This window comes from Biomphalaria glabrata, chromosome 14 (genome assembly GCF_947242115.1).
Source record: "Biomphalaria glabrata chromosome 14, xgBioGlab47.1, whole genome shotgun sequence".
Taxonomy (NCBI): Eukaryota; Metazoa; Mollusca; class Gastropoda; family Planorbidae; genus Biomphalaria; species Biomphalaria glabrata.
Window position 1 is genome coordinate 15,070,885 of NC_074724.1, and position 72,089 is coordinate 15,142,973.

A 72,089-nucleotide genomic window follows, 5' to 3' on the forward strand; every position below is an offset into this window, starting at 1 on the left:
TAGAATAATCAATTAAACTATTATGCAGTCACCTATAGGACACGTTAGCAACTATGTCCTGTGTCTCCAAGGTCCTTGACACGTCTAACAACATGGCAACATCCAGTTTAGATTGCATCATCACGAGGGCAACACTTTCATCTGGGTGCGAGTTAGTAGAGGAAAAGAACAAAACAATAGACACAAGAACATAAACATTTAAAAAAATATATATTTTAAACAGACGAACATTAATTAATACGTAAAACAGCAGCGCAATCTATACATAGGAGAATACACAATTACACTAAAACTCACTTTTGTCAAGGTCAACGATGTGTGTAATATTTTTTTTTAAGTACTTTAATTTTAAAGAGAGATAACAATAAAATAGTTTAACATCACTTTCTATTTTATTCCATGGCATGAACAACTCCGATTGACGGACTTGGACTTTGCTGATGATGTTGCACTACTCGGGGCTACAAATAAATGCATTCAAGAAATGACGGAGAGCCTAGACAGAGAGGCACCCAAAATTGGCCTCCGCATAAACTTGGATAAGACTAAAATTATGCGAGTGGGATATAAGGCAAAGGGTGTCCCCGTCAGACTTGGCGAGTCAAAGCTTGAAGAGCTGGACAAGTTCACGTACCTTGGCAGCATCATAACAAATGATGGAGATGCTTACCATGATGTAGCGTGCCGAATAGGAAAGGCAGGGAGCATTTCCCAAAGGCTGCAGCCTATTTGGACTAGCCAAGCCTTTAGACTCGAGACTAAAATACACCTTCTCAACACAATCGTCATTCCAACTGCTACATATGCATGTGAGACGTGGAAGTCATCTGTCAAAATTGAGAAAAGACTAAATGTGGTTCAACAGAGATGGCTGAGACGGATTTTGGGAGTCAGTTTCACAGATCGGGTCTCAAACAAGGAAATCCTATGCCGAACTGGGAGTCGAACACATAGTGAGGTTGTGACTGAGCGTAGCATGAGGTTTGCGGGGCATGTTCTACGTCAAAATGAATTACGCACAAAAAGAGTTGCGATAACATGGAAGCCAAAACGAGGAAAGCGCAAACAGGGACGTCCTCGTATTACCTGGCGACACACCTTCATGGAGGACCTCAGAACAGTGGACACCAGGTGGGAGGAGGCTTCAGACATTGCCAGTGACAGATCTTTATGGAGACAGCTTGCCGCCCAATGCGCCGAACGGCGCGTGAGGACCTAAGTCTAAGTCTAAGTCTGTTTTATTTAACATAAACTCCTGTTTTAATTAACATCACTTCCTGTTTTATTTAACATCACTTCCTGTTTTATTTCACATCACTTCCTGTTTTATTAAACATCACTTACTGTTTTATTTAACATCACTTCCTGTTTATTTAACATCACTTCCTGTTTTATTTAACATCCCTTCCTGTTTTATTTAACATCACTTCCTGTTTTATTTAACATCACTTCCTGTTTTATTTAACATCATTTCCTGTTTTATTTAACATTACTTCCTGTTTTATTTAACATCACTTCCTGTTTATTTAACATCACTTCCTGTTTTATTTAACATCCCTTCCTGTTTTATTTAACATCACTTCCTGTTTTATTTAACATCACTTCCTGTTTTATTTAACATCATTTCCTGTTTTATTTAACATCACTTCCTGTTTTATTTAACATCACTTCCTGTTTTATTTAACATAACTTCCTGTTTTATTAAACATCACTTTCTGTTTTATTTAACATCACTTCCTGTTTTATTAAACATCACTTACTGTTTTATTTAACATCACTTCCTGTTTATTTAACATCACTTCCTGTTTTATTTAACATCACTTCCTGTTTTATTTAACATCACTTCCTGTTTTATTTAACATCACTTCCTGTTTTATTTAACATCACTTCCTGTTTTATTTAACATCACTTCCTGTTTATTTAACATCACTTCCTGTTTTATTAAACATCACTTACTGTTTTATTTAACATCACTTCCTGTTTTATTTAACATCACTTCCTGTTTTATTTAACATCACTTCCTGTTTTATTTAACATCACTTCCTGTTTTATTTAACATCACTTCCTGTTTATTTAACATCACTTCCTGTTTTATTAAACATCACTTACTGTTTTATTTAACATCACTTCCTGTTTTATTTAACATCATTTCCTGTTTTATTTAACATCACTTCCTTTTTTATTTAACATCACTTCCTGTTTTATTTAACATAACTTCCTGTTTTATTTAATATCACTTCCTGTTTTATTTAATATCACTTCCTGTTTTATTTAACATCACTTCCTGTTTTATCTTCAAATAATAAAGAAAACAAAACATTCACTATTCTCTGCAATAGCGTTGAACAGTTTATCAACTTACCAATTAATTTTTTCAATATGTTTTCTACAAAGTAAGAGCGAGCCACACCGCTTGGGGTAAACATGGCTGCCGGTAACACAAGAGTTGAGCCAGCCAATCGACTGGCGCTGTCTTCCACTTGCAAGACAATAGTTACTGGTTGCGTTGATGTCACCTGGGCGTAGCGCCTGGAAACATCTAGAACATGAAGGAACATATTTAAATATTTACGCAAGGTATACATGCACATAAACAGTCTGGTCAGAAAGTAGTTAAACACAAATTTTGATTTATTTATACCTGATATATGTATACAATTCCATTTACTAACGCATTCATTACACCCACAGTTTATTTGTCTATACTAATACAAATAAAAAACATAGTACATTTTGTAATTATATATATAATTGTGGGTGCTTCGTGACTGTACGTAGAGTGGACTAGACTACAGTAGCAAGTCACAGCAGTCACATTATCCTTATCTTATCTTATAAAAAAGACGTTTTTTTGGAAAGAGGATCTAATCTAGTCGTGCATATTTTTTAAGAGCAGTGTTTACCAAACTGTTTTACGTCAAACCCTAGAACCCTAGTGTTTGGAGAGGCTGGAATAGATGTTCTACGAACCACTGGAATGATTAATAATTAGGCCAATGCGTGAATGAATCTTTTCTATTTTTTATTATTATACTTTCATGCTTATAGCATGCTCTGATCGCTTTAGTCCAATGTCATTTGTGGACCAGTGGGGGGGGGGGGGAGGGGTATATAGGTTTTGGTTTTCAGTGCTGCCTTGAGGCGCTCAGGAAACACAACTCTGCCCGAGTCGGTTGTCGAACCTCGAGCCCCCTTCTAGGTAGCCAAGACAAGCCAAGTTCAAGCGCACTTAGACTCTACCACGCTTCCCACGTTTTCCAAAGATAAGTAAAGTATGTTACTAAATAATCAAAAAGTGCGAAGTGTCCCGTTAAAGAAAAATTTTGAGAAGCACAATAGAGTCTTGAACTCTGTTATGTCATTATTTTCATGACTGATTCAGGCAACCTATTCTATGTTGTAATGGCACTGATGAAAAAGGAACGCTTTTTTCTTGTATATGGGATAAGAATAAATATGCCTCTATCTTTATGTCTTTCTGAGTATTTTTAAACTTATGGTTAAGTATTTTATGTACATTGCTAATTATTTATGTTAAGCATAAAGTTGTTTCATATTCCTGTCATTATTTCTGAAACCTTTCTCTCAGAAAGCCCAATTCTTTAATTTGAATAATTTATTCGGTTATCTTATAAAACCTAAATAAATATTTTTTATATATTATCTTAAGTCCAAAAAAATGACATCAACGATTTCTATGAGTCATTAGAATTTTTATTTTTGGTGAAAACGCCATAAAGATCAAGTTTGGCGCCTTTTTGCTTTTAGTGGAATTGAGAAAAGCAGATAGAAGCAAATAAAGAGCTCTCACGTAGATCGCATTAAACACGCTTGAGGTCCAAAGAAAAGCCATCGTCAACAACAGACTTAAAATGACCCCCGACATACTACGACTTTGTCTGCATCAGATGTGGCAAAATGTGCAGGTCGACACATGTGGTTTGCGTAACCAAGTGCACTTAATCTACGGAATTTAAGACAATGACTCATAACTTACATTTATTACACGATATCACCAGAGGCTCCAGATGTAATGTTAATGAGCTGAATGGGTCCACACTATAATATTTATATAACATTTGAGCTCCACACACAGACGTTATATTCAAGTACACTGTTATAGTGGAGTAGCTGGAGGTTATAGAAAGTCTGTTCTTGAAAGAGCTGGATGCTGTCAATGCTGTGGGTACTGCTATAATATAATCCTTTAGTCTTAGTGCTGCTGCAGCTAAAAGAAAACCAAAACATATTTTAATTGTAGTAGTATTCAACTTATAAAAGGTTACTTTCATTAATGTGTCTGTGCAGTTTATATTCCAAACAGAATATTTCAAAACATTTTATAAAACTAATTACTACTATATTTCTCCAACCCTTTAACCCAGATTGGTTTGAACTCTTATTTGTGATGTCCCTCATCGAGGAAAAGTTTTTATTGACAGGTCATTGTTAGAATTGTGACAAACAGTGTTAGCTTGTCTTCGTGGTAGGGATAAATTAACGAGTTTCCTCTATTGGAAAGTTAACCTGGTTATCTTATTATTTTATATAACAGTCGTTATTTCAAAAGGGAATATGATTACGTCCTACGCTTCATCAATCTAGTCATGCATGTTAATCAATCTATATATATAATTCTCTTCTTCCCTCAACAGTTTTAACGAGTAGTAGGTAGTAAAGAAAAGATCACTCTCTTATTTCTGCGTAGAGTCCAAGAGAAAACAAGTGTAATGTTCACATTACGCTCCCATTCCCCTTAGCCAGCGGGAGGTTTGGACTAGGAACTAATCTTAGTAATCTACTATGTATATATATATATATATATATATGTGTGTAAATAGCAGGGCCGGACTTACCCATTGTGGGGCCTTATGCGAAACGGATTTCGCGGGGCCAAGTTTGGGTAGGGAAGCGGAAAAGAAGTGAAATTAAAGAGTTTGTATTAGAAAATAAATTCGTCTATGCGTTTTATTCATTCTTTACTACGTACAGAAATACTTTACGAGCTTTGCGTGTAGCGAAGTCATACAGTCTATCATAATAATTCTGTTTGCTACATAGATTACGCTTAATAGTAAGAATTACCAAATGTTTCAATCTATCTTTGAGGCGCGAGAATCTTCTTTCACCAGAATACACAATTACGGTTGATGCATAATGTCGCGCGTAAGACTCGCGTTTTCCATATTGAATGACACCCAAAATGACAATTTTTGTGTATATATTTCTGTTTATTTTAAAAACATTTTGTATATTTTGCGATTTCGGGAGAATTCCAGGAGCTCTTGGTAAATCGCCAGTACGGCGCGGGAAATTTGTTTTAAGTTATAAAATGGTTGAATGTAATAATTTATAAACGTTGAATTAGAGCGGGTCCTATGAAAGTGCGGGTCCCCCTGCTGTCTTATAGGTTGCAGTGGCCTAATGCCGGATCTGCAAAATAGAGGCGTATGCTACGCCGCCTGCCGACTAGTGACTTTAATTCTGCCAAGTCACTGGTTTTCCTGTCTGGCTTAGGCATGCTATTCCATGCTCCAATAGCACTAGGGAAGAAGGAGCATTTGTACAAATTTGTCCTAGCATATGGAACGAGGAATGTGCCTTTAATCTTTGTGTTTTTCTGAGTATCTTATTAAATTTTGTTTTTGTATTTGGCTAGCACGAGATGACGAGTTCCTGATATGGGGTGTATAAGATTTGAAGTTAGTTGGTGACTGGGCTCCGAGAGAGTTAGAGATCTGGTGACTGGAGTTTGAAAGAGTTAATCGAGAGTTGTTGAAGTTGGAACTCAGGAGCGTGTGATTTTGTTTTAGGATAGGCAAGTTGTTCCTATCGGTGTAAGTGTTGGACATTGAAATTAACACTCTTTATCTTTGTTTCGGATTGATCTGATCACACACATTGATTTTATGTTTATATTTTTATATAATAATGAGTTGAGTCTCATGAGAGAGTGTGTTATTGCTACACTGTTAGATTTTAAGATCTTCCTGCTGTCATAAGACAGAACTAGGGCATAGAGTTGCGCACCATGAATGCAAGAACCTAGGCAACGATCCTTACAACCATCCAGACAATCCCTAAATAGAGGATGTTTGCGATAATTTAAAAGTTGCTTCTCTTAGTTGGGTAGCCAGCAAAGGTTAACAAGTCCCTCCTGCCCTAAGCTTACTGGTTTATGGTACAGTTACTTCCCTTTGCTCTTTCTCCCATTACCTCCGAACCCAAGTGATAATTATTGTAGACTAAAAAATAATACAAATGGAGGCAGCTCAACGAGGAAAGGTGAATAAACTGGGGGTCGCGGTGGCTGAGTGGTTTAGCAATTGGCTTCCGAACCTGGGGTCCTGGGTTAAAATCTGGCTGAAAACATATATTTTGAATTTATGGATTTTTAGGACACCTCTGAGTCCACCCAACTTTAATGGATAACTGACTTAAGTAGGATTGTTGTGCTGGCTACATGACACTCAGCTCCTGAACTGTTTGCAAAAGAATGGGATGGCATTAACGTCCATCATCTGTCCTATAGATGGCAAGCTCTGTAAGAGGACATTTACCTTATTTCAATGAACTGACATAGAAAATCTAAATAAATACTTTCTATCTATAGCTTTCGTTCTTCTATAGTTACCTGTCTGACATATAAATGCGTGTGTTTCGGAGTCAGTGCTAGTTGCTGGGACGATGCTGGCGTTAAACCATTTCACAGCTTTATTGTTACTGTCTTGAAGCCAGACTTAGAGAAAGTAGTGAGAAACAATAATACAAGAATTAATAGAGAGAGTGGTGTTAACAGCATCATATAATTATTAACCACATTCATGCGACATGCCCCCCCCCCTTTTAGAGTTATTCGACATGTTAATATGAGAAAATATACATAATAAATAAATGTCTAATGTGTGGACTCGAGACATATCTTTATAGATGGCCTGAGCATTGACCTGCATCGTCACAACCTGTGGGCAGTTAAGACTAATAGTAGGTTGCCACGTCACATGTCTGCATGATGCGGCAATGAGCTATTGGTCTAAATGTCCCACAGGTGGTGGCGATGCAGTTCGATTTTCAAGCCTTCTCTAAAGATTGGTCTCGGTGGAATACATACAACAGGATCACTCACTTCTAATAAAAAACGTGAATAGCAAGATTGCATGGCAGCGACATAATATTTAATGTAAACAAATTAATTGTAAATTTCGAACTCATTTAGGGTGGGGGTGGGCCCCTCAAGTAGCGGTCTGGGGTGACTTTCGAATTCGGACACTCCCCTAGCTACGCCACTGACAACAACATATAGATTCATATCAACAATAACTACAATAATAAAAGATTACATTAAGGCAATGTTCTCCACACGAGTTTAATTTGAGAATATTGTAAAAGAATTTTTCTAAGTTAAAACTAATAGAGTTGAAGGCATGAATTGTTTAGTTCCTATATTAAATGTACATTACGTTATGTCTGTGTTCACTGCTGGTTTAAGTACCTGTCTCATTCAACTTGACCATTGTTAACAGTTTATTGGTAAAGTCTGTTGTATTTGAGGGATAGGCCAGCGTGCTTCTGTCTTTTAAGCAAGCTTCCTGGAAGGATAAACAAGCAAAATATAAAGAAAATACTTTAAAAAAAAGGTTTCTTTTTTACAACTATATTCATCAATAATGTAAAAGTTACCTCTCTTATTTGATACCAAACAAAATTATTAATTACGATTATTAATTGGCTAATTACTTGATTTTTTAAAATAGATTCATGTTTTGTTAGGTACAATGAATAACCTTGCAAAGTTTAAACTTGATCAGAGAATGGATGTTGGAGAAATAACATGCACATCTTTTTACCGGACAGACAGACAGACTAAAGTCAGTTGAAATAAGCTTTGTAAAACTACACGCCATATGTATTCTGGAAGTAGTATTAAAGTAGATGTATGTGTTATTTGGAAATTAAATAGCGTGTAGCAAAATAAATGGATTCGCCCCTGTTCAGATTACCTTGTATTTAACCATGTTCCCCCCCCCCCCCCCTATTTAACTAACATATTTAAACTTTGTAGATACATGCTCTTTATTAATCGACATTTATATATGATAGATCAGTGTCTGTTTATTTGAAAGTGTTAACAGACGAAATAAAGTCTTCAGTATCCATGAAACACTTCGTTTTATTTCACTTAGAGTCTAAGAAATAAAATCAAGGGACATAACCTGTGCTTCAGTCCAGGAGAGATGATCGTTTCTTCTCAAGTAACATTGTCCATTGATAGAGACGTAATTACTTTTGATTGACTTACATGGATCTCTCTTCGCTACAAACAAAAACATTGAACAAATATTACTTTTTAATGTTAATTGAAGTAAGGTTAGCCATGAGCTTGGCCAGGATTGGTTGATTTAAACTCAAAACAATCTCAAGGAAATTTTCAACTCTAATCCCTCACCCATTTTGGCTACGCTCATGGAAAGGGTAAGTTTCTTTTTTTTTAAATTATTTTTAAAGAGGGGGGTTCTAATCTTAAAACCAGGAGGATTAAACTCTTAATCCTCTTGAAATTTTTATTGCTTTAGTTTTTTTTTAATTAAAGAAGCGTTCTTTAACCTCAATCCCCGTAGTTGATAGATATAACTTTCCTATTTCTAACTTAATGTTACACTAAAACCATAAGTTACATGTTCCACCAAGATCAAAAGTTATTTGTTACTCTAAATACATAAGTTATGGATATGGCTCCTTTTTGTCTCGGAAGGGAATGGATGCGCCCAGATGAGTCACTGGTTTTGGTATCGTCTTGAGACGGGCAGAATCTGGAGTGACTGATCAAGCCAATTCTAGAGCGGCAGAATAAGCCACAATTCGTGCATGTGTTTGTATCTGATTCAGGGCTAGCGGACAGGGCAGCTTTCCATAAATTATATGTTTCAGTAAAATCATAAGTTATATGTTACACTAAAAATCATAAGTTATATGTTACACTAAAAATCATAAGTTATATGTTACACTAAAAATCATAAGTTATATGTTACACTAAAAAATCATAAGTTATGTGGTACACAAAATCCATAAGTTATATGTTACACTTAAACAATAAATTATCAAATAATGCAATGACCTACTCTGCATTTGTAGTGAAGTTTTCAATTTTGTTTGGATAAAAACGACAAAAAATTATCATGTCCCACAATCCAACTTTTCCTCGATGAGCTGCCTCCACTAGATTTAACATCACAAATAGAGTTAAAACGACAAAAAATTATCCTGTCCCACAATCCAACTTACCCACTTCACAGACCAAAGCGTGCTGACTGCTGCAAGACTCGCCATACAGTCCACTGACAGGATCCAACAAAACACACACATCAGAAGTATTTGTGTCCACTACATCAGTCCAGTTCACAGTTATGGAGACGTTGCTGCTTGTCCAGGCAAACTCATGGCTGTATGGGTCATTCTTTCTTTGAGCACCAACCCATGCACTTTGACCTTGAACTTAATAATAGAAGCAAGTCAACAAAACGTGTGTGTGTGTGTCTAGAACTTATAGGATTACTTTGAGTTTGTGGAAGAACAAGATGACAATGTGATTGTGGCAGGGCGGCTACATTGCTTGAAGTTGTAATGGATATAGGTTCACATAATAGGAATCGCATTATTCGAGGCATTGATTCTCAGTTTCACAATATCTTGAGGTATTCAATATGTCGTAGGTTGTTCTTGTGATACTGTGATGCTGGGGATTCTTATGTAGATATTGATAATAGATCTTACGAGATTCAAATAATGAAGATCCTTTACATCAAAATACAAAACTTTAATTCATGAACTAGGAATCACTCTTAATATACAAAATGTAGAAATGAAACTGTATTAATTAAATATCTTCTTCAGAGCTCGTTAACAAATAATTTTTTTTTAATATTAATTCTACAACTGAAAATATATGCGACTTATCTGTTTAACTGGGTTGCCTGGGTTGAATGGGTTGCCTGGGTTGAATGGGTTGCCTGGGTTGAATGGGTTGCCTGGGTTGAATGGGTTGCCTGGGTTGAATGGGTTGCCTGGGTTGAATTGGTTGCCTGGGTTGAATGGGTTGCCTGGGTTGAATGGGTTGCCTGGGTTGAATGGGTTGCCTGGGTTGAATGGGTTGCCTGGGTTGAATGGGTTGCCTGAGCTAGCCAAGAAAACCAGTGACTTGTCAGAATTTAAGTCATTGGTTAATATGCATGACTAAATGCATGACGCGTAGGACGTAATCATCTTCTTTTTTGAAGTAACGTCTGTATTATATAAGATAACTTCCTTATGACAACTGACGCTTAAAACCCCGCTAAAACCAATCCCATATTTCTCAGGCAAACCCACCCTCAAATCATGTGATCAGAAGACGTCAGAGCTCTAGAAAAAAAGATGGAGCTAATTACTAAAAAAGTTATTAAATGCTGCTAGACTGCTGCCGGACACTCAGTCTCACTATGGTGCTCGGTTGGATATGGTCGTTAGAGGAGACGATTAGGGCGATTGGGAAGGAGTATTGAACTCTATTTGGAGTGCTTAAGACCGAGACCATTTGCACTGGTGGGGATGGAAGAAAGCCTTAACAAATATTTGACTCTCCACACATATTTATGAAGGAGACTTTTTTATGGCGGACACTTGCACGGCTTGTGTGATACAGATTAGAAACATGAGGGAATTTTTCTGGTGTACTCGGCCTTTGGACTTTCTTCTAATCAGAGCGTCCTGGGATATGAGCCATCGGTAATAGTTGTGCATAATTTACGTCTCTTTGTATTTTTCCCAGACAAAAGTTTGTTCAGGCAGACTTAAACTCAACTCTTAGGACAATTTTTAAAAAAATCAGGTGGAATTAGTCGCTTTTTTTTTCCTCCATAATTCACCTTTCAAAAAGTTGGCAGCACTAGTGAGCCTTGAGTCAGTTGTAAGTTCTACAAGCTTGTAACCTTTCTCTGCACATAAAGTCTACAGAAGAAAAAAGAATATTTTAATGGAATTAAACAACAAAATAAAGTACAAAAAAAAAACATGAAGATTGAAATAGATTTAGAAATGTATTCATATTTTAATATTACTAATATCTTTAAAGCAACTTAAAAATATCATTGTTGTAAGTAATGTGATTTGAACTGTTAGTGTTGCAAAAAATATCCTTTGACCAAAATAAGTCATCAATCAATTTTACATTTAAATACAAAAAATAAAAATAAAATATTGGACTTCTAAGTCCCGAGTCAATATAACAACTGACAGAATTAACAAGTCACATCAATTAAAATACTTTATAAAATGAAAAAAAAATGGTGAGGATGTCAGTATTGTATCCTGATACCCCTAAAGCACTAGACATACTTTTTTTTCCTCTTAAAAATTGATGAACATTTTTTTTTTCTAAAGAGTTAAATCCCATTTTAATAAGATATCCAGTATCTCTGTCATCTGAGACGGAAGGTTGTTATTTTGATTTATACTCTGAATTGTGGACTCTTATTCCTTGATGAATCGATCCATTCTTCTATAGTCTCCTTCCTTTGTATCATATACATGACAATATCGTTAGGGACTGGTCGGAATTGAACGAATCGTTATTCGTAAATATGTAAATGCAATGCAAACATAAGGAAATGTAATAGTTAGTAGTTTGTTTTTCATCAAATATTTCAAACATTTCCTAAGACATTTGTTTTTTTCTACATTGTCTTAACAAAGTTTTATTTCTATTAGTTCTCGAGTTTATTGTGCTTTCTATTTTCTTAAGAGAAGGTTTGGAAATTAAAGCATGAGGTCTTCCACAAAGTTGCCTCCCTTTGATACAAAATCTTTTATTGAGAAAATGTTGCTAATGCAACTGTGAAGTCAATTTTTCTTTCAAAACATGTATTCGACTTAATGTTTCATGTTCAAATATAATGAATGAACTTATTTCTTTGACATTGTACACATTTTGTTCAGCAGACTTAGTCCTTGACAACCTTTGTTTTGTTTTATAAAAAAAGCAGCTTAATGCATGAATCCATTGTGTCACTGCTAATTTCATCCAAATGCGTGTGTGTGTGCGTGTGTGTGCGGTGAATGTGTGTGTTTGCGTGTGTGTCTGCGTAGTAGTATTTACTAAATGATTACATCTGACATTTTCGTGCTTAGTCAAATCAGATAAAGAAATGGGTGTGAGAGAGGAGGGTAGGTGGGTCAATGCAGTCAAGCGTGCAGACACTCGACGCATGAATTACAAAAGGGAGGTGAGTGTATCCTTGCTGGAGAGAGAGAAAAAACAAACGAGCACTGGGAGAAGCGGAAACTGTTTAACATTGTGTGTCAGGGACGACAAGAACCATAACTCTTTGTATGCATTCACTGCCTAATCAATGGTATCAATCCCTTGCCATAGGAAGCTTTAAAAATTCTAATCAAACATTCATGACCTTTTTGTCCGATAAACTGACATTTAGACCCGTTAGTATAGCCCGGAGGAGGGGGGATAATAGAGGATAAACGCTAATACAGGAAAGAAAAAAACAACAACTCTGCAATTCAGTTCATTCGGTCTACTATTGTACATGAAGTTAATGTCGATGTGGGTCATTTCATCAAACTCCCAGCCTCTGTGGGGTTGGCAAAAAAATAGTCAAAAAGCCGGATAGGAGTAAAATAAATGTTTTTTTTTTTTGGTGTTTGTTCATGCGTGTGTTTTAAATGTGTAGCTTTCAACAAAAAAACTCTATAAAGTAGGATTTTAATAGAATTTCAACAAATACACTTTTATATATATATATATATATATATATATATATATATATATATTTATATATATATATATATATATATATATATATATATATATATATATATATATATATTTATTTATTTATTTATTTATTTATTTATTTATTTATTTATAATGTGATTTGTAAAACCTAGAGAATAGCGGTATGTATAAATGCTTGATATATAATATGACCTTCTGTTGCAAAGCGGCTAAGGATCTTCTCATGGATATGAGATGAATGCCTGGGCATTAGCTGTGGTAGGAACGATGTCGCCCACACATGATTTCCCCCCCCCCTCTCCCCGCAGCTGATATATCTCTAAAGGTGTGGCCAGTGCCAGTACAGTTTGGGGTCAGCGACGTCGCAGCCTCTTCCTGGGTGTAGTATTGAGGGCTGCTGATTTTTCTTCTGGGTTGACTCCCGAAGCCTTTCCCATGATTGGGTAAAACTGCAAGGCAGCAGGGTCTTTCCTTCTCCTAGGTGAGTAGCCAGCAATGGCTAAAATGTCCCTCCCCGAAGGTTCCTGGTTTAGGCGCCACTCGCCTTCTCCCCTCCTCCTGTTAGTGAAAATAGTTCCACGGACCAGGAGTTGGACTGATTGCTAGGGGGTTAATTGAGACTCATTCCATCACGAAGCATTTTATAGGTAAAGGAATGCTTATAACCATTACCACTTCCGGCAATGACAAATATATGCCTAACATCCTTATATATATTTATATATATATACATATATATATATATATATATATATATATATATGATAGTATATAAGCATGAATAAATATCTACATGCGCTTTATCCCAAGTCATTAGAGATGTGAAGAGAATAAAACAAGTCCCATTATCGAATACAGAATTTTTCCAAGGGTAGCAGGGATCTGTAATTGGCTCCAAACGATTGACCTCTGGAATAAATAATAAGGACAACAAATTAGACCAATAATAAAACATAATACTTAAAGATAAATGTGTGCAATGTTGACTTTTGTTTATTTCTTGTTCCAGATATTCATCTACTATCAATTTCTAGAAAATCCATTGTCGAGATCCGTGTCCAGGTTTCCTTGCCCAGAAGGCTCCTTAAAGGTACCACTTAAAAAGGGGGTATGTAAAACATATGTAATGCTTTTCTTTTATATAAAGACCAAAATTATATGTTGAGTGTAGAACTACTTACCTTTAGATCAAATTATATTTACCTATGTCACAAAGCACATTACTAAGTTCCTCGCAGCCCGTGACATTGAAAGTGTCGACGTCGACTATTGCCACACAGCTTTCATTACCAACAAGGTAATCATGTCCACTTTCTTGCCACTGAAAACCGTTAAACTTGGAAATAGACGTATTAGAGTAAGTCCACTGAAATGTTCCGTTTTTTCGTGATGTTAAAGCAATCCACGCTGTCAGAAGAGAAAAACAGCAACAATAAAGTACACATATCCTCTTCAACAATAAAGTACACATATCCTCTTCAACAATAAAGTACACATATCCTCTTCAACAATAAAGTACACATAGCCTCCTCAACAATAAAGTACACATAGCCTCCTCAACAATAAAGTACACATAGCCTCTTCAACAATAAAGTACACATAGCCTCTTCAACAATAAAGTACACATAGCCTCTTCAACAATAAAGTACACATAGCCTCTTCAACAATAAAGTACACATAGCCTCTTCAACAATAAAGTACACATAGCCTCTTCAACAATAAAGTACACATAGTCTCTTTGTTTCTACATAATTTATTTACAATACTTAGTCAGTCAATTAAAATACCCCTTTCAGACCTGGCGTTCTATACGACAGATGATTTAAAGGTCATTTGTTTCTATGGACGACGGCTTACGAATGTGTCATGTGGCCAGCACAACGACTAACCGCCCTTACTATTCTCAACTAATGACAGGTACCCATTGGAGTTTGGTGGACTCAGAAGGCGTCCAAAACAAAAATTTAAATTTAAAACGACAGACTTCAATGAGGTTTGAAATCGACATCCTCTGTTCAGATGCCGAATGGATCACTAAATAGCTTTGTATCGATCATTTTATTTAAATGTTAGATGTGAAGATGTCTTAATGTTACGATGAGATTGTGTTAATCAGACAATGCCTTTGTGATGAATGCATTTAAGAATTTGCAAGCTGAGTAGAAGGAGGAGCTGTAAAAAATACATTTCCCCCCCCCCAAAAAAAAAAAACAAAAAACAAACAACAACAACCTATTTAAAAAAGAAATCAACAACACACTTACAATTAATGAGATGTGTGCACTTGTTAACAGTTATGGAAAATGCTCATCAATTGTAGAAACAGTTTAGTGACTGTGAGATGGATGACTTCACTCAAATGGCAATCAATAAGGAAAAAAAAAGCCACACTTTGTTTTTTTAATTAAAAGAGACTTAATAAAATGTTAGTCACAAAGGTCTACAGTCTCCAGTATGCGGTATAAGCGAAACTTTTGAAATAGTTGAAATGATGCCTATGGCAAAGATACTTAGAAGCTAGCAAAACAACTGACTTGACCTTCTGCTTTAGGCCATAATGTGCCTGAAGGTCAAGCAGCTCTTCAAGTCTGTCCAGCGGGGCAAGTCGACTCGTACACTTAATGGCCGAGGAGAGCTTTCACACGCCATTAACCTTGAGCTGAGGAAGTCAACAGGCGCACGTCTTCTGTCTGTACTTGGGCGGGTTTTTCAATTGCTGATGCGACACTTTCTGTTTAATAAAAGTAAATACCTTGGCTACTCTTGACTCTAAAATAGTGGATCAACTCAGAAGATGTTTTCCTCTCGTTTTCAAAGATCAATTCAGAAAGTCTTCCGCCATAAAAGTTGTTTTCACAGTAGCTCTGTAAAAATAAAAGTAAAATCTCATGTATTTCTCATTTCTCATGTATTTCTCACTGTATTTATCTGTATACATTTTGTCAAAGAGATTGTAATGTAATAGTCTCTATAATCATAAAAAAAATTGAAGTGCTAAAATTTCAACATGAGTTTATACATGAAAGGATCGAAAGTTTAAATAAACTACAGGTGTAGCACAAACACATACCCAAAGCGACCCCAGCGGGTCTGTTTTATTTACATTTTACGCTACTCATGAATATTAAACCTTAATCCCATTGACGACATTGTTTTATAAAAAAATATATAAACAGTATGGTGAGTGTATTCGATATTATTAAACGTACGTCGAACTTCATTCATGGAACAGATACCTTTCAACATAGTTTTTATTTATGTGCATACAAAGGTAGATTTATTTGGAAGGCTATTCATTTCTTTACACCCATATGGCTCATTATTAAGGCAATAGATATAGAAGACTTCTTTCTAATTTTATACATTATTGAAAAAATCAAAACAAACTTTGTCTCCCATTAAGAACTTTCAATCTAAGAAGAAGTTGAAGTAAAGCCTTATCTTTTGGGTCGAATTAGGGGCTTATACATCTAAATGAATTCATGAATTTGAACCGTAAATCTCTTGGTTCGGAAGCCAAGCGCTTTACCACTTAGTCACAACGACCCCAAAAATTTCCTTATAAAATAGGAAGACTATTACGTCCTAATCAGTTAACATAGTCGTACATGTTAGAGACTTAGTCTCTTTAAAGTAATTGGTTTTTCTAGCTCTCCGTTTCATGCTTTTTTTCATAAGGAACCAATGCGGACTTAAACGAATTTGTCTCAGGTTATGAATAGTATTTGTAAATTAGTGTTTCATGTATAAGTCCTACTTTCCTCTATTGTCCTGCAGAGTCTCTAATTTAGGATCATTACAAAGCTTATATTAACTCACTTTGGTAAAATGTTTGTACAGAACATTTCTCCCAGACTCTATTCGCGGATCAACTTGAAAATTTGCACAATCGTGTCTTTTACCTGACAAAACTAGAATCAATATAACACACACAAAAAAAACACCCAATTAGTAGGTAATGAATTTTTTTTTTGGGGGGGGGGGTTTGAACAAGGGAAAGAACTGATGTGGTGGTATAATTTGAATTAGACTCCTGTATACTTTGCTTAGAGAAATAGCTCACCGTTTAAAAAATTTAAACTAATAATTGATAGCTATAAAACCCTCTATTTTAATAAACTTTCCAATGCCACAGATGTTAGCATGCAATTATGATAATATTTCTTATCGTATACATTTATAACTTTTTGTTTAAATCTATTATAAATTTAATTATATGACTAATTTAAACTACTTGATTCAACTACCCTTAATTACCCACGGTCATAGAAGAATTTATAATATATTCCTTTTGAATCAATAGTGTTACTTTATCACATGTAAAAAAAACAAAAAAACTCCTTTTATTATTGGAATCTATTCTAGTTTCTCCATATTCTTTTTAGTTAGGGTTCAAAAAATATAACATTCAATTTGATTTTTTTAAGTTCTTGCACACGACAAAATGTGTTAAGTGTGTGTGCATGGCTTCCTAACAAGTAGGCTCTAGTTCAAACCTTTATGCGGATAAGAAATTTAAAAATTATATTTAGCTCTAGATGCATAGTCTCTGCTTGGCAGCATGGAGATATTTTCTAAGACAACAACATTCTTTACCATGTCAACATAAGTGCAGTGACTAAAAATATACTTTAGTTAACAGTAAGCAAGAATGTGCAAAGACAGAAGAACTGTATAAACAAAGAAAAACAAAGAGTAACAAACATCCAGTGGGCAAAAATCGATACTTGTATTAATTGTATCGATACCTGTATTTGTATTCTATATTTATTAAATTGAAGACAAACCAAAAAAAAAAAACAAAATCAATACTATCATCTTAGTTCTTACCTTAGCCTGAGTCCAGGTCAACATGGTGTTGGATAAAACAAGACATCTACCACGAATGTAGACAGACTCTTTCAAGAACCAGCATGGGTCGGCTGAATTGTTGTGTCAATAAAAATACAACAAACCAATTCAATAGCTTCTGGATCAAATTGTATAACAAAGAAATTAGAGTATTCAGGGTGAAAAAATAAATTAATGCTCTGTAGCGCAATGTGAATGTAGGTGATATAATGAAATGTATTGTTGACGTAGAGAAGACGTCATAGAATGTTATTTTTGTCCTAATAGCTTCGAGTATTTAGAAACCATTTTAGTGGTAACGGAAAATATTCTTCAATGCTCGAACAACTAGATTCAGGAATGTCTTGGCAATATTTGAACACGACCTCAAAGTTTTGCGAGCAAGAAGGCGCGCTTGCATCTAATGAAAATGAAAGGCATTTGAGGGCAGAGAGACTTTATAGGCTTGTGAAGAGAGAGATAGAGAGGAAGAGAGAGAAAGAAAGATAAAAACAGCAAAGAGAGGAAGAGAGAGAAAAAAAGATAAAAACAGCAAAGAGAGGAAGAGAGAGAAAGAGAGATTTAAACAGCAAAGTTGGCAAAGAGATGAAGAGAGAAATATCATAGAGCTTCAGAAAGAGACCAAAACAACAGAAAAAAAAAACTGGGGAAAAAAACAAAATTGAAACAGAAAGAGCAATAGAAAATAGAAAATAGAGTTCAGATACAGAGAGAAATATAGACAAAGAGAAATACAGAGAGAAAGAGAGAGAGAAAGAAATAGAGAGAGATAAAGAGAAAGATAGACATTGAAAGGGTAAAATGCTTAGCAAAAAAATCAAAATGCACAAATATTTAAATAAATATACTGTATATAGATATATATATATAGATATAGATATAACAAGATCTATTTTCCTAAAACAAACTAAAAGCATACAATTCTTATCTTATCTTATCTTCTAAAATGTTCTCATTTCTAAAAAAAATAATAGTAATTTTGGTTGAAATCAAATTTACATGAGAGATTCTTTTTGCAACAAATCTAAATATGTGAGTTGAAAATGTCACTAAAAAAGTAAACAATTGAATATAGTTAAAGTAATTAATTACAAAGTAGTGATATCATCACTCACCTCTCTCACATAGATAGTAATTTGCGATTGCGCAAGAGACTTCATAAAACAATCCTTCGATTGGGTTCATGGCCACACAGGAAAGTTGAGTCCTACTAGAAACATTGACCTGCGTAAAATTGTCTACCCACTGATAAAGTAGTTTTGTTGAGCTTGTATTCCATTTATAGAAACCATCGTAATCTACGTACGCTCCAACCCAGACACCTGAAAAAAAAAATACCCAGTCTAGTTGTATTATCCAGATACATACATCTACATCCATATTTTTGGTAAAATAAATGTTACATTAAAACATGAATAATACATAAATTCTAATATCTATCATATATGAATGTTATATTTACCTGAAGTGTAATTGCGTTCTTTAATATATTGACTTATTACACCGTATTCAACAGTACCGGTTGTTTCAGAGATAGAAGCGTTGAATGTTTGGCATTGAATCTAATAACAACATAAAACACAAGTCAAAGACATTATTTGTTTAACATAGAGTCCTACTTACTCTTCAAGCATTTTTGCATATTTATTAACCAATTAGCATAGATTCTATGTTTCGTCTGATTTGGGGTGTTCGCTAGTGTGACTATGATTTACATTTTTTTTTGCATGTGTAAAAAATTTTTTTAAAAACTAATACTAAAAAAAAAGACGTTTACTTTATAACTAATATTAAACATATTATTGTAACTCTGGTGGTGATGCGGATAGGTGTAGGGGTAGTTGTGTGTGTGTGTGGTCAGAGGACACAAATCACCCCTGGAGAGAGCTAGACGAAGGGTCATAAGTGACGAGTGGTGACGGTGAACCGCGATGACTGGCGCTGTTTCAAGAAACATCTAAACTGAACACTGCTAAGGCCATTTAAGTCAGATACAGACACAGAAGAGTCGAACAATGCTCCGTCCAGTTCTAGAAGGCCATTAAGGACCCTATATAAAGAGCGAAGGTATCACAGTCGAGTCAGTCACAACTTCCCCATCTACGATTCAGTACGTTACGACAGAGCTCAACAAGGTACAGCGAAGCCAATAGAGTTCTTCTTACAACAGTACAGAGTTGATTCGGCAGTTTAGTTATCCTTGGTAGAACATTGGTATAGTCAGCGTTACCAGTTCCTAATAGTACATTATTGGTTGTGATTTTTTAAACATTCAAGTTTTACATTACTTTGGAAAACTAAGTCGTCAAATTCTTTGTGTGCGGTGCAGTTTGCAGAGCCTGAATAGTGAGAGAGTAGTCACAATATAATACAACATCTTACTGAGCCCACTGCCTACTTCTTTACGTTTTGCCCAGCTTGATTTTATATGTAAATGTATCTGTACAGTGTTTCAATCCTGCAGCACTTTTTTTTTATTAGAATCGTGAACAAATGTCACTAAGTACAGGTCATGTGTTAGAAAGAGAGGAAAAATTTTTTTTTTCTTTTTCTTTTTGCTATTTTGTCTTTTTTTTTTTATTTTTTAAAGTCATTTTTCTAGTCGCGCTCAATTAATAGCAAGAAAAATCAATATTGTTTTTTTTTTATACGAAACAAAACAAGTCCTAACATCTTTTCCCCCCTAAAGAAAACGTCCATTCTTGTAATGCAGTATCGTTGTTTTGGACCGGAAATACATCTCCATTATCTAGCCGCTGAGCTAGCACAGCTATGGCAAGATGTGCACGCAGCTAGGACATTTGGAGACAAGATGACGGGATTAGGGAGGACATTTTGAAATATTTTTTGTTCCGCACGCAATATCAGACCTATTAGGACGTGACAGGACGCTCAGTTCAGAATGGCCATTAATGTATGGCTTAAAATCAAAGTTTGAATAGCAATACATTCTATAAGTATATTGTTCTCCAAAGCTGACTATTTAGATATATAAAAGTAAAAAATATGAATAGTCAGTGATTCTCAGATTGTCAGATTGCCTTTGAGGAACTATGACATTTAAAAAAATTATTTTTTAAAACCTGGAGCTAAAATATATCGATCTCTCTATCAAATGAGCTGCGGCCTTTGCGATGATCTCTTTCCAAAATCAATGCCTTATCGTATCTAAAAGTAATTTTAAAACAGTGATTTTGAATTATGATTGCTTCTGTAGTAGCATTTTGCAATTTCATTTCATACAAGTTTTTTTTTGTTTTTTATCAAATTTTATTTTTATAGTTTACTTGTTTTGACTTTTTCACGGCAATTTTTTTTATACCTTGTGAAAGGCAGAATTAAGCGAGCACTGAGCGATGTAACCGATTAATTAACAGCCCTAACTTTACAATATACAAACTAGTTGCAATAAAAGTAAAATTTAAAAAAAATCAATATTCTATGTTCATTAGTTTTGATTTGAATAATTATTAATTTGAAATCATGTCCTTGTACTAATTAATTTGTTTGACTTTGAGATTAAGAAATAAGAGCACGGATTTAAATTATTTTTTTAAGGTTTAATACAACTACATAAGTAGTCGTACAATTTTAAACCAATTTTAAAGATTTCTGATTACTGGATTGTAAAAGTTCTATGTGAGCTTCATGTGTAGCTATTTCCTGGCGATAAACATCTCACCTAAAATTGGACAGCGTTATGCGACAATACCGATGGTAACAAATCGTATATTTATCCACCTTTCTGGCCCCCACATGTAGGCTGGCTGCACTGATAAAGATGTCTTGGAGTTTCCATCATCATCCAGCAATGTGTCCAGTGCTTCGTATATACTGATGGTACCAAATCGTATATTTATCAACCATTCTGGTCCCCACATGAAGGCTGGCAGCACTGATAAAAATGTCTAGAAGTACCTATCATGAGTCCAGTGCTTCTTATTTGTATTTAAAGAAACGTACTACAGGTTTTCGATCCAGTGGATGATAACGATGATAATAATAACAACGTATTCTCTACATGCTGTACGTTTCAATGTAATCTTTTAGCTGTTTATGAAAAGTAATTTTTAAAATTCCTTACAGTTTAAAACGTATACAAATGTTTGTCAAACTAGAGAAATACCTTAGCCTCAGAAGGTGACAAAGGAATATTAAAAGACTTGTAACAAATCCCATCTTTGAACACTGAAGATTTCCAAGGATAGCAAGAGTCTGCCACGTTTTCCAAGCCTTTAAAATCTGTAAGATTTTAGAGACAATAATTATGATTTATTATTAAATATAATCGTTATTTAAGGCTTAAAATTGCACTATTTCTATTTCAAGCGAAAAAATATGATTGCATTGTTTAAGTATTTACCAATGTCACAGAAGAAATTTCCTTGGTTTTGGCAATCATTCACAGTGAATGTATTGTTTGTCAGTAATTGAATGCAGTGTCCTTCATGGCTTAACAGGGTGACATTGTTCAATAGGAAGGTTTCATTAATAGTGGTCCTGGAGTAGGTCCATAGATAGTGACCACTAGTTTCATTATCTGTTAACCCAAGCCAGGCTGGAATTTAAACAAAAATGTATTTTTGTATTAACCTGTTGATTTTAGTTCTTATTATCCATTATCCAGTAGAACAGCAGGAGGGTAGCTGCGGGAAGGTTTCAAATCCAAGACGATTGAAATGACCGTCTGGAGCGTAAACCACATGAGCAGGCAGCCAAAACATCATGTGTATGGATGTGTCAATGTGTGTTTGTTGTTTGTTCACGTTTGAAGGACATGATGAGTTATTTTGTTATGTAGACATGCTAGTATATAGATTTGTGATTAGTTTTGTTTTGTTTTTAAGTAAAAAGATGGAAGATACTATAAAGATAAAATTCAATTTTCTGACCTGAGCTGCTGCCATGTGTTTTCAACAATCCAGATGCTTTGATTCTTTCTTCCTCACTTAATAACTCTGATATACTCCCGCCATAAAAGTTGCTATCACAATAATTCTACGACAAAAATAAATAGAAATGCCATTGTCATTGTGTCTAAAATAAAAAAAAAGTGCTAGCAATTTTCACATACTCTGATTAATATTAAATCAAAACAAGATTTTGTTATAACTTTATTCCTTTTTTACCTATTCCTTAGTCAATTAATTTCAACTTTATGTTCAAATAATCTGCTAATCATAACATCCATATATTTAAAAAAATATAATTGACAAACAAAGAGAATTTTATGTTTTAATTCATTCTATGTAGAAACCGTCAACACAAATACTTGTAAGGAATTCATTAATTAATGGAGTGATCTCTCTAAAATTGTTATATATGACAGAAAAGATGATGGATAGATTACAAGTAGATAATTCAACATTTTTGTTTTTTTATTTCTTAATCTGAATTAACTGCGACAGTGTACAGAGCTTTTTTTCTAATCAATGGCAGGTGACTCTAAAATAAATATTTCTTTTTTTGGTATTCGGTGTATAAATATAGGTAGAGTGTATCATCTATGTATTTTAAAAGGTTAATGATAGTTTGGGGTACATTTTAGTGCTAGAAAGTCATATTCTAAGCTTTTTTTTCTTGGTGCACTAAGGCATTTCTAGTTGACAACAGTTATCTTTCAATAGGTCGTTCATGCGATAATTGAGTTCATCAATGTCACGTGTTATCTAACCTTTGTCTTTGTGAGTTCTTACTTTCTTGTGTTGGTTTCCTTTGATCGATTCAAACAGTTTATCTAGATCACATTCTCTGGTTTCTAAGTTTTACGGATTAAAGAATGTGAACTGGATCTTACAATCGAAATGCAAAGAGAAGATAACTGTATTTAAAATTTATTGATCTCAAATAGTGAAATCGGAAATAGTAATAATAATAATAATAATAAAACCTTCTATGTCTTCATGTCTTTAAGCACAGTGTTTCTCGAAATTGTTTCTAAATGGAAACCTTTGTATATTCTGACTTTAAAAGGGAATACATTTATTCGAGATATTATTTGACGTGTTAGCCTACTAGTTAATAGTTCTAGTTATTTCCAGTAGTTTGTGAAACACTATTTAGACCTCGAGGCGGACTAGGGTTCCGCGGAACACAGGCTGGGAAACACTGCTTTAGCGAAGTGTTCTTAGTGTGTATAAATGCTGCCAACTAAATGTTTTAATGTTTAGATAAATGATTAATTTAGTATCCTAGGTCTGATTAATCTCCTATGTAAATGTTATGTCAAAAAGAATATTTTAACTTCATTTAAGCCTTGTCACTGAAGTGACAAAATGAATTATGAGTTAAATCTCAATTTTTTTTTAAAACCTGATGTAATCAAACAGTTTGATAGGTATATTTCGTAAGGGCAAAATACAAAATGGCGTAAAAATATCTACATTATTTTTAAAAATTATTTATATGACACAGGGTAAACACGGTTTTACATTTTTCAAAACATATTCCCGCTTTTTGTGGGAAAAAATGGGACGCTTAATTACCTACGAAGTGAAATAGGATGTTAAATAAAAGCGTGTTTCCTGCTGAAAACATTTTTTTTTCTAAGCCACAATTCTAAAAGTAAATGCCTGCTAAAACTTTCCACAGGAAATACGTCAGAGTGTTTATAAAACTTATATCAGCTTACTCGTCTGTCTGTCTGGTAAAAGGTTTGTATACGTTATTTCTCCCACACCCATTATTGGATCAAGTTAAAACTTCACACAATTATACATTGGCATAGACTAGACGTGAATTAATAAGAAAAAACAACTAATTCGTCAATTAATTACAGGTAATTAATTATATTGTTGGATATCAGCAAGGGAAACTATTCCTTCAGTATTTGCAGATATGTCTAAATATGTTGGGTTTAACCGTCTTTCTCCACAATTATGACTCTATGTAGATCTAAACACATTTCACATCGAACTTAACATGAAGCTTGAAGCGTTTAGACTTGGGGATAGTTCTTTAAATTCGAAATAAAATAGTCTCATCCAAATGAATTTTTTTCTTCAAATCGAAAATTCTAGTAGTGGCAATGGATATTTTTGCTTATTAACTCCTCTACCTATATACCCGTGTTTGTATAAACTCGAAGCCACCAGTAGCCATTGTATAAATAAACTTCATAACTACACTTCTTTTGTAAACTTGACGTCTACACCAGGATTCAAACCTGGGAGCTTTTGGTTTAGAAGCTAAGCACTTAAAAACTCATCCAAACAGATCTAAGTGTTAAATAAATAATGATGGTTTACCTTGGACTCTTCCCACGTTAAGGGAAGCCGGAATAAAACCAGACATCTTTCCCTTACAAAAACAGATTCCTTTATCATGGCACACGGGTGTACTGGAACATGAAAACAAAAACCAAAAAAAAAAAGTGTTTATTTCGTGTTAAATATTATTTAACTTCAATAGCGAAACACATGTTTTATTTTTAAAAAATGTTAGCCATCAAACGGCATTTGGCATAAAAGTCAGTTGTCTCAGCTTAGGAAGACTGCTGCTCCAAAGAGACCTCCACTTATATATATATATTAAAAAAAAATGTGAATCTTATTACAATTACTCGTTTCCTTACTTTACAAGTATATGCTTTTTTTGTTTAGATATATCAATAGTTACGGTACATTTATCTTGAAGCTTAAAGAGGGTTAGACCCTCTATAAAACCCTGTTCACGGAATCTAATTACCATTTGGCACTACGATTAAGAATGTTAATTTATATCTGATCACCGAATACGATACTAAGATTTGGCTCTCTGTGCCTGCCATGAGTTTCTCTGAGCTTTTTTTTAAATTCGGATAAATAATAATAATAATCAAATCGTTCGGAAGACTGTTAAGGGGAGACTCATGGGCGTAGCCAGGATTTTTTTTTCGGGGGGGGGGGGGGGGGGTTGGGGGTGAATCTTTTTCCGACCCCCCCCCCCGACCCCCCCCCCCCCCCCCGCGAAAAAAAAGATATGTATTTATGTGTGTGTGTGTGTACATAATCTTTATTACATTCTGACCCTTCATTCTTTCGGAAGACGTTTATTATGCCCTAGAAGAGGTTCTTCCATGAGTTAGTGAAAAAATTGTAGATTCCCCTACATTACTAGCAAAGGGGTCTGGGGGAGCGCCTAGGGCAAAGCCCCTCCGCCAAGCACTATTTCTGATATTGAAAACCAACAAAATGCATATTCTGAGGTGCAATTTCCTTCTTTTAAAAAGTTCTATTTCAAAAACCTAATGTGCTATTCTTATTGACTTAGACCCTCCCACGCCGTTCGGAGCATTTGACGTCAAGCAGTTTCCATAAAAATCTGTCACTGGTAATGTCTGAAGCCTCTTCCCACCTACCATGAGGACCTCCATGAAAGAGTGGCGTCAAGTTGTACTAGGATATCATTGCAACTCTTCTTATGCGTAATTCATTTTGTCGGAGAACATGTCCTGCAAACCTCATGCGTCGTTCTCTCACAATCTTACTAAGGGGTCGACTCCCAGTTCGGCATAGGATTTCCTTGATTTAGATCCGATCTCTATAACTGACTCCTAAAATCTGTCTTAGCCATCTTTGTTGAGCTACATTTAGTGTTTTTCGATTTCGGTAGATGACTATTCACTGCAGTTTATTAATGGAGCCCTGCCACTGGTAAAATGTGTAACCTCTCTTGAATACGCTCTTGGAATTAAGTGACTGTAGTTTGCTTAAAATTTTATATCGAAAAAAGAAGTTTAATCGTCAAAATCTTCTGTTGGGGGTTTTCCACCTCAAAATGCTCTGTAGGGGGATCTTAGACTCAAAACCATCTGGAGGGGTTTTAAACTTTAAAAAAAAAAAGCCATCTGTAGAAGAAACTCAAAACCCCCGATTGGCTTGGCTACGCTCAAATAATTTTAGTGTGTAATTTGCTTTTTTTTATATTGAAGATGTATTTTTAGCACCAAACCCCTCTGAATGGGGGCTTAAACTCAAAACCCCTTTCGGCAACGCTCATAGCATTTTGAGTGCGTAATTCGCTTTTTTTTCTTACACTGAAGATGTATTTTTATCCTCAAACCCCCCTGGCGGGGGGTTTAAACTCAAAACCCCTTTGACTACGTTCATAGATTTTAGAGTGAGTAATTTTCTTTTATTTATATTAAAGAGGTACTTTTTAGCTTCAAACTCCACTGGAGGGGAGTTTAAACTCAAAACCCCATAGACTACACTCATAACATTTTTAGTGATTAATTTGCTTTTTTTTTATTATTAAAAAGGTATTTTTTACCTTCAAACCCCACTGAAGTCAAAGCCTATTTAGCTACGCTCATAACATTTTGAGTGCGTAATTAGCTTTTTTTTATATTAAAGAGGGGGTTTGTCGTAAATTATGGAGGGGGTGTTTAAAATCAAAATCTTCCTTAACTGTGCTCTTGGAATTAGGGGATTTTCGTTTGCATTTTTTTTGTTTTGTTTTATAGAAGAGGGGGAGTTAACTGCAAAAATCCCAGGTAGGGGGTTTAAAACTCAAAACCCCCCTGGTAGGGGTTTTTAATCTTGAACCCCTCTGGTAGGGGGTTTGAAACTCAAAACTCCTTTGGTTGTGCTGGGGCAAGTGATGTTTTAGTATTAAAATCTCACCTAAAATAAACAAAATCAAAACAAAAAATCAGTCACTAAATTCCGACCCCCCCCCCCGGGGGGGGGATTTCATTTCGGGGGGAGGGGTTTGAACCCCAAAAAACCCCCTGGCTACGCCCATGGGGAGACTACTATGTTTTTCGTTTCCCTTTAGCTAGATTCAATAATGGCAGTGCCAGAGAATGAAAAATAACTTCTTTCAATAATAAATGTAATAATTATACAGTTAATACATAATGTAAGCTCAAGTAATGGTTTCAGGAAAAGGAGGTTTTCTTTAATTAATGCTTCGACTATTTAGAGAGACTAATGTTTAGGTTATCTCTTATTCAAAGACTCAACGTTTTAAAATTGGACATTACACAAAGATAAACATTAAACCTTAATCATTGAAATTTAGCTAACTATAACAAAATGTATTCCAAGTAATTCGAAGTCCTAGTCTCTATTGTAAGTATGTATACGTTTTAATAACACGAATGTAAATAAATTAATATTTAATATTCTTTGTTACTTGTATAAGTATTTTTCTACATGCTACCAAAAAAATGTAAATATGATGTATTGCTATCATTGCTTAAATCATAAATATGTGGAATCCAGTTAATAACATTGCAGTAGAAAGTGTATTAATGTTAGTAAATTAATTCAATGTAGAAAATCGCAAGAAAAGAATAGAAAACAAATACAAAACAAGGTTACAAAGACAGTTTGTGTGGAAACACAAACTCAAATTCGGCCCCCAAGATGGTCCACCCAGCCAGACTTCAATATTTTCAGAAAGAACATCCAAATGAACTTATATCAAAAACAAATGAGAGATAAGAATGGAGAAAGAAGGTTGACAGATCTTGTGTAGTGCCCCGAATGGTGCAGCAGATCAAAGGATAGGTGCAAGTGAATGCAAATTTAGATGTGAACCTGGCCTAACTAGTTCCCCTTGTGGTCTATAGGGCAGATAATGTAAAGTTCATCTGTTTTTGTGGCCTACGGTTAACGAGGGTGTCATGTCAGCACAACGACCAACCGCCTTTACTTTTCCCCAACTAATGTCAGGTACCCATTAGAGCTGGGTAGACTCAGAGGCGCCCAAGGATTCCAAAGTTGAAAATCCCAGTCTTCACCAGGATTCGAACCCAGGACCCTCGGTTCGGAAGCCAAGCGCTTTGCCGATCAGCTACCGCGCCTCTACTGGCCTAACTGAAGTCTTATTAATAAAGTAATTGTTTTAAAAAGGCTAAATTTCTTATATTGTCGGCGTAGTGTTTGTAATGCAGCATATTGATCAAGAAAATTAAATTTATAAGATTACTATTCGTTTTAAATTAGGTCTAGCTTATAATGCATACTAATTAGCTTTTTCTCTTTAAAAAACTGCTTGCATAACTGATTTTAAAAATTAGATTTTTCGCTTTCAGGAAAAAAAAATGCCGTAGTATCAGAACTTTGAATGGTCTAAAATATTGTGATGTCGGATTTTAAATATCTTTTGTAGTTTACGAGATCTAAACGGGACGGACGGACAGACTGACAGACATTTCACACAAAACTAATAGCTTCTTTTCCCCTTTCGGGGGCGGCTAAAAACACACACAAATAGCATGCAACATTAGTACAATGAAAATGATAATTAAGTATATGGCTAAATAGTTAGACAGACCATGAGAATAGATAGATAGGCCTAAATAGATAGATAGATAGATAGATAGATAGATAGATAGATAGTACATGTATTATATGCAATGTAGTCATTTGGGCAATGTAGACAAAGTAGTCATATAGGTGTGTAATCATTTAGTCCTTTAGATGTGCAATCATTTAGTCATATAGGTGTGCAATCATTTAGTCATATAGATGTGCAATCATTTAGTCATATAGATGTGCAATCATTTAGTCATATAGGTGTGCAATCATTTAGTCATATAGATGTGCAATCATTTAGTCATATAGGTGTGCAATCATTTAGTCATATAGATGTGCAATCATTTAGTCATATAGGTGTGCAATCATTTAGTCATATAGATGTGCAATCATTTAGTCATATAGATGTGCAATCATTTAATCATATAGATGTGCAATCATTTAGTCATATAGGTGTGCAATCATTTAGTCATATAGATGTGCAATCATTTAGTCATATAGATGTGCAATCATTTAATCATATAGGTGTGCAATCATTTAATCATATAGGTGTGCAATCATTTAGTCATATAGATGTGCAATCATTTAGTCATATACATGTGCAATCATTTAATCATATAGGTGTGCAATCATTTAATCATATAGGTGTGCAATCATTTAATCATATAGATGTGCAATCATTTAATCATATAGATGTACAATCATCTAGTCATATAGATGTACAATCATCTAGTCAGGTAGGTAAGAAAGACACTTTTCTTGTACAACCTATTTGTCTACTCACCACATTCCACACTCAGTTTTAAATCCAACGCTATACGCAACGCTAGGTACATAAATAATGTTGTTCTTATTTCTCCAGCAACCATACTCAACATATCCCGCACTTGGTCGGATTGAATAAGCCAAACTTGAGTTCTTATTTAGCTATTTTAAATTCCAAACTCTGTAAATATGAGGCCTACATTCGCCCTTTGCACAGCAAACAAAGTTGTTTACATGAGTTTTACAAACTTTCCTTTCCTAGACTGTTTCATTCCTTTTCCTTGCGTATTTCTGCCGCATGTTTCCTACGCTACCAGAGCCAGTGGGGTGTCTTTCCTCCAGTCCCGAGGCGTGATTTATCGGGAATAACTCACCATGACGTTAAAACTATTGATCTCTCTCAATGACAATGTTGCGATAGAACGATGACTTTGGTGCATTGTCAAGTCTTGATAGCTGGCGTAATGGTGCGTGACAAAGTAACGGCCACTTGGAGAATCATTACCTAGCGACTATTGATACGGTCATAACTGTTCTCTGTAATATTGGTTCAAGACAAGGGCGGAGAAGTTAGCTCATTAAGTGCCTGCATAAAAGGAGTTATCGAACACATGCTCAGTAATTATTGAAGGCGGCGTCCATGCAGTAAACTGTTTCTGTTCAACAAGTCAAAACTAGAATCAATGAAGGTCAGGATACAAATATAAGAGGTCTTTCAGTGGTGGACCATTGGGGCGCTACATCGAGGTCAAAAAGTGGGGAGGTATAAGATGTCGATTAATGGCTTTACAGAGCAACAGATACAAAACAGGCTACTTTAATATTTAATACAATCGGGTTTTATTAAGAATACATCGCTAAATCCATTTTTTTTCTTTTCGTGAGAGGAGGCTAAAGAGGTGAACATGTTTTATATTTTCTTCACACAATACACATATACATGCAAACATACACACACACCTTCATACATGCATGTACTAGCACATATACATACACAAGCAAATACATGCATACATATACATAAACACACATATACATAGACACACATTTACATAGACACATATGTGCTAATTTAAGAATGAATTGTTTACTTTGAGATCAAGTTCGTCATAATCATCATCATCAAACTTTATCTAAGTGAGTGCTTGAGAGGCTCAAATCCTCTCTTGCAAAAGCCCTGGACAGTAACCCTGCTGTTCTGCGTAGTACATACATGTCACCATACAGGTCAAGAATCTAGTGCGTATGTGTTTGTGATTTGAGAAAAAGTTTCCATTGTACACTACATGGGGAGGTATCATTGAACTGAACGTGTCGATGGTTGCCAATAACAAATATATATATATTTAACTCACTTTACTTACAGGTGAATCTGGCTGCTTCTTCACTCATTGTTTTAGGGAAAATACTACATCAATAGAAAATCATTAATTTATTAACAGTAGAGTCTATATATTTATATGTTAAACAAAACATTTCTAATAAGAAATAAGAAAACGAATTTAGAAAAATAATGGTCATCGTAAAAGTATCGCATTGTTCATTAGAAAACACGAAACAATTTTGAATAAAGTCTGGATATGCATATTTTTCAATTGCTTTGTTTTGGAGTAATTTTTTTCTCCAAAACTCCATTTGGAAATATAGCGTTGGAAAAATCGCAAGTCTATGTGAAAGATGCAAAAATTGCAAATATTTTGAATATATATATATATATATATATATATATATATATATATAGAGAGAGAGAGAGAGAGAAAGAGAGAGAGAGAGAGAGAAAGAGAGAGAGAGAGAGAGAGAGAGAGAGAGAGAAATGGTGACTTAAGCATGACAAAATAATGGACAGTAAAGGTCAATGCGTGAGCGAACGGTTAGCCATATAATACGAACAGAGATATGTATACGTAAGCAACAAAAAAATAAATCTTCTTAGTTTAGCTTTGTGTAAGTAAAACGCTAAGTCACCATTGAGTTTTAGTATGTTCACACTTAAATGTTTCTCTCAACTCAGCGAAGTAATTGGTCAGTAGTTTATTGATTATCAATACCACTTTTATTAAATGTTTTTCTTCCATCTTTTAGTATGTTGTCAGTGAACTAGTGAATGCTTTGTGTTGTCAGGCAAATGGTTTGTGTTGTCAGGCAAATGGTTTGTGTTGTCAGGCAAATGCTTTGTGTTGTCAGGCAAATGGTTTTGTGTTGTCAGGCAAATGGTTTTGTGTTGTCAGGTAAATGGTTTGTGTTGTCAGGCAAATGGTTTGTGCTGTCAGGCAAATGGTTTGTGTTGTCAGGCAAATGGTTTGTGTTGTCAGGCAAATGGTTTATGTTGTCAGGCAAATGGTTTGTGTTGTCAGGTAAATGGTTTGTGTTGTCAGGCAAATGGTTTGTGTTGTCAGGTAAATGGTTTGTGTTGTCAGGCAAATGGTTTGTGTTGTCAAGCAAATGGTTTTGTTTTGTCAGGTAAATGGTTTGTGTTGTCAGGCAAATGGTTTGTGTTGTCAGGCAAATGGTTTTGTGTTGTCAGGTACATGGTTTATGTTGTCAGGCAAATGGTTTATGTTGTCAGGCAAATGGTTTGTGTTGTCAGGCAAATGGTTTTGTTTTGTCAGGTAAATGGTTTGTGTTGTCAGGTAAATGGTTTGTGTTGTCAGGCAAATGGTTTGTGTTGTCAGGTAAATGGTTTGTGTTGTCAGGCAAATGGTTTATGTTGTCAGGCAAATGGTTTGTGTTGTCAGGCAAATGGTTTGTGTTGTCAGGCAAATGGTTTGTGTTGTCAGGTAAATGGTTTGTGTTGTCAGGTAAATGGTTTGTGTTGTCAGGTAAATGGTTTGTGTTGTCAGGCAAAAGGTTTGTGTTGTCAGGCAAATGGTTTGTGTTGTCAGGTAAATGGTTTGTGTTGTCAGGTAAATGGTTTGTGTTGTCAGGTACATGGTTTGTGTTGTCAGGCAAATGGTTTGTGTTGTCAGGTACATGGTTTGTGTTGTCAGGCAAATGGTTTGTGTTGTCAGGCAAATGGTTTGTGTTGTCAGGCAAATGGTTTGTGTTGTCAGGCAAATGGTTTGTGTTGTCAGGCAAATGGTTTGTGTTGTCAGGCAAATGGTTTGTGTTGTCTTATAACTTTTGCAAGTTTTGTGTAAATGCATAATGTCGTCAGGTAACTAGGGTTAATTGATTTTTGGTAACTAACTCTAGGACTGAATGATTGACTTTTACTGATTGTGACGCTTGACTGCACTTTCAAATCAAGAGTTTAGTACTTCTATGGAGATCATAGAAAGAAACATTGTTCAAGATCGCTAGCTAAACCTTCAGTCTAGATCTTGGCCAGGCCGGATGAAAATAAAATGTCCGATTGGCAAGCTTGAAAAAACAATCTCATTGTAAATTCAGAAAATTAAGTCGATTTGTCTCATATCTAAATAGCGCGGTCGTTTTATACAAGGAAATCCTTTCAGTTTTATATTATATTCAGTTTTATATCAGGATTTCTTTACAGTTTTATATTAGGAAGTGCTTTCAGTTTTATATCAGAAAGTCCTTTCAGTTTTATATCAGGATTTCTTTACAGTCTTATATCAGGAAGTCCTTTCAGTTTTATATCAGAAAGTCCTTTCAGTTTTATATCAGGAATTCGTTACAGTTTTATATCAGGAATTCCTTACAGTTTTATATCAGACAGTCCTTACGGTTTTATTTCAGAAAGTCCTTAGTTTTATATCAGGCAGTCCTTACAGTTTTATATCAGGGATTCCTTGCAGTTTTATATCAGGAATTCCTTACAGTTTTATATCAGGAATTCCTTACAGTTTTATACTAGGAATTCCTTACAGTTTTATACCAGACAGTCCTTACTGTTTTATTTCAGAAAGACTTTAGTTTTATATCAGGCATTCATTACAGTTTTATTTCAGGGATTCCTTACAGTTTTATATCAGTAAGTCCTTACAGTTTTATATCAGGGATTCCTTACAGTTTTATATCAGTAAGTCCTTACAGTTTTATATTAGGAAGTCCTTACAGTTTTTTTATTTTTTAAAGGGAGATCTCTTGTTTGTTCATCTTGGTATATTAAAAGAACCTTACATTTTTTTATTGCTAGAAAAGAAAGACCAGAGAGCATTCTGATTTTAATGTATGTGTTAACTTCATTGCTTTTCAGTCAGTTGAGCTCCTTTTTTCTTTCAATTAATTTATTCCAGTCATATTGTATTTGGGCTGAATGATTACTGAAAGATAAAGCATTTGGCTTCCGAAACACTTTGGTTCAGGCTAGAACTTTGTTTAATTTATTGATTTTTAGGACGCCCTTGAGTCTACTCAACTTGGGTAAAGTAAAGGCGGTTGGTATTTGTGATACCATGATAGAAATATTTATCTTTCGAGCTCTGTACTAAGTTTGCCAAGTTATTTAGATCTTCCACACGGGGACACGACAATTCGTACACTGACATATCATTCAGCCGACATTTCGTTCATATCATATCCCTCACCGACAACTGGGCTCAGAGACAACTTCTTTACCGACAACATGTTCACCGACACTTGGTTCACAACTAATCGTTCACAGACAATTCGTTCACACGACATTTTTAAAGACAAATCGTTCACTAGATTGTCTTAGTCTAAGAAAATATTTATAATAATATACTAAAAAGACGCCAGCGATAGCAGAAAAGATAAACGATAAATATGACCCGAAAAAAAAGAATAAACAATCCTAATTGTATAGAATCTTATTAGTCTATTAGAATGTGTCTGGTAACCTCCTACAATAAATCAGAATAAAGAACTAGGCAAGTAAAGGATGACAAGAGATAAATACAACTTGAAATAATATAGTCAGAATACTTGCTCAAGGTAAGAAGGATAGAATACTTCGGCTCAGAAATTCGTGCTATTAAAGCAAACATTGATAAAGATACGAAAACCAAAGAATTGAGACTTAGAAATTGAGTGGCCAGTGTGAATACGATAGAAGAAAAGACAGGAAAATATAAGATAGAAAAATTGAAAATAAATATATTATAGAAGCAAGAAAGTAAACTCGTTAACCGTGGGCCACAGAAACACATGAGCATTACATATCCAGGGGCGTAGCTAGGAATTTGTCTTCGTTTGGGGGCTAGAGGGGCTTGAACTTTTTGGGGGCCACTACATTTTGCATAATATTTAATATTTAATTAAAAGAAAACACTCATTTGGGGGCCCCTATCAGATGCGGGGTTTCCGTTGAACGAGGGGTAATACAAATCACTTTACTCACCACTCCCTGCACGTGATCTCCCCTTGTGATGTAACTTCGGGCTGTTTGTCCACTCCGTACTGACACTTCAAGTCATCGCCATGCTTCAGGTCAAATCAAGGGGCATAACACGAATGAGGAAAAATATTTTAAAATATTTACGAATACAATTGTTGAATAAACACTATAAAATGTAGAACAAATTTTGTGGGAAATAAATCAATTACAATGTACTCTATGCACTGATACAATTTCTTCTGCGAGATGTCCTGGCTTTCTTCACCACGAGCACCTAGCTGTTTTAGTTCTATACTATGAGATCAAGATTCAGACAAAGATATATGAGGTATAGGGGAACCCCCAAAAGTATTACACTGTAACAACTAGAGTTAGGCAACTCAACGAGGCACATATATCTTTATTTACACGACATCACAAGTTCATAAAACATCATCTTTCTTAGGCACAGTCTTTTCACTTCGGCTCTCAACTTGGGCGGAAATCGTTCTCCTCTTCTCTTTCTAATGTTGACATCCTTTTAGGTCTAGTCTATCACAGTGCGCACCTTCTAGCACTAGCCTGGATGGCGGTGCGCATGGCGGAGTTATAACAATACTATGTAAATCATTAACTTTCAATATTACAATTAGAGGTGGGAGACGAGCCTGAGCCGAACGAACCAAACCAGAACCTCACTTACGGCCGAACGAACCAAACCAGAACCTCACTTACGGCCGAACCGAACTCGAACTGATCGGTACGAACCGAACTGTCCTTACCTTAACTGAACTGAATCAAAGATTTTGTAATTTGTAATATAAAAAAACTTACTTTTCAACGAGATGATTTGACATTTTTAATTCTTGGAAAATTCTGCTTTGTTGAGCCATGTCCTTGACATCTTGTGTCTGCATTTTACATGCATCATTTTGGGTTGTCTTCTTTTGGTATCAACACGGAGGGTGCCGTACTATTTTATATTTGTGCGTTCATGAATTTGGAGACTTGAAAAAACGAAAAGTAGACTCTGAATGTAGAGACTACAAGGAAAAGTGGACAGGTCTTTGGCTTTTTATGGAGCATGAAAATAAGCCAACACTTAGATTAGTATACAGCAGTTTGTGGCTGTTTCTGTAGGACGTAACGTTAAACAGCATAATGAGATAAAAAACATTACAAATATGAAAGCATTCTTAGTCTGAGCCGCTAAGTAAAGATTGCAAATTGAAGCCTAGAGTTTACGGGAATGACGAGAATATTTACCAAGATGGGACACACACAAAAATGAGTAGGCGCTAAGAGCATGCTACTGTTTCTCACGTTTAAAGGAGTAAAATTAAGCATAAAAATTGGATTACTCTCAATGATGGAAGAAATGTGTCATGAATATAAGAATGCAGATAAAGCCGCCACTCTTATTTGCATGAAAATTAAAACATCTAAATTATAAAACTAAGCAATAGAGCGGCAGAGTTCTAAATGCTTTCTATTGCCGCCGACATAACTGAAGCCGCTCAACTCTTGAGACTTGTTCGCGTTACGAAAAACATATTTAAAATCACAGAAGAGAAATGAAACAGTTTAAAATAACCGTTTGATGTTTAAGGTTGAACAGCGCTGTTTTATCAAATAAATTCAAATGTACATTATTACATTACAAAGTTTTTGCTATCATCTTATTTCATTACATCGAACCAAACCAAACGCGAACGTTAGATCTGACCGAATGGAACCCGAACTATGCTCCTCATTGAACCGAACTGAACGGAAAAAGTTGGGTTCGATTATCATCTCTAATTACAATATAGCTCGAGGTTCGATTCAATGAATTGGGTATAAATTATTAAGATGTTACCTCGGATGATCATTTTATAGTAGTCTAATAGGAACAAAGTAGATACTTCAAAGCAATTATGAGTATGGAAGTCATAAGATTTATTTACTAGAAGATGTTTCAAGTGCAATGATTGTGCAATATAAAGTATTCTCAATAATGGTGCTAATACATTTAAATGCATCAAAAGTATTGAACAAGGTAACGAATCTAAATCATACGTATATAGCTCCTCCTAGCGTGATCAATGTTGAGCACATTTCTTCCATCATATGGAGGACTAAGATGACTGTAAAGTCCAATCATCACTTTTTAAAGCCGGCCGCATTCGTGGCATGAGTAGGTTTAGTCAGTTGAAGATAAGCTTGTTTCTTCTCTCATACGTAAATGGTTGACGAAGCTGAGACATTACCACCGTGCAACATACATCCCCATCAAAACAGTACTGACCAGGACCAGATCAGCAGACCAACTGACTATACTGACCACATGACAAACGTATTTTTCTTCCTTGACTAAACCCGAGATAAAAATACTATTCACAGCTCGCCACTAATAGAATAAACAATAACACACAATCTCACATCTAAGACACCCCCGCTCTAGACACCTAGCTACATGAAACCCTTGTTAAACTTCTGTCATACAAACAGATGATCTTTACATTGTCTTTCCTCTAGATTGCAAGGTTCCAAAAGACCTCTTTGTATTCTATTGATTGCTGGGATTTCTCGATTTGTTCAACATTTACATTTTTATTCTTAGGACTACGTTTCAAATAATTTTTATGTCTATCACATTTCAGCTGTGTCACATACAGATTTAACTTAACAAATCCCGTGTACAACGCTTTTCTATAGATACACATTAACAAAACAAATGCATCAACTGAAAAACAGGAGTAGAGACTTTTCACTGAAAACAGAATATTGCATTACTTTGTTTCCATGAGAAGCGCATAGTTTATTACTACTTGATACTTCTACTCAAAATAAATGAAAACTAGTTATTAAATAGAAGTATTTTAGAACTCAAGCAATGATAATCTAGTTAATTAAAAAAAAAAAGCAAAATAAAAATATAAAATAAAATAAAAAAACAACAACTTCAAGCAACAAGAGCTTCTCAATTACAACTATATCTCTCAATAATGTAGACGTTAGTTTCCTTATTCGATATCAAACAAAATATTGTTGTAGCCCTGCCTTGCACTAGTGCTTGTGGTGCGTACGAACGTACTATTGAACCAGAACAGAAAGACGCTGGGATACAGGAAAGAACAGTGGATCAAGTGACTAGGGAGAGTCTGAACTAAGGAGCCGTTTTTTGTGCTGCCTGAAGGCTGTAGTAGGAACCTGGAGGGAAGCCGGGAAGGCTGTTGTTGGTCCGTATTACAATTTGGCGGAGAAAAGCTTGGTAGAATTAGGAACAAGACTCATGGGATCTAGAAGGCTGTTATGTGTTTGTCCTGGTGAATAAACACACGTATTTATTTACTGTGGAACTTCGCTGAGTTGTCGGCCTTAGATTTACAACAATATTTAATTACCAATAATTAATTGACTAACTGGTTAATTTTTGTTTTGATACATTGCTTTGTTGTGTGAAATAAATACTTGTTTCAAGTTTCAACTTGATCTGAGAACGGGTGGAAAAGAAATAATGTGTACAATTATATGAGGAGACTAAATACTACATATTTAGCCATACCTGTGAACTCAGAAGGATTACGTTCCGTTGTTGTTATCAAACCAACAAACTTATTACCAGCAATTAATTGACTGTTTGGTAATTTTTTTTATTCATTTATGTAGCAATTAATAATTGTGAAAAGTTACAATGGGTTTGGGAGAAATAACGTAAGCAAACGTTTTACCAGACAGACAGATGAAACAGACGGACAGATAGACAAAGTGATTTGATATAAGCTTCGTAAAAAACAGACATAAAAAACAACGATTGAAGGGATAACCCTGTCGTGCATACAAACAAAACAAACAATCAAACACAAATGATGAACATGTCAATGCTGTGGCGTGTTTTTGAATCTCTGAAGGGTGTAAATACATCACCAATGTCTCTGTCAGAGACACAATAGATCACAATAGATCACAATAGATCACAATAGATCACTCCTCACGGAGTAAGATAACAACAACTTTAAAAAGTCACAAAGAAATGAACGACTTAAAGGCTATGGAAACAAATATCCATTCATTGTTAAACGTATTGATCGCATCAGATGCTTGGAAATACAAAATAAGAAGAAACCTGGGGAGTGGCTATGGCCGGAATGTTATTGTCCACACACCAGTCCCCCTTCCCCCACTCCATGTAGCTCTATGGTCCCAACGGAACTGCAAGTAACCAATACAATTTGGGGTCAGCAGCGTCACAGGGTCATCAGTCACCGGTTCCTGATTTTTCCTCATAGTTCACCTTTACGCCTTTGAATGTAAGAGTTTAGCTGCTAGATAGCGGATGTCTTCATTCTCATAGGTGGGTAGCCCCTCAAGCCCCTATCTTACAGACTCATGCGCCAGTTGCTCCCCTTTGCCCTTGTCCTGACAGTGATAACACTTATGCCAGTCCCAATATCTGAGCCAGACGTGAAGGTACCCATGCCACTGAAAGCATTTATATATAGTGGAATGCTTATATCTGTTAACTACATCCAGTAGTAGACACCTTACGGAATGTGGTTTTAAAATATAATACTTACAGACGAACTATGCTACACATTGACACAATTTATTAAGAGTAGAAAGTGAGCAATGATAAGGTGATCATCATGGATATAACCTGGTCACATTGCCTATCAGCGATTCAGGTACCATGCAGTGGCGAAGCTAGAAATTTGCCATCATTTTGGGAACCCGGGGGGGGCTGCATTTTCCGTAATATTTAATATTTAATGTAAATAAAAACGAACACTCTTTTGGGGTCCCCTCAAAGGTGGGTCCTTGGGATTTTCACCCCCCCCCCTTGACACTAGCTATGCCACTAGTACCATGGTAATGTATATTTCAACTTATTTTTCACCTTCACAACCTACTTAACATTATTAACTACTGTACCCTAGAGCTGCTATTATATGTCTTTTTATTCATTTTTTTTCAAAAAGTTATCATTAAGCAAACTATATTAGGTTTGTCTTTTGTAAAAGAACAAAAAGATATACGTATATGCTTAACAATATGCAGTTGCGATTGGTGGATCCAACATTATATACAATCAGTTCTGTATCAATTCATGGGCTGATAAAAAAAAAGGTTTTTGATTAAATGATAATATTACAAATATATTTGTTTTATACTTGATGCTATTAACTTATTTTATGAATATTACAAGTATATCTTTATTATGCTATATTAGTTAGCTAAGGAATAGTAAACACATAATAACGAAAGTTCTACTGAATAAGAAACATTTTACATTTAAAACCCTACTTTGTACTTACAACTGTTTTAAAACAAGAGAGAGAGGGGGGGGGGGAGAGGAGAGAGCTAAAAGGAGGGAGCGAGATATCATTACCTTATTTAACTGGACATCCTCAGAGTATCTTTTTGACTATAGATTAGTCACATTTTAACACTGCCCTCCTTGATATTTAAGGGTATTTTGTTACATTTCATTAAATCTCCGCAATAATTGTTTTGTTTAATGTTTCATGCCGATTAATTTACAATTTAATGTATGTGTTTATATCTATGTATGAGTAACTAAGGAACATATACGCGGACAGATATTAAGGACAGACAGATACCTTAATTTTTTTTTCTATATTACATAACTATAGCAATCTCTCCCTTTATGTAAGTCTCTTCCCTCCTTGGAAATAAATTAGCAATGTACAGAATTAATACATTTATTGTAGTGTAATAGCTTGTTATTGACATTGTACCAGTTGTACTTAAAAGCGGTTTGCAATCTAGTTTTATTATCATTTTAGTCGTCCTCTAAAAATCAGAATCTGCCATTTTAAATGCACTGATTACAAAACAAAAGGGAACCATAGTGGCTGGATAAAAGTTTTTGAAACACAAACTCGCTTTATTATATCTTTGGGGGGTTCTATGCATTGGCAGAAAGATGTTTATCTAACTATAGACACTTAAAATTATATTTTTTTACACCAATTAAATTTGGTTAAATAAGTAAAAAAAAATGTATTTGCAATATTATTTATTTTAAGTCTCTATGTATTCGATGTAGGCGAGTCTTTGTCATGCGTAACAATAAGCCCTGAACAGGTTTTAACACACGCACACACATTAAGCTCACAGCTAAATATAATGAAAACGTAACGCGTATGCTTTTTTCTTTGCATTACATTTCCCCACAACCTGGTGGGATATTAAATAAAAGATGTTTGTACTGTGCTATCGAACGTCGGCAAGTTTTCTTTCTGAAGCAACGGACCAATCGTATAAACAGAGTTCTTCACACAACTAAAACAAATAAGAACACGTACATACCAATTCATTTAGATTATGAAGCGTGTAATTTCGAATACACAATATAAGTCCTATACATTGGTTGTTATTTCCCAAACATTTGCCACTATGTATTTAATTAATTAAATTCTAATGTTTGTATCCAGCTAAGAAAACTTATTTTATTATTCAGCTTGAAGTTGAACAATGGCGACAATACGAGAAATAACTGATCCATAAATATTGCATTTTAAGCTCCGAAATTGATGTACTTTTTTGGGGGCGACATAATTATTTTTTAAAGACGCTCAAACACATACACGCATATACAGACATACTCACATGCAAACATCCACATACACACGAACATTTCTTTAGAGCAACTGAAAAACATTTATACGTGGAGTTCTAACAAAGTTTTAGAATGAGGCTGTCATCAATGTATTTGTTCAAACATGTTCTTTAGTCATAGATTAAAATTTTAATTAGCTTAATCGAGCCGCTATCGTGTATGGGAACAACGAACTAAGCAGTGGCAACTCGTGTTTATGTTTGTAATGTGATCACAGCGCCTTGAGCCTACATTTTGTTTGTTAACAGCGCTTTATAAATAACATTATTATTATTATTAATATTATGAACTGATTTGATTGGCCTCTTTAGGGGCCCCTGCATCTTGACATTCTACATCATGACATGAGATAATAACGTAATATTTAATATTTAATGTAAACACACATTTTGAACACTTATTTGGAGTCCCCCCTTAAGTGCGGGTCGGGAGGATTTTAAAATTCTCCCTCCATACCCCCACCATAGCTACGCAATTGGAGCCAAGTATACATATGTAACGTGATTTTCCCGTGTCTGTACTTTAAATAAACTGTAAACCTTCTCTTTTTTATGACAATCAAGGAGTGCAGCTATGCAGGCAGACCTGGCTGCACTAAACGATCAATCACTTTGAGTTTCAAGCAAATTTTTTTTTTTTTTTACGTTTTTTTTACTTAACAGAAAAATGCAAATCTTTATTTGGTTCATGTTTCACTTGTAATATTTCGGTTAAATTAGGAAGATTTCTAGAATGTTTAGGACTGTCATGAATAGGCGTGGCTGCTAAGTAAACTGTTTTACTTTCAAACTGAGGGTCTTTGTCTTGAATCTGGATAAAGACTGGCATTTTGAATTTAAAGATTTTCCACTAAACTCTTATGTGTACCTGACAATAGTTGGTGAAAGTAAAGATGATTGGTCGTTTTCCTAGCCACATGACACTCACGTTAACCGTCGGCCATAGAAACATTATTTTTATATTATATATGGCGTCCGCGCTTCCCTGCATATAGCTCCCTAGAAAGAAGTCGTTTGGGAAAGCGATTTTCTGGCATACGGAGTACATGTCCGGTCAATTGAAATTTGGACATTTTCTCTGTGGCGTGGATACCGTCGAATTTCAACTTTTTATATGTGGTCAAACCAGTTCCCCAGATGAACGTTTATTAGAAAGCATAGATGGAAGAAGTTAAGCTTTTTCATGTAGCGGAAATATTAGGTCCAGGATATAGGAGTGACGGCAGAACTACATCACTGTAGACTTTCAGTTTTGTGGATATCCTGAGTCCTCTCCGTTGCTATAATTGTTCTTGACGCCTGCCAAAAGAAGCACTGGCACGTGCAGCACTGAAGTCTACCTCATCATTTAGGTTGGCGTTTGCTGTTATCGTAAATCAGTTTATTATTTTCTAGAAAATATGTTTTGTCTTTAAAGACATTGGTTCCAATTTTTTAGAGTTGTGCAGAATTTGGTTTGACTAAACAAGCCTATTTTTGAGAGGCACAGTTGCTTTGGCCAAACCTCGTGCATGTAAATGTGATATGGCAGCTTTCTGTTCCATTCTTTGATCTATACCTGATTCATTCCTTTTTTCTCTCTGCGAGGTTCGTACCAATACGCACTGTCTGATTCCATGCTGTCCAACCTTGCGCGAATTCGTCACATACCATAGACCTCAGATGTCTCTTTAGGATACTCTTGGGCGTCCTTTGGGTCTGACTCATCGCAAGTTCAGCATAGAGAATGTCCTTAGGAATTCGACCAACTGGCAGACGGGTGATGTGTCCAAGCCAACATAGTCTTCTCTGAGTCAAAGATAGTAGGTAGTGTGCGTATATATTAAGCTAATGTAAAAACTTCCTAATTGAGAGACAAGTCGGAATAAGCGTAACCTGCCCTTGTACTGACCATGTCCTTTAAAGCTGCATACAAGACTCTGGCCCCAAAAGCCCTCCTATAAAATAAAAACTATACGGAGAACTGCCTGATCTGGAAACCACTGCGCGGTTCATCTCAGATCTATGATTACAGGTGCACCTTTCGGGGAATATGAACTGAGAAGAAAGAAGGGAAGACACAATTAATTCAGGAGATGCATAATAGGCGTCGCAGTACTTGCAAATCTAATTTAAAATGTACAAGACTAAAATGATTAACCAATACATGTCTACATTCTTAAAGGTTCTTTCCTAAAAAATGTGTGTTAATAACATTTAAAACATGCTATTAATTATATTTTTGAAAAGGGACATAATAATAAAACACATTTACGATATCTATTTTTTATTTCATTTCTCTCCCTTTCTTGTCCCTGTCTTATTTTTTAAAAAATACTTCTACTTCTATGTATTATGGAGTGTTTGTGTGTTTCCAAGGTAAATATTAGGAAATACTCGTAGTTGTTTATGTCTGAACGGTTTCTCCTAAATGTTATTCATGATTGTTGTTAGGAAGGTTATGAAGAGACGTGAAACATTAAAGTCTTGTACTTTTAGCTTATTAAAAAACTATGAAATCATGGCATTAATTGTTCATTATATTAATGGTTTCAGAGTTTCCTAATAGGAAGAGAATAAAGTATAATAATAACCGGCTTCAAATCAACACCAAAATTAGTAAACTCATGTGTACCCCTAGGAACAGTCTAATGCCCACTACTCTTTCTAATGTGCATAAATGACTTACCAAATTGAATTAGTTCAGGATTAAACAAAATTATTATTTGCAGAAGATTGCATAATATATAGAAGACTTAAAAATAAAAACACAAGCTGCTGAAATTTTACAAAAATAATTAGAAGTACAGAAATTTGGAATCTTGTTGGAGCATGGTTTTAATCCAGAAAAATGTCAGTTATCAAGAGTAACAAAAAAAAAAAAAACTCAAACCAAAAACAAAAAACAAAACAACAAAACTACTTATTTTAACTAACTTAAAATACACGGATGCTATGATATAGTTATATAATAGAATGTCCATATTGAAGAAATCTCCAAAACACTCCAATAGAAAGAAAAGGAGAACTTCCTAATTTGGAAACCACAGCGCAGTTCATCTCATGTATTGGTCTAGTCATCTGAACACTCCAACATAACAATGAGAACGAAGAAGAAGAAGAGAAGTCGCCAAAATTTAATTGATCCGAATATTTTATGAAAACTCTGCTAACGCCAAATAACTTTTTGAAATCGCTGTTCTAATATATATCTATTTTATTATCTTATATAATACAGACGTTATTTAAAAAAAAAAGATGATTACGGCCTACGCGTCATGCATTTACTCATGCATATTAACCCTTGACCTAAATTCTGCCAAGTAACTGGTTTTCCCGACTCTAATAGCACTAGGGAAAAAGTAGCATTTGTAAAATTTGTCATATCATATGGAACGATGAATTTACCTTTATCTTTGTGTCTTTCTGAGTATTTTATTAGATATTGTTTTTGTATTTGAAGATTAGTTCAGTGTTTTATGTATAATTGCTACTATCCTGAAGGTTTTCTAATTTAGTAATGTAAGATTTATAGCATATACATACATATATATATATATATATATATATATATATATATATATATATATATATATATATATATATATATATATATATATATATATATATATATATAACAATTGATTTTCTTGCTGCAACCCCATATGAACCTTATATTATTATTTTGGACAATGAAATTAAAATCATGTCTTGAATATTCCTTAAAATAGGTGAATCTGATAGGGATCCGACGGGTGCGCCTCTGAGTTTGTGTAATAACACAAACTCTCTTTGTAATCTTGTTAATTATACGATTCCAATATCCTTTAAAATATATTCTTGTATTTGTTTCTATTTTTACACATAAGTTCACAAGTAAATTAATTAGTGACACTTTGCCAATACGTATAACAATTAAATAACATATCATTCTGGAAATACCCGATGTTCAATTTTTCGTTTCCACTAAATGTTTTAATTTTGTTTTTCCGTTCACATTTGTACTATGGCACTATCCCTCTATACATAATACATTTTCTATTTCTTATAATTAAATCCTATCTTTGAACAAGTTTAACAAGAATTGAATATAATCTTCTTTTACTTTTTAGATATCAACAGATTTGTTTAACAGTTCGCCTAAATGTATGTATGTATGTATGTATATATGTATGTATGTACCTAATTACATAAAATAAATTTTATAAACTTTTTAATCGTATAAAAATGACAGGTTAATAAAAAATAATATACATTATTATGGGTATTTTATAATAATTTTATATCAACAAAAATTTTATTATACTTCCTAAAACTATTTTTCACTTTCTTCATGGGTGGGTAAAAGGAAAAAAAGAAACTAATATGTTAAGCTATTTGACTATCTCTTACAGTTTTCCTAGCAATCTGGGACGTTATAATTTGTCAGACATAGATAATGGTTTCAGGGTTTGATAATATATATATATATATATGATATGAGGCATATTTGGCATTCGTCATTTTCCTTAGAAATCTCTATGTCATTTTATGCGCTGGAATATCGTTCGGACTTATTGATGGTCCCGAGCTCAAACCCTGCCCGCTCCCATCCCCCGTCGTTCTGCGGCAGATTTGGACTAGGAAGTACATTATCTTCAACTCTGAGGGAACATCCGAAACATGTCAAACATTTTGCAAACATCTTACAAACATAAATAGAATTAGAAATCATAGACAACCATCATATTTCATAAAGTAGGAATGGATTTGATTTGTTTCAAAAAGGTATCTTGTTGTATTAACAAATAGATGTCCATATGGTAAAAAAATGACCTTAATGTAAAAAAAAAACAAATCTAGCGAGTATTTTTAGAGACAAGAAAATACTGTTTCAAGCTAAATTGCTATGATCTTATACTTTGCATCAAATGTTTCATTATCATCTGTCCTTAGGCTTGATGTGTACGGGTATTGTAGCCAAATTCGTCCACATTTTCCCCTCTGCAGCTCTTTTTACGAGGATATCAAAACAAAGGCCGATCCATTATTTTGCGATTGGGTAAACTTTTCTTCGAGTTTCCTTTACTGTATCTTGAAACTCAGATCAGCCATCACGGCATTAATATGCACAATGGGTTATCAGACAGATTGTAGACTTCTAAAGCTAAATTGTATTATTTTTCTGGTATCTCATACCCAGCTGTTTCCGTAGCATTTACACTTAAATACATATAAAACATACATAATCAGCTAAGAATTTTTTTCGTTTTTTGAATATATTTTATTTGACAAAGGTAGGTGACAAAACCATTGCTATGGATTAAATATAAGGAATGTAATGAATCCATCATACAACATGAAAACGGCTACATTGCTTTTAATACATATGCATTTCTTGTCAGGTGAGTCAAGTGTTATACATTTTTAACGTTTGTTTATTAAATTTTAATTCAATTTACAATCAATCAATAATGTCTTTATATTTATACTCGTTGCTTTACTTCATTAAAAATTATGAAATTATTGTTATATATTAAAATCAGGAATGTCCATGGACTGTAGACCCACACTTATTGGAGAAACGAAACAATTCCACGTCATAATCAACCACACTTATTCAGAACCATTGGAAGTTGTTTGGTTAAAGGGAAAGTCTCCAGTATCTATGTGCAGACAGACACTGGCGTGTTACGATTACCGAAACATAAAGACAGAGACGAAGCTGCAGTCAATTGGTGACGGCTTGTTTGGGATTAGCATAACCCTTAGTAACGTGAGCAGAAGTGATGAGGTGTTATGGTCCTTGAAATATCTAGGTCTGGCCAGCCTGAAGAACTCCAGTGCACTTTACAGCTGTGATTTAAAAGCGTTTGGTAAGTTGATATAAATTTACAAAACACTTCGCTCATCCAGTATTACAATACTAGCCCACCCGCGGCGTAGCATACGCCGCTAGTTAGTGAAGGGTGAATTCTTCCTGAAAGACACAGTTGTCGAAAGGGGTCGGGTTTTGGCAAATGACTGTGTGTGCATACCTAGAGAGTGAGGAGGCGTGAGTGCGGGCGGGAGGGCCGGAGGAGGGTTAGAGAGTCGGCGTACGTGCGTCGTTTACGGCATTGTTTGGCGACTTAGATAAAAATATATAGAAAGAAGATTTCTTGTTTTCCTCCCCTTTCCTTTCTTTTCTGAGCAGCACCCTCTGTCGCCTCGAAAGTTACTTGGGTTAACTCTAGTTCGACTTGCAGAAATAAAACTGTTATCTTTCATGACGTTTTTATTGAGGATTAGAGAGTCGGTTTGCGTGCATAGTGTCCCTCATGGTTGAGTGACGTAGAGAATTATATATATACAGATCTAACCGACCACAAAAAAAGAAATCGTTTATTCCCAAACTACATTCCACGGGCCATAAGCGTACTATGACTCGGTCCCTCTGAAAATTCTGTATTGTTTAGAGATGCCTCATTTGCTTAGATCCATTGAAATGGAAGAGTATTTGTTGTATAATGTTCTTGACATGCCTGTTAAAATTTATATAACGCAAATAAGACGCACATACTTGTTCAACACTGGCTTATATTTTACACTTATTTATTTACGTGACCCTTTAAAATAGCTAACGACAAAATAGTGGCGACTAAAAAGTGCGACAAAATAGCAATGCCAAAAAAGCACCCATTACAAAATAGCTCCAATATTTATTAACCTTTTTTTAATGTTATTAATTTTAATATTTTAAAATATAGATTCAATAAAGCACACAATATAAGATACAATATATTATAGCCAAAGCGAATAAATTTTATGCTGATTTATTTTCCAAAAATGCACTTGGAAAACACGCAGGCCTAACGACTAAGTATAAACATAAACAGGATTGGGGGTAGGTCTATTTTTCAGTGGCTGATTGTCCTGTATTAAAATAACGAACGTTCCATAATGTGATAAGTGCTTAACAATGAAAAAAAAAAGACAAGCAATAGAATGAGTGAATTGGTCAGTCGCAGCCTGGGATTAACCAAACGTGTTGTTGAAACAGTGTTATGACACGATTAGGAATTAGTTGTTTGTTTCGTAAATAGGGGAAGTTTGAGACTTAGAGACAATGACGCTACAAATAAAAACAAGACTTTCAACATTTCAAATAATATAAAATGTTTTACAACGGAAATGAAACATATGAAAATAATGAAGCGAAAGTATTTTTTATAATGTTCTATTTATACCTTCAGAAGTAAAACACATTTTTCTATCTATTATCATTAATCTTGGAGAGATTATGAAACTTTCGCAATAACCCTATCCATGGCTTTCATTTCCTAAACTCTGGTACTAATAAATAAATTCGTTCTATTTTGTGTCGTGCAATTTTGTCGGGTAATTTCGTTATTATCTACACATCATTTTGTCGGCGCCATATTATGCTTGACTGGAAACCGGAAATAAATTCTTATCCGCGATTGATCAAATCACAGACCCATATATAATATATATATATATATATATATATATATATATATATATATATATATATATATATATATATAATATATATATATATATATATATAATTCTTATCCGAGATTGATCGAATCACAGACCTATATATAATATATATATATATATATATATATATATATATATATTTTTATGTACGTAAACTCTTTTTCAAGCTCTAAGCGGAGTCGCCCCAATCAATCGTTTCTGTCTTACAAAAGTAATGATCTTTAGTTTTCAAAGTTTAAAAATAATGCAAAATCATTTCCTGGATATTCACGAAAATATATGAAACAAAGCCATTTCCTGTTTGTTTCCATTGAGATCATGTTTCAAAATTCATAGATCGAAATAATTCATGTTGATGTAAATCATTTTATGTTCGCTTAAATAGATTGACTACCTGATTACCTATATCTATCTAGATTATGTATCTAAAAATTTCAAAATAAGAATTATGAGACATAAGAACTTTTATGTTTGATGTTCAATTACTAGATCTAGATCTAAAAATTAAATTATATGTTACATAGGTTAGGGTTGAAAAAAACAACTTGACATCTTTGAACTACTTTACAAAACAACGCCTTGATCCAACTTACTAAAAAATGTTTACGACAATTTTGTAGTGTTAAAAAATCTCCAGTGACTCCAGTCTAGATATAGTATATATAAGTCTATGGTGGGCGCTATTTTGTCTGCTACGTCAGGTAACCATTTATTCCACAATACATTCCCTTTGCCATTTAGTTTAAATTAGATGGACCTTGGTAAAAAAATAATACTTAAAGTTTTCTCTGAATATAAAAAGCAGTTTTTTTGTTTTTTTAAATAGAAAACATTCCTTGTAAACCTGCTAAATTAATGAAACGGAAACTCTACAGTTATTTCATAGATTTATGTTGGTATTTAGAATTAACAAACAATTTAAAATGGTTATCGATTAAGTCGTATTTAGTATTCAAAAGATTTGTTGTTCTTAGACTTTGCGGCCCTAGAACTACGGGACTGCCAAGATACTGTAGAAGAAGGCTCCATAGCTCGATGTTGGTGTCAAAAGAAAGTGGACTTCAAACAAAACATTTCACTGACTTGGGTGGACCAATCAAACAGAGTCATGGATAACGGAAGTCACATGTTATCTTTCATTGCCAAAAGAGACAATTTGGGTAATTATTGTGATACTATTGTATACTATTAAAATTTCTAATTAAAATTTTTGATACAATACAAAATATGAAGAATTAAATATTTAAGCTCGTTATTAATAGTTTCGATGGACATTTCATAATAATTTTTTTTTTTTCTTGAATTGTGTTTTATATATAATGGTAGGCTATACTTGCCGAGGCCACACGGTTGACGGCACTGAGAGTTTACCATTGACCTACAAACCAAATGTTCAATGTAAGTAACATTTTTATTTTAAATTGACATTCTCCAAATGTAATCCATAGAAAACGTAGAGAGAATTCATTTAACTTCCGCCACCCACTTTTAATTTTGATATAGACTTTATAACAAATGTTTAGTTTAAGAAATGTTTGTTTCATTTTATGTATAAAACGAACTTTTTAAATAGTTGACTATTGTTTCGTTTGTTTAGTGACATTTGCATTATTGAAATGTGTCTACTTTACATAATATAATTTGTTATAAATATTAACATCTGTATTGTACATCTTAACATAGATATTTTCCATACATTGGCTATAGCCTGTTTTTTGTTTTCTTTTCAGATAATGACAGTTCCATTACGTATTTCTATTCAGCGAGAGTACTTCCACGAATGAAGAGCTCATTTGTCTACTTATTTCTTGCTTCGATAACCTTGACTGCTTCTATTTACACAGCGTTGATTTATTTTTATTGTCGCAGGGGTGAGTAACATACAGTTGATTCCCATTAGTTATCTCACGTAAGTTTTGGTAAGTTGTACTAATCACGCTATTAGTGAGACTTTTTGACTCTAAAAGGAACATAGCATTTGTAGGTTCGGAAATGGATGTATAGTAACTTTTTTAAAACTTAAAACTAAAGCGAAGTTTGTATTAAAATTATTAAAAAATAACAACAACACAGTATTCCATTTCATGTTTTAGTTAATAAATTGAAAATATTTTTTTAATGATCATTTATATTTTGCTATTGTGACCTTAGATGCAATTTTTTTTTTGTACCAATGCGCAAATCTATGAATGAAGCTTGAGTAATTAGTGAAGAAGTCTGTGACTCTTTTAAAAACTTACTTCCCCTGAAGTTTTTCATTTAAAAGTGATGTATCTTTTTTTAATCTGCTTGCGAATATAATTTTAAAAATTTAAATGGTTTACTTTCGGAAAAGAAAAAGTAGCCCTTGCAACACAACTTTGAATGATATATCATGACGTCCGATTTTCATTTTCTATGCTAGTTTTTGAGAACTTAACGAGACGGACGGACGGACGGACGGACCACACAAATCTAAAAGCAGCTATTCTCCTTTCGGGAGCCGCTAAAACAAACTGTCAATTATATTGTTAATATACATGCTACAAATTACATTTTATATGGAGTCGACATACATTCTATTAATTAATGCCTAATGCAATCAGGAGGTAACATTCAAACACCGGCGAAATGCCAAAACTAGTGTTAAAATAGGAAATACTTTTAATCCTCAAGAAGGGACCCTTCTTGAGGATTAAAAGTGTTTCCTATTTTAACACTAGTGTCGACCACCTATCTTGATTGTTTTTGGCATTTCCCCGGTGTTTGAAGGTTACCTCCTGTTTATTTCATTGTTTGTATTTGACACGGCAGAAGAGCCATAATAATTTCTCTCTCTCTCTCTCTCTCTCTGTCTCTCTCTCTCTCTCTCTCTCTATATATATATATATATATATATATATATATATCATGGGCGTAGACAGGATTTTTTTTCGGGGGGGGGGGGTTTGGGGGGTGAATTCCCCACCCCCGACCCCCCCTCCCTTCCCGCGAAAAAAAAATTATATGTATTTATGTGTGTACAAAATCTTTATTACATTCTGACCCTTCATTCTTTCGGAAGACGTTTATTGTGCCCAAGAATAGGTTCTTCCATGAGTTAGTTGAAAAATTGTAGATTCCCCGCCATTACTAGCAAAGAGGTCTGGGGAGCGCTAGGAGCTCCCCATCGCGGGGCGAAGCCCCGCCGCCAAGCACTATTTCTGGTATTGAAAGCCAACAAAATGCATATTCTGAGGTATCTACACTGCATTTTCCTGCTATTAAAAAGTTTTATTTCAAAAACCTATAATGTCTGAAGCCTCTTCCCACCTACCATGAGGCCCTCCATGAATGAGTGGCATCAAGTTGTACTAGGATATCATTGCAACTCTTCTTATGCGTAATTCATTATGTCGGAGAACATGTCCCGCAAACATCATGAGTCGTTCTCTCACAATCTTACTAAAGGGTCGACTCCCAGTTCGGCATAGGATTACCTTGATTTAGACCCGATCTCTATAACTGACTCCTAAAATCTGTCTTAGCCTTCTTTGTTGAGCTACATTTAGTGTTTTTTGATTTCGGTAGATGACTATTCACTGCAGTTTATTAATGGAGCCCTGCCACTGGTAAAAATGTGTAACCTTTCTTGAATACGCTCTTGGAATTAAGTGACTGTAGTTTGCTTTAGATTTTATATCGAAAATAGAAGTTTTAACATCAAAATCTTCTGTCGGGGGTTTTCCACCTCAAAATGCTCTGTAGGAGGATCTTAAACTCAAAACCATCTGGAGGGGTTTAAAAAATAAAAAAAAAGCCATCTGTAGAAGAAGGGTTTAAACTCAAAACCCCCGATTGGCCTGGCTACGCTCAAATAATTTTAGTGTATAATTTGCTTTTTTTATATTGAAGATGTATTTTTAGCACCAAACCCCTCTGAATTGGGGTTTAAACCCCTTTCGGCAACGCTCTTAGCATTTTAAGTGCGTAATTAGCTTCTTTTCTTACACTGAAGATGTATTTAAATGCATCCTTAAACCCCCCTGGCGGGGGGTTTAAACTCAAAACCCCTTTGACTACGCTCATAGATTTTAGAGTGAGTTATTTTCTTTTATTTATATTGAAGAGGTACTTTTTAGCTTCAAACTCCACTGGAGGGTAGTTTAAACTCATAACCCTTTGACTACACTCATAACATTTTTAGTGTATAATTTGCTTTGTTTTTATTATTAAAGAGGTATTTTTTACCTTCAAACCCCGCTGAAGTGGGGTTTAAACTCAAAACTGAGTCAAAACAATTTAGCTAGGCTCATAACATTTTGAGTGCGTAATTAGCTTTTTTTTTATATAAAGAGGGGGTTTATCGTAAATTTTAGACGGGGTTTTAAAATCAAAATCTTCCTTAACTGTGCTTTCGGAATTAGGGGATTTTCGTTTTCATTTTTTTGTTTTGTTTTATAGAGGAGGGGGAGTTAACTGCAAAATCCCCAGGTAGGGGGTTTAAAACTGAAAACTCCTGGTAGGGGGTTTCAAACTAAAAAACCCCTAGTAGGGGTTTTTAAACTCGAACCCCACTGGTAGGGGTTTTTAAACTCGAACCCCCTGGTAGGGGGTTTTAAACTCGAACCCCCCTGGATGGGGGTTTTAAACTCAAAACCCCTTTGGTTGTGCTGGGGCAAGTGATGGTTTAGTATTAAAATCTCACCTAAAATAAACAAAATCAAAGCAAAAAATTCAGTCACTAAATTCCGGGGGAATTCATTTCGGAGGGGGGGGGGTTGAACCCCCCCCTGGCTACGCCCATGATATATATATATATATATATATATATATATATATATATATATATATATACATATAATACAAAACCATTATAACACCACAATCTAATCTACAATCCAATTAAATGTATCGTATAAACTACACAATGCCATCGTTAAATTAGAAATAATGTCTATCCAATGTGCGACAATGCTCTGGCAGTGTACGTCATAATACACAGGTATTTTGTGTCTACAGAAAAACGTTGTCTTAGAAAAAGGATTCCTAATAAAGATGAGATTGCTACTAAGAAGATGATGCATCCACATGATGACTGTATTAACACAATGGATGTCTCAAAAACAAAAAGTCACGCTCAGCTTTGCTTACCAAGAAACATCGGTGATTATACACACCTGAGAACAAATACGATTATTGATACTTTAGAATGGAACAAGGAACTCCACATCATAAATGATAGCGAAGACAGCGATGGGTATGGCTCAATGAATGACAGCTCATTTCGCATTGAATGATTACAATAGAAACTGCTTTGAATTTGCTGGGTACTGTATTTGAAATATCAATAAAAGTAATAACACATTTGGTTTGTTATAGCTCTTACAATGTAATCTGTAATTAGTGAAGTCAAAAAAAAAATGTTTATTTCGAAATACTTCTCTGAGCTCGAGATTCAACAAAAAGTTAATAGTTAGATAATAAAGAAATAGTAATACATATTTAATTTTTCATTGCCATTTGTATTTTAACAAAATGAAAATTAATGAAAACCCACCAATTAACAAAAATGGTAACCTCTACATTGTTATATTATATTTAAAATAAGTTATAAATGCATATATTTTATATGTATCAATTATATTACAAATGATATTATAATTTACTTCAATCGTGCAATGTAAAACAAAATGCTGACATTTTATTGGTGCGAACGGAGAAACTTGCAATAGCAGCATATATCTATTTTATAATTCATTTTTACAAATTATTAAACACTGATATATATATATATATATATATATATATATATATATATATATATATATATATATATATTATATATATATATATACACGGCGGATATAGCCCGCGACCGACGGTCCTTAGTTTGTGTAATGTTCCATTACATGACTAGTATAAAATCCAGAGAGAATAGGTTTATCACATTTGTTAAAAAGTTCAATTTTTCAATAGAGATATATTTATTTTGCTTTTAATTTTTAAGGTCTTCCTGATGTGGGAGAACCATCCAACATACACTACGGTCTCCGCGGTGATCTAAGGAACATTTATCCGAAGTTCTATCAAGAGCATTTTTGATTTCTTGTCGATACAAGCATACATACATGCATACATACTCCTTACATTATGCTTAATATATTAGATATCTGTTTGGTTGTGTGTGTGCATTTTTTTCTTTGCATTCTTCAATAGCAGAGTTCTTACACCTCCACAAAACGCACATTCACAAACACACACCTACACAAACTAACCCATTCTCAGGTACACACACAAACACAATCCTAAACCATTACACAGAGACTAGTTTGGTCTCACAATCCACATAGCTTTCAATGAGCTGCATATTCCAGATAAACTTTATACATTCGAATTTGTTCTATTCTGATTAGAAGCAACACAAGAACACGGACTAAGCAATGTTGAAACTAAAATTGGGGATCTAATTGACATCTTGAAGATTTAATTAGGAGGTGCGGTGGCTGAGCATTAAAGCGATTGGCTTCAGACCGAGGGTCATCGAGTTCGAAACCTGGTAAAGACTGGGATTTTTAATTTCGGCTTCTTGGGAGCAGGGCCGGTTCTAACTATTTCGGGTTCCAGTTTGAATAGGGGTAAGGATAATAGGTGAGAATTTAGATTTTGTATTATAAAAACAAAAAATTGTCTATTCATCACATTTTTATTATCGTCTTTTTTTTATAGCTCGTAGGATTGGCGTTTTTATGAGATTTTCAATATTTTCAGTAGATTTCGATGGCTTTTTCGATTTTGCATTTTCATGAGATTTCATGAGCTCCTGGAAAATCAGGAGGCTGTGGGAACCCTGTCATAAGTCACAAAGGTTTCATTTAATAATTTACAGCTAGAATTAGCGCGGGCATATGAGAGTGATGGGCCCTCTGCGGCCGCAAAGGTTGCAGTGGCTTAAAGCTGACCGTGTTTGGGAGCCTCTAATTGTACGCATATCTAATGTGTACCTGACTTTGGGAAAAGTAAAGGTCGTTGTGCTGGCCGCATGAGACCATCGTTAACCTTTGGCCACAGAAACTAATGCCCTATGGATCGCAAGGTCTGAAAGGGGAACTTTTTTTTATTAGTCCTAATTATTAAAGATAAGTCGATAAGTCAAGATTATTTCTTTAAATGAAAAAATAATTAATATCGATTGTCAGAAAATCTTTTTCTTTTCCTATTTTTATGCCAGGCTTATTTACAAATAAGAAGATGACATTTTAAAGAAAGTATTATAAATATTTATGACAGGATATTTTAATAATTTTTCATACATGTCGATAAAAACTATGAAAAGTTAGTTTTTTATTGATCCGGAGTACAAAATAATAAAGGACGTGTGGCTAAACTGTGTATTACAGTTGTATATTATAAGCACTTTTTAGTATTATAGAATCAATTTGTTAAGCTCTTCTCTCTGTAGCATTTTTATATGGGATCAGTGTTTGAATTTCATTCTATGATTTTAAACTTTTAAAAAGGGAATTTAACTAGTTGTAAAGAAGAACAACAGATTGAGACATTATTGAAATTAGATATTAATTCATATTTATTTAGTTGATAATAGTTAGGTTTAATTTAGTGTCCTTGATATTGCTTGAATTTTAGTGAAAATTTCACATAAAAGCGAACATAATTAACTTGTTGAAAAATTAGCAAAAATATTTATTAATGTGCATCATTATAAATAAAAGTCAATGCACTTCTTTATTTTTGTTTTTTCTTTTGTAAAAAGAAAAACTGCATCCTAATGCTATATTAGTTATTAGCAAAATACCACCATTTCATTTTGAAACACCTTAAAGGGTTTTTAAAAAATGTAATGTAAGTCAATTTATGTAGTAGTATCAATATTTATCATTATCATTTATTTGCAGCAAGTTCCTTTTTATTTATTTATAAAAATACTAAAATTATGTACATATAAACGCTTAAAAACGATTTTACGATGTTGAAACAATAAACAAATATTTTTTTTTTTTGAAATTATAGGACATGTAATAAGGTTATGTTATCAATATTATTGTCTATAATTTTTCCTTTAAATTGTAGACGTTAGTTCAAAATTATGAACAATGGCATACTACGAGTATATGTGTGTATCTAGCTGTTTATAATATTCAAAGAATTAAACTGCTCAAAGTGATTAGTTTTATTGTCTCATTACTTTTAGATTAGATATATTGCATCAGGTTGATCTAGTCATGATGGGGCTAGATTAAAGCACAAACCACGGACCTCTATAAATCTGCCAAGCAGCAACATGTAAAATGCTGCACACGAGTCCTCTCTCCCACCCAAACACATTGAAAATAAGTTTTGTCTGGTAGAAGTCCCGCATTTCTATCTCCCGCCCCCTTGGCCATCGTTGTTTATATGTCACCAACGTCAGTCACGCCCCCACTCACACGGCCAAGAATGTTAACAGTGGAGACTCAAACCAGATGACCACTTAAATTGACAACCACGTGGAAGCTTCAGTCAAAATACGCATGCCTAATTAACCACACCTGTTCAAATTTTACTTTCATTAAACAAGTTAACACTGAAGTGGTGATATTAAATGTCTTACATGTACTAACATTTATGAATTATCCAGTGTATCCACTAAGATCTTTACTTCTGAATTTTAGTTCTGATCATAAGTATTATCTAGCTATTGTGTTTAAATATTGTATGGTCTATATGTCAATAATCGTGATATGATGTATAAGCTGATGGATTTATATCGCTCCCACATCCCAGTTATAGTGAATATACAAATGACTGAGTCTTTGTAATGTTATGATGTTTTAGAAGCATGTATAAATAGTATAATAGCTTATAAGAAATGATGTTTTTAAAAAGGATAACTATCCCACGTCAAGAACCTCTGGTATCTTGCGGTTTACACAAAGTTGAGAGATTGACAAGGGTGTCAAAACAAGAGTACTATAAAAATCCAAAGGTAGTTCAGATTAGTTTAGGGTAGAACTATGGTGTAAATTCTAATCAAGTTAAAAATATTACAATTAACTCTCACTTTCAACGAAAGTACCAACTCAAAGAACTTGACAACTTAGGGATCTAAATAACTAACACTCTATTGTCCAATACCCGTGCAACTGGCAACACGTAACAGTGAATGTACACATGCTTAACTGTTGATAACTGTACTTCTGTAGCAGACTTTACTAGCCTCACGTCTCGTTCCGGACTTGTACTCAATTCTCTGCTAAGAACCGACTTCACACTTGACTCACTAAACTGGACTGAATGCACTAGCTTTCTTGAACATTCATTTCGTAAATTTTGATTCTAAACATATTAATGCATTTATATATATTGTTACGATCTTCTCAATCAGGCCTTCTACAAACACTGCTAAACACAACAGCACATCTAACATAAGAACTTGACAACAAGAACTTCAATAAACAATGTGGCGTTTTAATTCCAATTACATCGACAGCCAATTCAACACAAGTTGCTTCACTTACTTCAAATGCTTTGCTACACAACAGAACTGCCTAACTAATCACTACAAGTCTCTCTAGCTCGTACAGCTACATTTTCAAGGACTCACACGGTAGCGCACAATCCTTACTGCCTTGCTGTCATGGACTCAATTGTCCTTTTGTTACACATTGTCTCTCGACCGTAAAGGCTTTCGATCAGATGACCATAACATTGGTCATATTTGCGTCTACTAGCAGTAATGTCCCTTGTTCAACAGCCGTTGACCTGTGTGATTCGCCTTAGTCTCGTGTGTCAGTAGGTCGCACACACATTAATCCTTTCAGTCCGCCACTGGGGTTATAACAATATCTCTCTCTATATATCATGGGCGTAGCCAGGATTTTTGTCGGGGTTGGGGGGATTTTTGCCCGCCCCCACCCCAATAAAAAATATTTATTTGTATGTATGTGTGTGTGTACATAATCTTTATTACATTCTGTCCCTTCATTCTTTTGGAAGACGTTTATTGTGCCTTAGAATTTCTTCCTGGAGTAAGTGGAAAAATTGTAGACTCCCCGCCATTGCTAGAAAGGGGGTCTGGGGGAGCGCTAAGAGCTCCCCCAACGCGGGGCGGAGCGCCGCCGCCAAGCACTATTTCTGGTATTGAAAACCAACAAAATGCATATTCTGAGGTATCTACAGTGCATTTTCCTGCTATTAAAAAGTTTTATTTCAAAAACCGTATGTGCTATTCTTACTGACTTAGACCATCCCGCGTCTAATGACGCCAGCGAAAAAAGTTTGAGAAACACTGCTCATTTGCCTTGAATTTTTCTAAGACCTCAGTATCAGCACGACCTATCGGATCTTAATTATTTTTTATTTGACCTGCAATTTTCCTAATAGGAAAAATAGTGCATTGCAGAGCGAAGCAGAAGGAGTGTATGAAGTTTAAAGCCCATGGGTCAGCCTGGGATGCACAAAAAGTCAGTAATCAACTTCCGCCCAAACCAATAGCTGTCTAACGGGTGACATGACAGTAATTTATATATGACCAGTATGGGGTATGCCCGTTATTACAGAATATCTATTTTTGGAGACATGTAATCTTTTGAATTGATAAATGGAACTTTCAATAAGTAAATCCTCTTTGTGATATTGATCAATCTTATAGGATCATGTTGTTATTTACCAAAAGAAAAATATTTAAATACTCTCGCCCAGTGTGCACCAAAATGTCTATATCACTAAGATAAGTCGTCATTTAAAAATGGCATTATCACTTACTGCAGGTATGAAGATCTAATATACGTTTAAATTACGTTTAATGACAATCATACAGCTTGAACTAAATTATTACTAAATCCATAAAAAACAATTAATATGCTCATTTTTACAGGACTTATCTTCTTATCTTATAAATTACAGACCCTACATCTAAAGAGAAGATAATTACGCCCTACTTATATCATGTGTCAATCTAATCATGCTAATTCGTCATAGTTAATGGTTTACTCTGACAAACCCATTCCACGGTCTATTATTTTATGTTCCTCTTTGATTTGTAAAAAAAACAAGTCTTTTAGCTAACCCTAAGGCTTTGACATATATATATATATATATATATATATATATATATATATATATACATATATCCCATATCCTACTTTGTACACTGGCAGTGTACCTTTTTTAAAAAAACTATTAAAGTTTTTTCTATTTTTTCTTTTGTTTTCGTTTAAGAACATGTTTGTCTACAATTTGCCGCGTGCTGTTTGACTTTTACAATTGCGTTTTATTATTTTATTGCGCTTGAAAGTGATAACATTGTCAAAAATTGAAAAAAATGAAACCAGTTCGGAAAATGTAAGTAATAACACTTTTTATAAATATTTTCAAAATAAAAAAAATAATTGATTTAGAAACATAAAGTATCCTAGTATTATAATTAATTAATTTATAGCATAGTCTTTTCAAATTTTATTTTTTTGTAACGTACACTCCCAGTGTACAAGGCAGAATATGCCACTGTAGGAATCAATTACTAATATATGAATCAAAATAGATCAAGACTTCATTTAGAACATAAATTTGTTTGTTTTAAGTGCATTAGCTTTTGCCGAAATGTCGACTCCACTGGAAACATTTAGGAAACTGAACAAGCCTACTGCTCTAGTTTCTATTAGCCTTTAGAAATAAAACGCATTTTTATATACTCCGCGTTGTACTTGTTTCTTGTTTTGTTTCCAACTGTAGTACTGTAGCCTATTGGAAATGCTCGCAAGCATCTACTATCTATAGACGTTATGAGACTACTCATGTGCAATCATCGGAAATTTACGCCTATGGGGATTCCCCTAAACAATAAGTGTTTCGCACACACAGATACACACTTAAGCATGTTCAGATTATCTGCGCTCCATGACCTCCAAATTAACCGAGGGCCACAGAAATAGAGGGTCTTTACAGGGCCACAGAAACAGAGGGTCTTTACATCTTCAGCGCCAAAGATTGCAAGGTCTAAAAGGGGAACTTAACTTTCCCTTTACTTTTGTATAAGAGTGCAATACTTTCTATACTTTGGGTGTCATCCCTGAAGAGCTCATTAAGACCCCAATTAGTTTTAAGTCATGGGTCCAAGGGCAATGAGCTCATTGTAAAATGGTTTTACATGCCATAGTCTGTGGGTTACTAGCCGTCGTGTGCTAGGGTTCATTAAATCCATTCGCGCCATGGATGCCACGCCACTGAATTTAAGTACATATGACTTTTAAGTGAATATGCATCTACGTACATTTCAATCTTGTATGTGCATCCATTTCCTATTAAACTGTATTGTGTTGCATGCCTATTCGTTGAGTGCCTACCCTAGAGAGTTACAACAATATATATTAAATGACCAGTAACTTCATGCTCTATACATTTAGTATCACATCTCATGATAAGATAATACTTTAGTTAATGACAGTCTGGGCCCCCTGCATTTTACTCAAATCAATTTAAAACTAAAGTTCCTTTCTATTATAGAGGTCTAAACTATGGATACATGGATTTTTTATTGAAGTTTTTTGCCAATTTCAATTTTATCTAACTACTCCAGAAAATGTTTAAGTCCTCGTTTCTTACTTTTTCTATACGAACAGATACACACCTAAATCCATTTGAATGTGAACAGTATTTATTCACATTTTGAATAAAACATTATAACCTCAGATAAGAGCTATAAATGACATATTTGTTTCTGATGCTAATCTCTCACCTTCGTTTGAAACATTTTTAGTAATATTATTATTTTGTGTTATCACTAGTTTTAATTTTAAACCATTGAAAATAAAACATAATAAATGTATACATATATATATATATATATATTTCTATCTGCCTATCTATCCATCCATCCATCCATCCTCTATATGTATAGAAATCTCTCTATATATATATTTTTCTCGTTTACGTGTGTACTTGTCGTTTTGAAATTAATTAACTCTTTTTTGTTTGTTCTGTAGCTAATGTTGAGGATCGATAATTGATTTCATAAAGACACTTTTGAGCTCATATTGCTTGGTCAAGATCTTGCCAACATTTTTGATTTTCTACTTGGTAATTTGAGATTCGTTACATTTTTCTACTATAATAACGCTTATAACGATTTCTCATTATTGTAATATCTCTTTCCACAAAAAAAAAATAATATTTTTTTTACATCTGTTTTTATATTAATAACTAAATAAATAATTGACTAAACAGAAGAAGTAAATGAAAGTGTTGTTCTTCATTTAAAATACTTAAAATAACAAGTAAAAGACACATTTATCACACTAATCAATCGTTTTTAGAAGCCCCCGAAAGGGGGAAAAGACGCTAATAGTTTTGTGTCAAATGTCTGTCCGTCTGTCCGTCCGATTTAGATCTCCATTCAAACGTATGATGCAACGGCTAGTTCTTTCTTTTCTGAAAGCGAAATATCTAGTTTTCTAATCACTTATGCAAGCAGTGTTTTCATAAAAATACACCACTTTTAAAACTATTCACTACTAATAAAAACAACCAATGGTGGCTTTTTAGTAGGGGGGATAGCAATTTGCCATATTTTTAAAACATTTATGCCAATGGTTTTAGATTTGTCCAAAAATGTATTTCTTTTACATTTGCATAGCTACGTTAAGTAAGTTCTGTCCTACTATTTACTACTTTGACCCAAAAATAATGTTTACTTTTTATTTAGAGAGAAAAGATCTATTTAGTATGCATATAAGTTGGACATAATTTAAAACAAAAATTAATAAGTAGTTTTTGATATTATCGCGTGAACTGCTGCGGCAGTTGGTATTTATACAACAATTAACTTATGAATTATTCTTTTTTTTTACGGAAATGTATTTTTATTCTTTAGAGGATTTGAATAGAAGATTGACCCTTTACAAAACAATTTGATCAATTAATATTCATTATAAGTCATCAGTTAGGCCAGGTTCACATCTAGCTTCACACTCACTATCACTTATCCTTTCGTCCGCTGGGGCACCACACAAGATCTGTCAACCTTTCTCCAATCTTCTCCGTCATTTGTCTTTGATAGAAATTCATTCTGATGTCCTTTCTGAAAATATTGGTACATGCCTTTATACCTTCCTGGGTGGACCACTTCGGGGACGATTTTGAGTTTGTGTTTCCACAAACTGTCCTTGTAACCTTGTTTTTTTTTTATTAAATTAACCTTTCATTTTAATAAATGTTCATTTCAGGAGATATTTTCATTAAAATCAATCTATTTGTACAATTTTGCAGTGATAAATTGAGAATGACAGTTCTTGAAATGATAAGAAATGTCTGTTTAGTATTCCTCTACGTTTGCTGTTTTTTGAATTGTGGTTTGGCATTCGGTAAGTAGAAAAACGTGTACTTAAAACTATTTACATCTAATAATACATTTCGAATATAAATATTCAGTTAGAATTGAGCTTCTTATAATAATGTGTACACAGAAAAGAAAAAAAATGTTATCAAGATTTTTAAAAGTACAATATGAATGTGTTGAAATAATCTAAAAATTCATTGACGTAAACGTATTTATTACCCTGTATGTTCAGATGAAGTTGACTTGAACAAAGTTTCGATAAATCTAAAACAATATGACATTCAAAGTGGTACAACCAACTGCACCAATGGACTTTTGGCTCACGTTGATCGTTTTATAGCCGTTGGATTGATAGATATTGAACCACCATTGCAAATAAGTGACATGGTCATTACATTTCAAATTAAGACAAACACATCGTCCGTTCCTGAAAAAGTGAGTACCTAATAAATCTATATCTATCTATCTATCTATCTATCTATCTATCTATCTATCTATCTATCTATCTATCTATCTATCTATCTATCTATCTATCTATCTATCTATCTATCTATCTATCTATCTATCTATCTATCTATCTGTCTATCTTTGTATATAAATATACGTATGTATTTAAAAGGGCTACAGTCTTGTTTACTACACAGAACAAAAAATCCATTTCATAAGAATTAACTTAATTTAATTAAAAAAAAATTATTTAAAGCCTAGTCAATAGATTTTATTTAAATAAAATATTTTTTAGTACAAAGTAGTGCAAGGGAAATGGTGCATGGAGAATTCCGAAGATGAAGAAGTTGTGTGTACTAAGACAGACGAAGCGAACAGTTTTAAAGTGATTCTTAACATTACTGCAGTCCAGTTGCTGAATGGGATGGAACTCTTTTTGACTGTGTATCTTGATGACTGGTTCAAGACAAACGGACCTATATCTGTTCCACCAATTTACGGTAAATACAAGAAAATAAATACTATTTTAAAAATATGTTTGATAATAGAATAAACTCCACCCCGCAACACCGCCACCCCTCTTTAGACGATGCGCCCACCTTTACGAAACTATAAATCATACCCTTTTTAAATACACCAATTAGGTTCACCAAAGTTTGTTTACTGTTGCCACAACTTTCTCGCATAATTAACTCTTGGAATAGTGGTGCGGAATAACGAAACAATGTAAGTAATTTTGCAATGGCTAAAATGCTATAAGCATACAGTTCAGTTGCTTGCCAGAAATAGAAGAAGAAATTTACTTATTAACCTATTTTCAGTTCCTCTCATTAGCTTGTAAGCTCTTCCTGTGCTAGAAGGGTAGAAATTGGGTGGACACAAGTCTTTAAAACGGTTCACAACGATTTTTAAAATTTTTAACAGTTTAAACATATCCTTGAAAAAAAATAATTTATTAATACACAATATGAATATATCATTTCTAACTAGAGCCATTATTTAACTCTAGTATTTTAATGCTTCCAAATTTAAAAATAAATATCACCGAAAAAGATTTCTCCTTTACGATTCTGATTTTTTTTTTGTAAGAGCGTTTGTTTTTCTCTCTCTGAATTGCATATGAATGATAGATAGCTAAATGAAAATATTTTTTACCCAAGCCCTAATCCCCTCCCCCGTTAAAATGCCTGGTTAGGTTCATATATAAATGTATTCTGAGTTTAGAAAATTTGTATTTATTTTATGCTACTTGTTTTCCAAATGTTTTCCTAATCGAAACTTTTCGCCGCGGAACAATAAGCTTATTGTTTTAGAAAGATTAAATCCAGGTGGTGCCGTAGTAGTTAATTATTCCAGTAGTTCGTGGAACACCTACTGAGGCCTCGCGAAACGCTAAGTTTAGCGGAACACAGGTTTGGAAACACTGTTGTTGAGTATTGTATATGAACATATTTTAGAACATGCAAATTACGTTTTCCATTTTTAAGTATACTATAAAACAGAGTCCTCAATATGAAATAATATTGAGCAACCAATTGTGTATCTCAATCTGAAAGATTTTTATTTTTATTTTGTACAATTTTGTTTTACAGATTTATCTGATGTTAATATATTATTGAATGGCAACAAAGTGAATTCCTCAACACCTAGAATGGAAGCTTCAATGTTCACATTGTGTTGTGTGAATGCTCCATCGCCTTGTTTTGTGATGGTGTCTAATCAGCTCGGTGAACAAGTCAACAACGAGAACTGCGTGAATGTCACTCATGAGAAAGACATGAATTACACAATACATCTCCATGTCTGTCATAATGTGAAGCGGTTTGTCTTGAATGTAACGTCTGGGCAAGCATCTAAAAGTTTCAGCGGTAGTTATATTTCTATCTAGATAGATGTATGCATATACGTATATGCATTTAGGAATATATGTATGCGTCTATGTATATCCATTTTATCTACCTAGCTATCCATAAAAAAAATTCTATGTTCATTTTTTTTTATCCTAATCTAGGCAACAGTTACTGGAATTCAAAAACACTTGCTGGTTGCGTGTTACTGACTCTCACTGTTAAAATAGTATCTCTGATCTACCTGAAGACGTGTTCCACTGAAGGTAATGGCTTTGTTTTTAAACGTGACTTCTTGTTGTACATTTTTATAAAGTCTTTCGAGAAGTTAATAACATTTTAAATTTATGTTCCTATAATAGGTGAAAGTTGTAAATGTGTACTAATATTTCAACTAATGTGTAAATATTAATTAATTAATTAATAATAAACTATTGACTTCATTTTTTTTAATTGTGTCAATGGTAGACAAGATCTACATAGTTTCGATCTAGAACTAATTTGAATGTATTGACATTATTAATAAACTTTACATTTTTGAGACATTTTTGTTTGAACCCAGTTTATCTTATTATTTATAGTTTAGTCCACCTTGCATGAGATTTTCCAATACAGTACACCAAATACATTAAAAATATTCTATTATTAAAAACTTCATTACATTAACTTTCCACTTAGTAAATACTAGCCGAATATTACCCGCGTCCTGTGGGTCTTAGTTTGTGTATTACTAATCTAGTGGATTGGATTTAGATATATGTCAAACTTGGCTAATGTTCCTTTCACATTTTCTTTCGTCACAATAATAAATATAGTCATGCAAAAATGGGTTTACCCATTTAGCAGATACATTTTTATATAAAAGATAAATTCTATGGAAACGGGTTTACCTGATTTATCAAAACGTGTCTTTTATAGCGATAAATTTAGCAATTAAAATAAAAATAAAAGAAGTGCGCTATGTATGGGATAGAACGTACGTCGCGATGTCTCAATTCACAGACAGAAGGAACGAATTTATTTTAAAATGCTTTTGAAAAACAAATCTGAAGGTTAATTGATTAAAATAAATTCCAGTTAGTACCCAAGAAACACTTATGTCAATTTTTATCAAGATTGGTCAAAAGGTTTTGATTTATATTCGGAACATACATACATACATACATACATACATCATAAGCGTAGCTAGGATTTTTTTTTGGGGGGGGGGGGGAATCCACCCCCCAAACCCACCCCCCCCCCGCGAAAATTTTTTTTTATATGCATTTATGTGTGTGTGTGTGTACATATTCTTTATTGCATTCTGACCCTTCATTCTTTCGGAAGAATGTGCCCTAGAATGGGTTGTTCCATGAATTAGTGGGAAAATTGTAGATTCCCCGCCATTACTAGCAAGGGGTCTGGGCTCCCCCAACGCGGGGCGAAGCCCCGCCGCCAAGCACTATTTCTGGTATTGAAAGCCAACAAAATGCATATTCTGAGGTATCTACACCGCATTTTCCTGCTATTAAAAAGTTTTATTTCAAAAACTTAATGTGCTATTCTTACTGACTTAGACCCTCCCGCGCCTTTCGGAGCATTTGACGTCAAGCTGTTTCCATAAAAATCTGTCACTGGTAATGTCTGAAGCCTCTTCCCACCGGCCATGAGGACCTCAATGAATGAGTGGCGTCAAGTTGTACTAGGATATCATTGCAACTCTTCTTATGCGTAATTCATTTTGTCGGAGAACATGTCCCGCAAACCTCATGCGTCGCTCTCTCACTATCTTACTATGGGGTCGACTCCCAGTTCGGCATAGGATTTCCTTGATTTAAACCCGATCTCTATATGACTCCTAAAATCTGTCTTAGCCATCTTTGTTGAGCAACATTTAGTGTTTTTCAATTTCGGCAGATGACTATTCACTGTAGTTTATTAAGGGAGCCCTGCCACTGGTAAAAATGTGTAACCTCTCTTGAATACGCTCTTGGAATAAAGTGACTGTAGTTTGCTTTAGATTTTATATCGAAAAGAGAAGTTTTATCGTCAAAATCATCTAAAGGGGTTTTAAACTTTAAAAAAAAACGCCATCTGTAGAAGAGGGGTTTAAACTCAAACCCCCGATTAAATTGGCTACGTTCAAATAATTTTAGTGTGTAATTTGCTTTTTTTTATATATTGAAGAGGTCTTTTTTAGCATCAAACCCCTCTGAATGGGGGTTTAAACTCAAAACCTCTTTTGGCAACGCTCATATCATTTTGAGTGCGTAATTTGCTTTTTTTCTTACACTGAAGATTTTTTTTTAGCCTCAAACCCCCCTGGCGTAGGGTTTAAACTCAAAACCCCTTTGGCTACGCTCATAGATATTAGAGTGAGTAATTTGCTTTTATTTATAATGAAGAGGTACTTTTTAGCTTCAAACTCCACTGGAGGGGAGTTTAAACTCAAAACCCCTTTGACTACATTCGTAACATTTTGAGTGTATAATTTGCTTTGTTTTTATTATTAAAGAGGTATTTTTTACCTTTGAACCCCGCTGAAGTGGGATTCAAACTCAAAACTAAGTCAAAACCCATTTAGCTACGCTCTTAACATTTTGAGTACGTAATTAGCTTTTTTTTATATTGAAGAGAGGTTTTATCGTAAATTTTGGAGGGTGTTTTAAAATCAAAATCTCCCTTAACTGTGCTCTTGGAATTAGGGGATTTTCGTTTGCATTTTTTTTTTGTTTTGTTTTATAGAAGAGGGGGAGTTAACTACAAAAACCCCAAGTAGGGGTTTAAAACTCAAAACCCCCTGGTAGGGGGTTTTAAACTCAAAACCCCATTGGTTGTGCTGGGGCAAGTGATGGTTCAGTATTAAAATCTCACCTAAAATAAACAAAATCAAAGCAAAAAATCATTCACTAAATTCCTATCCCCCCAAGGGGGGGGGGATTTCATTTGGGGGGGGGGGTTTGAACCCCAAAACACTCCCCTGGCTACGCCCATGACATACATACATACATACATACATAGGCATACATAGGCATACATACATACATACATACATAGGCATACATAGGTATACATACATACATACATACATACATACTTACATACATACATACATAGGCATACATAAGCATACATACATACATACATACATACATACATACATACATACATACATACATACATAGGCATACATAGGTATACATACATACATACATACATACATAGGCATACATATATATATATATATATATATATATATATATATATATATATATATATATATATATATATATATATATACATATATACGCACGCCTTACTTTCTACTTTATATTATAGATAAAAAAGAATATAGTATAATTATGTTAACATTATTGTTACAGTTTCAGAGAAATCAAATTTCACACAGAACTTGCTTGACAATGGACAAGAAATATTGTAAGTAACTAGACAATACAGTTTATATTTGTGTTTCTTAATCTAAACATCTTAATTCAAATGTATACTAAATTAGTCAAAGATTATAATAAAATTATATTAAAATTAATTCATTCACTCACCACTTATTCCCACTATATATATATATATATATATATATATATATATATATATATATATATATATATATATATATATATATATATATATATATATATATGTGTGTGTGTGTGTGTGTGTGTATGTGTGAACATAATTTTTTTCATAACAAGAGCATCGTGATAGAATTAAATCTTTAAGCGCTACTCTTAGGGTTTATAGATAATTTTCACGTAACATAAGTGCTTCAAGGTCAAATATTAAAAAAAAACCAACTCGTTTATTTGCCAATGATGCATTTTTAGTTATTGCGTAGCAAGGTCGTAGTTGAAAATGTAGCCAAGTTACTTTAAAAATAAGACGAAATTAAGAAGTATAAAATACCTTAGATAGTTCGAGAAAGAAAAAGACGTAGATTGTAGAGACTAAACAAAGAGATGCATTAACTGTTTTGCGGCCTCTGTGACTGTTGTAAATGTATTGAAATTAAATTGTAGTGTTTATTTTTGATACGATATTAATATTCAATAACTTTTATATTATTTTTTCCATGCATTTAGCGATTCAAATCCAGTAACTAAAATTGATTTAATTGTTAAAGAGTCTGCTATCACTCCTCGGTAAGTTAAAAAGACAAAACTGCTTTCTATTCTTAAATTAAATATAAAAGTGAAGCTAGGTGCTGAAACAAATGACGATACATACATATTAAACATAAATAAGCAGCAGCACCAGGGACCAAGTTTTTAAATGAGAGAAAGTAGTGAATTAAATGCGCCGAAAATAAAGGACTGCACCGACCAAGGCACTGCACTAACCAGGGCTTGAACCAGTGACTCTGGAAACGACAACACAGCCTAGCGATAACGCAGTAAGCGAACTTAACCTCTAGACCATAGGAATGTCCAAAAATACATTCTTCTGGTCCAGAGTCATTTCGCCCGAATGCATATTACCACCACAGTGGCCTTGGTCGGCGCAGTCCCACATTTTATATATATTCGGTCCCTGATGCTGCTGTTTACTTATGTTTAACTAGTCGACCCACGGCGTAGCAAACGTCGTTATTTTGCTGGGCCGGCCTTAGACCAATGCAACCTATGCGGCCGCAGTGGACCCACGCTAATTCTAGGTGTAAATTATTAAACAGTTTATAACATGTAACAGAATTTCCGCAGCCTCCTGATTTACAAGAAGCTACTTGAAGTCTCCTGAAATTGCAAATATACGAAAAAGTTATGGAAATCTCCGGAAATTATTAAAATCTTTAGAAAACTGAAAAAAAAAAAGAATTTCCTGAAATATTTAGAGAATTTTTTTTTATTTTGGAGTGTCATTCAAAATGGAAATTGCCAAATCCTACGCGCGAAGATAAAAAAAAAATACATTATTGTCACAGTCTCGGTTGACATTGCTTGTTAAATGTTCACCTAGGGTTAAGAGGTTAAAAGACACGTGGAACTCCTGATATAGAAACAGGAACAAGAATGACTAAAATTGACTTTTAGTTCAGTCAAGTAAGTCAAGTGGTATCCTTTGGACCGGGCAGTCAAGTAGTATCTTTTGGTTCGGGACTTACAATAGCGACTTAGAAAGTTAAATTTCAGTTCAGTAGTAATTTTTGGGCAGTTGATGCCAGTGGTCTTTTTGAGACATGTATTTCTAGTAGTTATTCTGTATTATTCTGTACAGTGTTACCCGCTGAGATGCGGACGTTATTTGTAATCTACTCTGGAGAGTTTAACGTATTGGGTATATTTGATACTGCTGTTATGCGGATGGGATTGTTTCTTGACTTGTTTAACTGACAAGGAGTGCAGTATTATTTTTATTGTTATCAAATAAACTTTATTAAGTCAATCTGTAGTATCTATGTTTGTCACGTGTCAAGAGTACTCCAGGAAGCACGAACCCAGCATTCTATAATAGAGACCAGTCCCTCGTGTGTGTAAAAGTAATACACGTCACACAATATCAACGCCACGTCTCAAAACGTGCATTTACAATTATGCAATACCCGTATTTGTGTAATCTTGTGAAAGAACCTTCTCTCGCTTCAAACTAATGAAGAATTACTTGAGGTCAACAATTCTCGTAGATAAATTGAAACATTTGGTAATTCTTGCTATTGAGCATGATCTATGTAGGAAACAGAATTTTATGATATACTGTATGACTTTACTACACGCAAGGCTCGTAAAATAGTTATATACGTAGTAAAGAATGAATAAAATGCAAAGACTTATTTATTTTCTAATAAAAACGCTTAATTTTTACTTATTATCCGTATCCCATCCGAACTTGGACTCGCCACAATACGTTTCGCATAGAGCCCCACAACGGTTGTGTCCGGCCCTGCTATTTAGTAACGGGTGAATATAGAGTAGATTACTTGTTCTCCCCTCCTCTTTTTTTAGCCGCTAAAGTTACGTGGAGTTACTCTAGTCCGACATACAGAAATAAAAGAGTGATCTTTCCTTTACTTCTTATTGTCCAAACTGTTGAGCCATGAAGAAAATTATATATATATCATGGGCGTAGCCAGGATTTTTTTTCGGGGGGGGGTTTTGGGGGGGTGAATTTTTTTTCTCCCCCCCCCCCCCCACCGACCCCCCCTCCCCCGCGAAAAAAAAATTGTATGTATTTATGTGTGTGTGTGTACATAATCTTTATTACATTCTGACCCTTCATTCTTTCGGAAGACGTTTATTGTGCCCTAGAGTAGGTTCTTCCATGAGTTAGTGAAAAAATTGTAGATTCCCCGACATTACTAGCAAAGGGGTCTGGGTAAACGCTAGGAGCTCCCCCAGCGCGGGGCGAAGCCCCGCCGCCAAGCACTATTTCTGATATTGAAAACCAACAAAATGCATATTCTGAAGTATCTACAGTGCATTTTCCTGCTATTAAAAAGTTCTATTTCAAAAAGCTAATGTGCTATTCTTACTGACTTAGACCCTCCCTCGTCGTTCGGCGCATTTGCCATCCAACTGTTTCCATAAAATTGTAGACT

At 34.3% G+C, this 72,089-nt stretch overlaps 3 protein-coding genes across 13 annotated transcripts in view; 2 read left to right on the forward strand and 1 right to left on the reverse strand.

Moving 5' to 3' along the window:
* Positions 1-2,069: 2,069 nt before the first annotated feature.
* On the reverse strand, positions 2,070-30,092 carry LOC106073953 (secretory phospholipase A2 receptor-like). The gene is made up of 19 exons (XM_056011150.1): positions 29,666-30,092; positions 24,883-24,974; positions 22,528-22,633; positions 21,999-22,193; positions 21,762-21,877; positions 19,098-19,197; positions 18,751-18,957; positions 17,615-17,706; positions 15,537-15,648; positions 13,988-14,191; positions 13,578-13,693; positions 10,902-10,983; positions 9,283-9,492; positions 8,214-8,314; positions 7,493-7,589; positions 6,635-6,739; positions 3,998-4,228; positions 2,363-2,539; positions 2,070-2,086 (listed from the first exon to the last, which is right to left on the reverse strand). Exons 1-19 carry the CDS (start codon positions 29,757-29,759, stop codon positions 2,070-2,072), a joined length of 2,454 nt encoding a protein of 817 aa, XP_055867125.1. The 5' UTR covers positions 29,760-30,092.
* A 14,750-nt stretch (positions 30,093-44,842) lies between these two features.
* LOC106071735 (uncharacterized) lies at positions 44,843-57,119 on the forward strand. Of its 9 annotated transcripts, none has more exons than XM_056010864.1 (8): positions 44,910-45,010; positions 45,601-45,634; positions 46,765-46,872; positions 47,014-47,343; positions 49,951-50,136; positions 50,303-50,374; positions 50,707-50,847; positions 53,957-57,119. In XM_056010864.1, exons 3-8 carry the CDS (start codon positions 46,809-46,811, stop codon positions 54,232-54,234), a joined length of 1,071 nt encoding a protein of 356 aa, XP_055866839.1. In that variant the 5' UTR covers positions 44,910-45,010; positions 45,601-45,634; positions 46,765-46,808; the 3' UTR covers positions 54,235-57,119. The 9 variants fall into 9 exon arrangements, with proteins under 9 accessions (XP_055866845.1, XP_055866839.1, XP_055866843.1 ...); XM_056010868.1 differs by having other exon boundaries at positions 44,941-45,010; positions 46,769-46,872; XM_056010870.1 differs by lacking the exon at positions 45,601-45,634 and having other exon boundaries at positions 44,843-44,918.
* Positions 57,120-59,508: 2,389 nt separating this feature from the next.
* The window catches only part of LOC106071736 (uncharacterized), a 16,582-nt gene continuing 4,001 nt past the window's right edge, over positions 59,509-72,089 (forward strand). Inside the window, exons 1-9 of one of the 3 annotated variants that reach the window (XM_056010872.1) lie at positions 59,510-59,703; positions 61,918-62,011; positions 63,200-63,294; positions 63,502-63,704; positions 64,012-64,216; positions 65,309-65,584; positions 65,728-65,829; positions 68,926-68,980; positions 69,640-69,699. In XM_056010872.1, the coding sequence (XP_055866847.1) occupies positions 63,213-63,294; positions 63,502-63,704; positions 64,012-64,216; positions 65,309-65,584; positions 65,728-65,829; positions 68,926-68,980; positions 69,640-69,699 (983 nt within the window). In that variant the 5' untranslated portion in view covers positions 59,510-59,703; positions 61,918-62,011; positions 63,200-63,212. Of the gene's footprint in view, positions 59,704-60,143; positions 60,278-61,917; positions 62,012-63,199; positions 63,295-63,501; positions 63,705-64,011; positions 64,217-65,308; positions 65,585-65,727; positions 65,830-68,925; positions 68,981-69,639; positions 69,700-72,089 lie in introns of those variants that run through there. The other 2 variants (XM_056010873.1, XM_056010874.1) reach the window with 2 other exon arrangements.

Coding starts and splice junctions, on each gene's coding strand:
- LOC106073953 (XM_056011150.1), bottom strand. CDS start 29,759: ATGTTGAGTATGGTTGCTGGAGAAATAAGAACAACATTATTTATGTAC. Junction 19,198..21,761: donor TGTCACCTTCTGAGGCTAAG/GTATTTCTCTAG, acceptor TGTTGTTATTAG/ATTCAATGCCAAACATTCAA. Junction 18,958..19,097: donor AGAACGCAATTACACTTCAG/GTAAATATAACA, acceptor TTTTTTTTTCAG/GTGTCTGGGTTGGAGCGTAC.
- LOC106071735 (XM_056010870.1), top strand. CDS start 46,809: ATGAATCCATCATACAACATGAAAACGGCTACATTGCTTTTAATACAT. Junction 47,344..49,950: donor CTGTGATTTAAAAGCGTTTG/GTAAGTTGATAT, acceptor TGTTGTTCTTAG/ACTTTGCGGCCCTAGAACTA. Junction 50,848..53,956: donor TTATTTTTATTGTCGCAGGG/GTGAGTAACATA, acceptor TTGTGTCTACAG/AAAAACGTTGTCTTAGAAAA.